This window comes from Saccostrea echinata, unplaced genomic scaffold (assembly GCF_033153115.1).
Source record: "Saccostrea echinata isolate AGI-Se365-2 ecotype Australia unplaced genomic scaffold, CSIRO_AGI_Sech_v1 ptg000046l, whole genome shotgun sequence".
NCBI lineage: Eukaryota > Metazoa > Mollusca > Bivalvia > Ostreida > Ostreidae > Saccostrea > Saccostrea echinata.
In genome coordinates, this window is record NW_026889795.1 from 9,100,001 (window position 1) to 9,165,743 (window position 65,743).

Below are 65,743 nucleotides of genomic sequence, written 5' to 3' on the forward strand. Positions count from 1 at the left end.
CTTGATTATCATAACTATGTATTTAATGTGTTTCAATAATACCCAGGAGTAGAGAAGAAGATTTTCAAAGAATTAATGCATTTTCACTATATAATCAATAGAGCCCCACCCTAACACCAGAACCCCTGACCCAGGGGCCATGAAATTCACAATTTTGAAAGAGGCACTCTTGCTCATCATAACTATGTACTTAGTTACTGAACTTAATACCCAGGAGCAGAGAAGAAGATTTTCAAAGGATTATTGCATTTTCACTATATAATCAATAGAGTCCCGCCCTAACACCAGAACCCCTGACCCAGGGGCCATGAAATTCACAATTTTGGAAGAGGCACTCTTGCTCATCCTAACTATGTACTTAGTTAGTTTATTTAATATCCAGGAGCAGAGAAGAAGATTTTCAATGAATTAATGCATTTTCACTATATAATCAATAGAGCCCCACCCTAACAGCAGAACCCCTGATTCAAGGGCCATGAAATTCACAATTTCTGAAGAGGCACTCTTGCTCATCATAACTATGTTTTTAGTTAATTTCTTTAATACCCATAAGCAGAGAAGAAGATATTCAAAGAAATAATGCATTTTCACTATATAATCAATAACCCCCCCCCCCTTCACCAAAACCCCTGACCCAGGGGCAATGAAATTCAAAATTTCTGAAGAGGCACTCTTGCTCATCATAACTATGTACTTAGTTAGTTTATTTCATACCCATAAGCAGAGAAGAAGATATTCAAAGAAATAATGCATTTTCACTATATAATCAATAACCCCCCCCCCCCCCTTCACCAAAACCCCTGACCCAGGGGCAATGAAATTCAAAATTTCTGAAGAGGCACTCTTGCTCATCATAACTATGTACTTAGTTAGTTTATTTCATACCCATAAGCAGAGAAGAAGATTTTCAAAGAAATAATGCATTTTCACTATATAATCAATAGAGCCCCCCCCCCTTTCACCAGAACCCCTGACCCAGGGGCCATGAAATTCACAATTTTGGAAGGGGCATTCTTGCTTATCATAACTGTGTACTTAGTTAGTTTATTTTATACCCAGGAGCAGAGAAGAAGATTTTTGAAGAAATAATGCACTTTTACTATATGATCTATATAGCCCCACCCTAGCCCCAGAACCCCTTACCCTGGGGCCATAAATTTCACAATTTTGGTAGAGGGCTCAATGCTTATTACAATCATGCTAACAGTTTGACTGCTTGATGTCCAGGAGTAAAGAAGAAGATTTTTAAAGATTGCATTAATTTTAGTGGTTTTTGCCCCACCCCTCAGGCCCCAGGGGGGGGCAGGGACCATGAAATTCACAAATTTTGTCCCCCTTCACCCATAGATGTTATATGCCAAATTTGGTTGAAATTGGTTGAGCGGTTTCAGAGAAGAAGCTGAAAATGTTCAAATGTTAACGCACGACGCACGACGCACGCCGACGGACGAAAACGGATAGCAATAGGTCACCTGAGTGACTCAGGTGACCTAAAAAAAATGGATATAGATGACAAATTCTCAAAAAATTATGTATAAGTGCATGCTTACATAAAAATATCTTACATTGTTTCTTTAAAACTACGCAAAATACAAATTAAAGAGAAGGGAGGTCAAGGTCACAGGAAAGTGCAAGGTGAAAAGTTTTTGATGCAGTTGAATAGCTCTCACTAATACATATCAGCATATTAGGTTTGATAAAAATATCTTGAATGATTTATTTAAAACTGAGCTTAATATTTATTTGAGAAAAGAGAGGTCAAGGTCAAAGGAAAGGTTGAGGTCAAAATGCTGATGCAGTTGAAAAGCTTATATCAGTATGTATTTACTATTAGCATAGAAGTTCAATAAAAATATCAGAAATGGTTTATTTAAAACGTAGATAAACAATAATTTAAAAAAGTGAGGTCAAGGTCAAAGGAAAAGTCAAGGTCAAAAAAGTTGATGCAATTGATATCTCTCAACAGTATATATCAGCATATGAAGTTTGATAAATATATCTTGAATTGTTTATTCAAAACTGATCTAGACACTAATTTAAGAAAAGTAAGGTCAAGGTCAAAGGAAAAGTCAAGGTCAAAAATTTTGATGCAGTTGAAAAGCTTACATCAGTATGTATCAGCATATGACGTTTTATTGAAGTCTGACATGACAAACACTATATGCCTCGGCCATATTCATGGCAGGGCATAAAAAACTTGAATCCACACTATATGAGGATGTTTCCATATCAAAATGACTAACAAGCAAATTCAAAGAATTGTGGTCCCCTGCTTTCCGTGTCCTAGTGGATGGGATGCCATTATTTATGACATATTGTTTCAAATATGCAGGCCTTATCATATGTCATTCAAAAGTAATCACCAAAGTTAAAATTTTTGAAAATTAGGTAAAACATCAAGGTCAAGGGGTAAAAAAATCATAGCATGCTTGGAAACATCTTGTTACAGGTAATGTACATGTCAAATATAAAAGTCCTATCTCTTCTCAATCAAAAGTTATAAGGAAATATAACATTTTTGTAAAGTTGGTTAAACTTCAAGGTCAATGTCACAGAGTCAAAAGTCATGATATATTTAGAAAGTCTTGTCACAGGTAATATACATGTATAATATGAACGCCCTATCTTTTCTCTTTCAAAATGATCATTTAAAATAATGTTAATTTTTTTTGAAAAGTAGGTCAAACTTCAAGGTCAAGGTCATGGGTTCAAAAATCATGGTATGTTTAGAAAGTTCTTGTAGGTAATGTACATGTGAAATATGAAAGCCCTATCTCTTATTATTCAGAAGTTATGACCAAGGTTAAATTTATTGTGACAGACAGACAGACTGACAAACGGACAGACTGACAGACAAATGAGATTTAATGTCCCCTAGGTCCCTTTTGTGGAAACGGATGACAATAATGCCCTTGCTGTTCATGAGAAGAAGATTTATGATGGAAAAAATCCCCTGCATTTTTCTATGTAAATCATTGGATCCCCATATGTGGCCCCACCCTACCCCAGTGGGTCATAATTTTAACAAATTTGAAGCTACACTGTCTATGTAAAGAAAGTTTCAACTTTTTGGGCCCAGTCAGTGGTTCTTGATAAGACTTTTTTAAAATGATACCACCAAAGGGGGAGTTTCGATAAGGCCGTTTTTCGGCCCCTCACGAAATTTCATGAAATTTTGATATTTTGTAGAAAAACTTCTTATCTTCCAAAAAATATGAAAATAATTTATGTTGCGCATTTTCCAGTCACGTGATAATTGAGAATTTAAGTATACCCCCTTTCGTATATTTTTGGAGTAAACATTTTTATAGGGGGCAAGTGGATTTTTTTAACCGTCAAAATCGTAAATGAAATAGGATAAATATGAATAAAGACATAAATTAACCAATTTCAAAAATTTTTTTAACGGAAAATGGTATTGATTTTATGCGAATGTTTTTTTAAGGTGCGATATTTTTCTGGTGTGTTAAATGTTACTTTTCTTTAAAAGAGAATGAATTTAACTTATAAAATGTAAACATATACAGAAAGTTTTAACATCATAATTAATCTACAGTTCATACATAAACTTTATAATCAATATTTAACATTTTCACAAACGAAAAATGCAAATGAAAAAGATATGTAGACAGGAGATAGGTAAACGTAAAAACGTCATATACATGCAGATATATGCAATACATCTTCATCAATGAGGTTATACAACTACATATGTACATGTTTTATAAAAATATACCTTAATATCATCAAATTGAAATAAAAAAAATGATTTGAAATAAAAAGAAAAAATCGGAACGATTAAAAAATAAATGCAACTTTACATATATACATAAATAAAAGGTTTATTTAAAACCATCATATTGCTACGTAAGCTGGTACATGTACATTGTAGGTGTAAGGTAAGAAAAATAAAAAATATTTTATCTGCATGGCGTCCTCCACATAATTATTCGGCTAGAAAAATGTATCTGGCGGCTGCAAAATAGTTTTCCTGCGACCACCACATAAATAACTGGCGGCGGCCAGAAACTTATCTGGCGGCCGCCACATAAATAACTAGAAGCCGCCAAATAATTCTTGCGGTGTATACATGTAATCTAATAAAGCATAAATTTTAAGTTATGAAGTGAAGACTTTATGAATTGAATTTTTGTATAAAGTGTAGATTTGATATTTGCTAATAAGGCATGAAACTCCCAGATTTGACTACAAACAGAAGTTGTAGATGTCGTTAAAGCAAAAACACTACAGTTTTATCTGGCGGCCGCCAGATATTTCAATGGCAGGCGCTAGAAACTTGACTTTTCTTTTACCTAGCACCTACCGGCTTCAGTAAATTGCAATGTAATATGGATAATATTAATTACAGTGAAAAATATTTTATCATGATAAGTAATTATGTGAATAGCCAAATGATGGAAAAATCTATAATACATTGAGTGTTTCCTTTTCATTATGAAACTTAGAAGTATATGTGTTCACATAGATCTGCATTATTTTTTCAGCATAACTGAGAGAATCCCAGCCAGGACTAATATCCTCTGACTTCCCAACTCTCCATAGATACTTAAGTTGCTTCACCAGCTCTAGTCATTTCTCATTTAGAGAGTTTTAGAATTCATTATGTATGATTTGCTAGACCAGAGCGCAGTTCGAAATACATGTGTAAACGCCAAAGATATGTGTTTAATCCTTAATCATATGCAGACATATGCACCTAGACATCCAGACTTAATTAAAACAATCCATGTTCTCTATATCAACCACACGGAAATATATATAAGGGCGCTTCTCTAGCATGTTGGAGCGTGGATTTCTATTTACAAGAGAGTCAAAAATATAACTATGCATGATATAACGTTAAGGAATGGACTTGCTCTAAACCTTATTTTTTGTACAGTCAGTTGGAAAATGTAAGAAAGATCCAGCATCTGAACGATGATCCTAGATGCATCATCAGTGCAAGTTTGTTCATGATAGGGCTTATAGTTGCATAAGAATGAGACCCGCTTCAAAATTTTTAACCTGCTCACTCATTAAGGAAATGTAGGTCAGATCCAGCATCTGAAGCAAGTCTGGTAGTGTGCATCCGTAGATGCATCATGAAGCAAATCTGGTCAACAAGTGCTTACAGCTGCTCTTCTCTAAAAACTTAAATCTGCTTTTAAAACATTTACCTGGACATTCTTTGGCTAAAAATGCAGCATCTGAAACCTGACTGGTGACAAGGAAACACGCTAGATCATGTGACTCTGATTAATGAAGGGCATATATATACTTGAAAAAAAAATCTGCTTCAAAAACTTTTACCAGGAACACCGATGCCGACGGTATTACAAAAGCTCCCCAAACCTTCGTGGAGGTGAGCTAAAAATGTGACGTTAACGTTATACGTTGGCGACATAAAAATATCGAAAGGAAGATAGGATATGATAATATATTCTACTGTAAATATAATCGAGAATCTTCTTTGATTTAAAAAAAAAATGCTACTTTTGGCTTAGTATTTTAACACAGAGTCAGATGAAGAAACCAGGGTTTCTAATTTTAGATATGCAAATTTTATGCAATTTTCAATTTTTGGATATGAAGTGCACACGCGACACTCATCATATTTCAAGAAATTAGTGTGCAGAGTATATCTAATTACTGAACAAATTTAGGTGAGTGTCCCTAATGCACTTCATATTCTAAACATCGATTTATAAATGCCACCCTCTTATATTTTCCCATAAGCCTAATGTTAACGGATCTGAGGGTACATTTTAGTATGTATCAGCTACGGCGTGATTTCATCTCATATTAACTTTTGAAATATAAATAACAAAAGTTAACATATTTATCTTGAATTCTAAACTAGTTTTGAAAAAATAAAATGAAATTTATTTTTATGAAAAAAAGTGGGCCGCTGAGCGGCCTTATCGAAACTCCCCCTTTTCACTAATTCTTGATTATCCCCCCTTGAAAGAGGGTGTGACCCTTCATTTGAACAAACTTGAATCCCATTTACCCGAAGATGCTTTGTGGCAGGGTTGGTTGAAATCGGCCCAGCGGTTCTAGTGAAGAAGACAAAAATATGAAAAGTTTACAGGCAGACAGACGGATGACAAAAAAATGTGATCAGAAAAACTCAAGTGAGCTAAAAACTGATGATCACAAGTACTTGGAAAGAGTTACAGTATTTGAAAAGCAGTTTTTTTTTTCATGCATTGTTTTCAGAAGCTGAAAAGGTATGACTTGTATCCATGTTGAAAAAACTTCACATTTCAGAAAACAGTATGATTAAAAATAGTTAATCAATGTGCTTTGAGCAGCAAAATAAGCTAAACTGGTATAGCTAATTCAACCACAGAGCTTAGTGAATTTTAAAATGCACAACCTTTTCAACTCTTAATAATTCTTAAAATATTTATATCATCATTTCTGATTCAAGGGAGAACTAGAGATATGATCAGAAGTATATCCATTGACTAATAAACATGTACATGTATATTGTGTTTTTTAAGTCATTAATGTTTGTTTGTTGTTAAATGTCCCTCTTGGGAATTTTTCACTCATACGGAGACACCACCACTTAAAAATAATGAAGACGTACAAGTCGGATTTGAGGTTAACATTCATTTTAGGAATTTTCAACAATTAAGACGTAAAGAGATAACTCCTTCCCCTTGCCCCTTCCCCTTCCCAGACCCCTGTTTGTTCATGTATGCAAACTAGTCTAATACTTTGGTTTGACATTAAAAAAAATGTGAATATATACAAATAGTTTAATGGTTCATCTCTTTGAATGATTTTCATTCCTAATTCTAGGAGGGTACATGGGTTGACCCAAATTCATGAATGAAATGTCAAGTAATCTTATCATTGATGCACTTTTATTTAATTTGATGTAGTCATATTATGAACATTTCCAGTTCATTAAGAGAGTGGGGATGACCTCCAGGGGTTCATAACCTTAAACCATTAGATGTACATGACATAATAACACAAGAAACAAAATTATGTATAGTCAAATGGAAAAGTTTTCTACTATTTAGGAGTCACGTGATCATTTGTCATTTCAGGGACAGGGAGCGGCTAGGGAGATTGGAACCCCCCCCCCCCCTGGAATTTGCAGAGTTATTTAAATAGGACTATATATACTGATTTACAGACATGACAGAAGCAAATAAAAAATGACTTTGGATGCCCTCCCCCTTTTAAAACATGGACCCCACCATCATTGTTTTTATTTTGTTTGTTTGTTTGTTTTTTTTTTTTTTTATTGCTCCTCGGGAAATTCTGGGCTGGAATTTTTTTGACTGAGGTGTGGACCCCCCCCCCCCCCCTCCCCCCGGAAAAAAAATTCCTGGATCTGTGCCTGTAACTGAATGTAATGTCGACAACGGGAGATAACTCTTCAGAATGTGAAATTCGTCTATTTGGCATCCGATGATCCACTCTCTACCATCGGCTCATACATTCAGTGTCTGAGGGGAGAGTCTATAAGCCCGTGAACTCAATGTTGGGAAGCCCGTGATTTCGATTGTAAACACACATTTTGATACGTAAGCCGTTTATGTGTACCTTCTTAACGTATTGATAAACAGTCAAAACATTAGCCTAACTTACTGTCTTTTTTATGAATTTAATGAATTTTGACATTAGCAAAAATAAAGAACGTATATATTTATAGTAAACCCAATTTTCTAAGGTCTAGAGCTAACGTAATTGTGGATATACAGCCCGTGAATTCATCGACACCCTATAAAGAACTAAGTATGAGGCCCGTGACTTCACCAACACCCTATATAGTATTGAATCAGAGGCCCGTGACTTCACCGACACCCTATATAGTATTGAGTCAGAGGCCCGTGACTTCACCGACACCCTATATAGAACTGAGTATGATGCCCGTGACTTCACCAAAACCCTATATAGTATTGAGTCTGAGGCCCGTGACTTCACCAACACCCTAAATAGAGCTGAGTATGAGGCCCATGGCTTCACCAACACCCTATATAGAGCTGAGTATGAGGCTCGTGACTTCACCGACAACCTATGTAGAGCTGAGTATGAGGCCCGTGACTTCACCGACACCCTTTTTAGTATTGAGTCTGAGGCCCGTGACTTCACCAACACTCTATATAGTATCGAGTCTGAGGCCTGTGACTTCATCGACACCCTATAAAGAACTAAGTATGAGGCCCGTGACTTCACCAACACCCTATATAGAGCTGAGTTTGATGCCCGTGACTTCACCAACACCCTATATAGTATTGAGTCTGAGGCCTGTGACTTCATCGACACCCTATAAAGAACTAAGTATGAGGCCCGTGACTTCACCAACACCCTAAATAGAGCTGAGTATGAGGCCCATGGCTTCACTGACACCCTATATAGAGCTGAGTATGAGGCCCGTGACTTCACCAACACCCTATATAGAGCTGAGTATGAGGCCCGTGACTTCACCAACACCCTATATAGTATTGAGTCTGAGGCCCCTGACTTCATCGACACCCTATAAGGAACTGAGTATGAGGCCCGTGACTTCACCAACACCCTATATAGTATTGAGTCTGAGGCCCGTGACTTCACCAACACCCTATATAGAACTGAGTATGATGCCCGTGACTTCACCAACACCCTATATAGTATTGAGTCTGAGGCCCGTGACTTCACCGACACCCTATATAGAGCTGAGTATGAGGCCCATGGCTTCACTGACACCCTATATAGAGCTGAGTATGAGGCCCGTGACTTCACCAACACCCTATATAGAGCTGAGTATGAGGCCCGTGACTTCACCAACACCCTATATAGTATTGAGTCTGAGGCCCGTGACTTCACTGACACCCTAAATAGAGCTGAGTATGTGGCCCATGGCTTCACCAACACCCTATATAGAGCTGAGTATGAGGCCCGTGACTTCACCAACACCCTATATAGAGCTGAGTATGAGGCCCGTGACTTCACCAACACCCTATATAGTATTGAGTCTGAGGCCCCTGACTTCACCATCACCCTATATAGTATTGAGTCTGAGGCCCGTGACTTCATCGACACCCTATAAAGAACTAAGTATGAGGCCCGTGACTTCACCAACACCCTAAATAGAGCTGAGTATGAGGCCCATGGCTTCACTGACACCCTATATAGAGCTGAGTATGAGGCCCGTGACTTCACCAACACCCTACATAGAGCTGAGTATGAGGCCCGTGACTTCACCAACACCCTATATAGTATTGAGTCTGAGGCCCGTAACTTCACCAACACCCTATATAGAGCTGAGTATGAGGCCCGTGACTTCACCAACACCCTATATAGAGCTGAGTATGAGGCCCGTGACTTCACCAACACCCTATATAGTATTGAGTCTGAGGCCCGTGACTTCACCAACACCCTATATAGAACTGAGTATGATGCCCGTGACTTCACCGACACCCTATATAGAACTGAGTCTGTGGCCCGTGACTTCACCGACAGAGTACTGAGTATGAGGCCCATGATTTCACCAACACCCTATGTAGAACTGAGTCTGAGGCCTGTGACTTCACCGACACCCTATTTTCCACTAAGTTTGAGGCCCGTCACTTCATTGACATCCCTTCATATATAGTACTAGTACTAAGAAATATGCCTGTGACTTCATTTACACTGTATTCCATGAAATAAACATAACAATCCACATTATCAGAGCAGAAATATTCATTACAATAGTGAACAAATGTACACACAAATTCACACTTTTTTGTCAGTTTGTAGTCATTTACTTTGTTTTAAACGTACAACAATGCAATTTCATCATGTTCATCTATGTATAATAAAATTAGCCATTATTAAAAAAACAAGAGGCCCAAGGGCCTTAACGGTCACCTGAGTGTAATACAACAATTTAAAGGATGCATCGAGTATAAAATGAACTGAAAGGTAAAGCTTTGTTGCCCAAAAGCAAGAAAAATAGGGTGATCAGGATAAACAAAATAATTAGTCTTACTTTTCATTAACAGTTCATAAATTAGGTCCTAATCTGTTCCCCATTTATCACTATCACCATATACAGTATATTAACAAATTATCAATGCTTCTGAACTATTTTAATCCCTTGTTGATATCTCTTACATTGGCCTCTCTTGGTCTTTGATGAACATTTAATAAGACAAGTTATTTTTGACTCATTTTTATTTATCTACTACTTACAACCTGATCATTAAAACTATGAAAGTACTTTTTGAGACAATAAAAATTCTTGCATAATTCTCTTATACTATTTACCTTTCAAGTACATTATTTACAGTGATTAATTATCAAAAGTAAATGGCAAAAGGGAATAACTCCTCTCAGTAGAATACAAATTAATAGAGCCCTGGCCAGGACCATAACATTTAACCAAATGGTCCAGATGTTCAAAAATCTGGTAAAAATACCCTTCTTCATAAAAACTTTACTCTGTTTGCCTCATATATGCCTAGGTGCGGAGAAGATTTTTAAAGAAATATTGCAATTTTACTACAGATTCACTATATTATCAATAGAGCCCCCCCCCCCCCCCCCCCGAGAAACACCAAACACCAGAGCCTCTGACCCTGGGACCATATGTATACCTAATCACTTTGCTTATCTGTTTATCATTAAGTAGCAAAACAGGATTATTTAATAGAATTAATGCATTTTCACTATATAATCAACAGCCCCACCCTTACACCAGCACATCTGACCCACTGGGGTCATGAAATTCATTAATCTGGAAGAAGCACTCTTGCTTTTTCACTTTATAATCAATTGAAGCCCCCCCCCCCCCCCCTCACCAGAACCCTTGAACCTGGGGTCATGAAATTCACAATTTTGGAAGAGGCATCCTTGCGTATCATAACAATGTACTTAGTTTGTTTAAATAATACACAGGGGCAGAAAAGAAGATTTTCAAAGAAATAATGCACCTTCACTATAGGATCTATATAGCCCCGCCCTAGCACCAGAACCCCTGTCCCTGGGGCCATGAATTTCACAATTTTGGAAGAGGCATCCTTGCTTATCATAACAATGTACTTAGTTTGTTTAAATAATACCCAGGTGTAGAGAAGAAGACCTTTAAAAAATTAAAACATTTTCACTTTATAATCAATAGAGCCCCACCCTAACACCAGAACCCCTGATCCAGGGGCCATGAATTTCACGATTTTGGAAGAGGCAACCTTGCTTATCATAACTATGTATTTAATTTGTTTAAATAATACCCAGAAGTAAAGAAGATTTTTAAAGATTGCATTAATTTTTATGGTTTTGGCTCCACCCCTCAGGCCCCAGGGGGGCAGGAGCCACAAATTTCACAATTTTTGTTCCCCTTCATCCATAGATGCTATATGCCAAAATTGGTTGAAATTGGTTCACTGGTTCCAGAGAAGAAGCTGAAAATGTTCAAAAGTTTACGACCGATGGATGACACGCCGCACAGCGACGGACGAAAAGAGATAGCAATAGGTCACCTGAGTAACTCAGGTGACCCAAAAATATATAAGAAATGATTACCGATTAATTGTCATTTAAATTCTTTAAAATTTATAGTTAAATAGAATTCACTTTAACTTGCACATATGGTAACAATTAAACAAATTCTTAAATTTCAAATATAACACCAGTTATGTTTATTGTAACTACATGCATCAGCAATGCATTAAATGTGACATTAAGATTGCAGATAATTAGTACTTATACAGTAATACCAGCATGCAATACATGTATGCATTTCAATTGTTTTGTTTTCTTTTGGCCTTCTTCATAGACATTTCTGTTTGTTGACTGATCTTTTCTCTGCCTCTTCTATTAATTGGCATTCCAGTTCCCAAACACAGACCAAGGAATATATGGCCTTCTTCATTAAGACATTGATTTAAGATGTGCATGCCTAAACTGAAAATGTTTATAAAAATGTGTAATACATGTAAATATTAAATTAAATTAAATATCTGGTATAAATAAATTTGTCTGCATTTTTTTTTCAAATTGACACCTGAATAATTACATTGTTAGCATTATAACTTAGAGGCCCATGGGCCAAACTCTCACCTGAGTCAGTATGGCATTGCTATTCTTCATCAGCAGATTTTTTTCATTATTCCCATGTGGCTTTGATCACCAATTGTGGACCCAACATATATTTCCAATATGACAATCATTAATGAACTTACTTTCAATATTAATTCTTTGAGAATGAACTTTCATTTTTGCACAAAAAGCACTTTAAGTCATCTACTAGTGATAAGAAATACCAATGCTGAGTTTTAAACTAATATTACAAAATCAAGCTGCTGGAGATTACATAATTCTGGCTCATGATAGGACAAACAGACCCCAATAACTACCATATTCTTTACCCAGGGGGATGGTGATAGACAAATAAAGAAAAAGAAACACTTACACTGGATATTCTCTCAACAGCTTCTCATTAGTATGTTATTCTCCAGAACTGTACAAGTGTGATATCTGGTATATATTGACCTGAAAAGGTGTTGAAATACTGTATTAGAAAACTTGTTAAATACTCCTAAATGAAGGATTCCTCTTTCTTTCTAATGCAAAATCAAGGCCCCCATGACCAAAAAAACAAGAGGCCCATGGGCCACATTGCTCACCTGAGCACACTGGCTAGGCAAAAGCACAAATCAGTTCAGTATTGAAAAGATTACGGGGGGCTTGAATTTTAAACTACCTGATGTCATATCAATATAACAAATGGCTTGTTGTACTTGAAAAGATTTTAAAATATTTTTCCCATATATTCCTTTGTAAAAATTTGATCCCCCATTGTTGCTCCTCCCTATCCCAGGGGTCAACATTTGAACAAACTTAAATCTACACTACCTGAGGATGCTTCCATATCAATATCACTAAACATAGCTTTTCTGTTCTTGAGAAGAAATATTTTTTCTATATGTTCTTATGTAAAACTTTTGACCCCCCATTGGGCCCCACCCTACCCCCAGGGGTTATCATTTGAACAAAATTGAATTTACACTACCTAAGGATGCTTTCATATCAAAATCACTAAACATGATTTTCAGTTCTTGAGAAGATATTTTCCTATATGTTCCTATGTAAAATTTACGATCCTCCATTATGGCCCAACTCTATCCCCGGGGGTCAGCATTTTAACAAACTTGAATCTACACTACCTGATGATGCTTCCATATCAAAATGACTAATCATGACTTTACAGTTCTTCAGAAGTAGATATTTTCCTCTATATATTTCTATTTAAGACTTTGATCCTCCATTGTGGCCCCACCCTACCCACGGTGGTCATGATTTGAACAAAATAGAATCTACACTACCTGAGGATGCTTCCACATAAATATGATCAATCAGGGCTTTGCTGTTCTTGAGAAGAAGATTTTTAAAGATGTTTCATATATATTTCTATGTAAAACTTTGATAGTCCATAGTGGCCCCACCCTACCCCCGGGGGTCCTGATTTCAACAAACTTGAATTTACACTATCTGAGGATGCTTCCATAAAAATATGACTCATCATGGCTTTGCTGTTCTTGAGAAGATTTTTCCTAAATATTCCTAATTATGCACAACTTTGACTGTCCATAGTGGTTCTATAGGGTGTCAGTTAAGCCAAGAGGCTCAGACTCAGTACTATATAGGGTGTTGCTGAAGTCACAGGCCTCAGACTCAGTTCTATATAGGGTGTCGGTGAAGTCATGGGCCTCAGACTCAATACTATATGGGGTGTCCATGAAGTCACGGGCTTCATACTGAGTTCTATATAGGGTGTCGGTGAAGTCATGGGCTTCAGACTCAGTTCTATATAGGGTGTCGGTGAAGTCACGGGTCTCAGACTTAGTTCTATATAGGGTTTCGGTGAAGTCACGGGCCTCAGACTCAGTTCTGTATAGGGTGTCGGTGAAGTCATGGGCCTCATACTCATTACTATATAGGGTGTCAGTGAAGTCACGGGTCTCAGACTCAGTTCTATATAGGGTTTCGGTGAAGTCATGGGTCTCAGACTCAGTTCTATATAGGGTGTCGTTGAAGTCACGGGCCTCATACTCAGTTCTATATATGGTGTTGGTGAAGTCACGGGCCTCAGACTCAGTTCTATATAGGGTGTCGATGAAGTCACGGGCCTCAGACTCAGTTCTATTTAAGGTGTCGGTGAGGTCACGGGCCTCAGACTCAGTTCTATATAGGGTGTCGGTGAAGTCACGGGCCTCAGACTCAGTTCTATATAGGGTGTCGGTGAAGTCACGGGCCTCAGACTCAGTTCTATATAGGGTGTCGTTGAAGTCACGGGCCTCAGACTCAGTTCTATTATACTTCTATATAGGGTGTCGGTGAAGTCACGGGCCTCAGACTCAGTTCTATATAGGGTGTCGGTGATGTCACGGGCCTCAGTCTCAGTTCTATATAGGGTATCGGTGAAGTCACGGGCCTTAGACTCAGTTCTATATAAGGTGTCGGTGAAGTACGTCACGGGCCTCAGACTCAGTTCTATATAGGGTGTCATTGAAGTCACGGGCCTCAGACTCAGTTCTATATAGGGTGTCGGTGAATTCATGGGCCTCAGACTCAGTTCTATATAAGGTGTCGGTGAAGTCATGGGTCTCAGACTCAGTTCTATATAGGGTGTCAGTGAAGTCAGGGGCCTAAGACTCAGTTCTATATAGGGTGTCGCTGAAGTCATGGGCCTCATACTCAATACTATATGGGTTGTCGATGAAGTCATGGGCCTCATACTCATTACTATAAAGGGTGTCAGTGAAGTCACGGATCTCAGACTCAGTTCTATATAGGGTTTCGGTGAAGTCATGGGTCTCAGACTCAGTTCTATATAGGGTGTCGTTGAAGTCACAGGCCTCAGACTCAGTTCTATTATACTTCTATATAGGGTGTCGGTGAAGTCACGGGCCTCAGACTCAGTTCTATATAGGGTGTCGGTGAAGTCACGGGCCTCAGACTCAGTTCTATATAGGGTGTCGGTGAAGTCATGGGCCTCAGACTCAGTTCTATATAAGGTGTCGGTGAAGTCACGGGTCTCAGACCCAGTTCTATTATACTTCTATATAGGGTGTTGGTGAAGTCACAGGCCTCATACTCAGTTCTATATAGGGTGTCGGTGAAGTCACGGGCCTTAGACACAGTTCTATATAAGGTGTCGGTGAAGTACGTCACGGGCCTCAGACTCAGTTCTATATAGGGTGTCGGTGAAGTCACGGGCCTCAGACTCAGTTCTATACATGTATAGGGAGTTGGTGAAGTTACGGGTTTCAGACTCAGTTCTATATACGGTGTCATTGAAATCACGGGCCTCTTACTCAGTACTTGATCTTGATATAACAAGATTGTCATATTTCTGGTTTGAACAATGTCATGCATACATAGGGCAATATGAACTATTTTCTTTGAAATCAGTAGGTGATTTCAAGAATTTTTTGGGTGACTCTCAACCCTTCCCCTTTTTTTCTCTGAGTTTATATTATTTAGTATACATAAAATTAGTCTGTGCTGTTTGTACATGTAATTGTACATGTATAATCATGAATGCTTGTTGTTTGTGATGCCTGAACGGGCCCTGATTTGGAAATAAGGAATCTATCTTTCTGATAGAATATGATACATCCCCCTTATTTGGATATGAATTTCTGAAAAAATAATATGTGCATTTTTTATGTCTGTTTAATTTTTTAAATAAAGGTCTCTTTTTTAAAACTGAATTATAAATTAGTTTTTAAAGTTAAAAACTTTCCATAGAACTTTTTAAAGTCTATATTTCCTCTCCGTAATTAATTTTCTTAAAAGAAAATAATTCGTAAATTTGCAACGGGCTTAGAAAGTTTAAATAGATCTAATATGAAAATGTCATTTATTGATAACATGTAACTTACTATAAGTTAGTCTATTAAATAGATTACATGTTTCGAAGATATGGGCATATTTCATAAAATTAACATTTCCGTCCGGAAAAATACTAATCTTTTAAAACAAATCTTATACTTACCACGACACATATTGACATCCCGTGCTGACTGAAAGTACTTCAACTGTTCAATGAATTGCTGAAGGATTTCCTCTGACAAAAAACCAACCTCGTATACACTTTTCGTCTCTACTTTCTAATCTAAACCCTGTTACCGATTCTGCCATTGAAGATATTTACACATAGCCTGATCACTTTCAAATGAATGATTGTCGATAGCTCGGCTGCAAGTTAAAAGCGAAAGTAAAAATGACGTATGCATTTTTTGTGTACTTGACTTCACGGGCTTCCGGTTGTTTCAGATAACGGGCTTATAGATTTTCCCGTGTCTGAGAGAGAAACGAACGACAACTCTGCAAAGGAGATTGCTGATGATCTTTGATCCTTTTTAAACTTTAACCTAACCATTTGCATTTCGGTTTATTTTACCCCAATCTATACTTAAACTTGTACTTACCGACTGTCATAGGTCCTGTCAACTTCATGAAATATAATCCAATTAAAACACAAAATGAATTAATTTCCACTGATATACATGTAACACTGCACCATGTCACATGGCATGTGCAATCTACAAATGATATTGGTAAAACTAGTACTAGTACTGGTAGGGTGACACAAGCCCAATGTGATGTAGAAATTTTCAAAAAGGTGTTCACATACACGTACAGTACAAGAACAAATTTTAAATTATCATAAGACACAATGTTTTAACATAACTTTGCCATCTAGGCCTATTTCCAAAAACGGGCAATTGTGTGTGTGTGTGTGTGTTGGTAGGGGGGGGGGGGGGTGACAAAATTGATTGGGTATGGCTTTTCAAGGTGGTTTTTGCCTAATCAAATACTAAAAAAAGTTTGCACATTTTGATAAATTCATCAAAAACGCTTTGTACTACGGTAAAATAATATTATTTGTTGTTGAGAAAATAAATTCAAAAAGTTCCAATTATGGGCCAAAAATTGATCCCCCCCCCCCTTTTATCAAAACCTAATTTACATCATTAATTAAATTCTGTTATTTCAGACTGGTAATGAATTAAGTATATGAAATGCTTATAAGAGGTTTATGAGTCACATGGTCACCTGAGCATTTTATGCTCGATTTGACGAATACATGTACTGTGTAAATTATAGAATTATTTGGACTTTTTCCTTGGTAAGCCCAATATGAAGGAGTGTGCATTTAGAGGCAAACACCTTAGTGCGGGTATTACTGTCTCATGACAGCATCTAGTTTTCTCTGTTTTGAATTTTTTTGCTTGTATTAATCTATTTATGTTTTTTGTTTGTTTTCTTCTTTGCTTAAAATTTGAATAAGAAAAAAATTCTGAAAATACATATAACATGATGATGACCATGATGACCACAACAATATAACATTGTTTTCAGTTTTACTCTTTTTAAAAAAAAAAAAGAAGAAAAATCACTTACTCAGAGAATCTGCAGAAACTTCATCTCAACTCAGATAATGATATGTATGTATTATACTGAGACCCATGCATAAACACATGTTAATAATCATACCTACTTTTAAAATGTAATATCCTTTTTTCCTCACAAAATATTTTGATGTGGGCAGGCAAAACCAAGTATCATTCTCTGCAATGAAGAATAATGAATGATTAATTTATAATTCATAACCCAGAAATGGTCATACATACAATGTACATGTAAGTGCTGAGTTGGCTTATAATACAATTTAAACAGTAGCATAAGAAATGATTCTGTCTTTATTTTATTATAATTGAACTCAAATAAAAAAAAACAACATTTTTTTAAACCACAGTAGGGAAATAATATAGTAATAACAAACTGAAAAAGGCATAATACATCTTATTGTTTTAGAACACATTGAATCATGACAGAGTATTTGTAAATTTTTAACCCCCTCCCCTTCCTACACTACCTATTTTTCCACACCCGATTTTTGTCTACATTAAAAATTTTTGATAGCTTAAGTCATTATAACATTGTTTAAAGGAGGGAAATGTATAAACATGCACACATGTACAGTGTTTAGTATACTTACCAGTCTAGACGAACTCCAAAAACGGCGTGAACTCCGAAAACAAAGTCTTTGGCTCCATCATGCATTGCGGTAAAATGGCGTCTAATGTAAACAAACGGTGGATTGTCGTTCGCTTTCTCCAAATATACGGCTGCATAATGGCTGTATTTAGTGCTTGTGACTTTATTTCAATTTTTGTTGAATGGAAACATTTATTAAATTATTTTGTGGATACTGACTTACGTATCTATCGCTTCAAACTCTTGCATAATAGTAAATTGGATATACGACATCGAATTCAGTACTGCCGTTTAGAATTATTTTCTTATTTGATTTATTGTCCCCTTGATTTAAATTTTATGTCGTTCCTAAAATAAAGGTGTTTTTATTTGTTTTTGAAGACACCCAGCTTGTGTTTATTTTAATCAGAAAATGCGTATTTTTCACCACGGAGCAGAGATATTCACAGGTTCATTTTTAGAAGACTTGTTGCGACCTTAATTTCTAGAAGAGCAGTTTTTAAAGTTTTCATATTGATAGATTATAGTCATAAGAATGTTTTCACAATAATATTTGTTCGTATGTGATAAAAAATCGGTAAATAACGATGGTAAGAACTTACATGTTAAATTCAGATGTCGTACACAAATAAAACACCGGATTGCTAATTTATGTGTAAAATTCAGTCAAGTTTTTAACAGTTACAATATATGTTGTCCCATTTTGCATATATTTCCCTTTTATTATGCATATTTACTTCTCAAACGTATTATTTTCTCTGTAATTAATCTGACTTCAAACGTCAACTTTGAAAGTAAATATCTCATTTTTTGCAAATAAAATAAAAAATCTGACAAATACGATCTCTTCCGAAGTCTATTATTTAGCATTTCTGAGTACTGTCATAATTGCCATACTTTCCAAAACTTTGCACGGACAGTTTTTGTAGACCCGTCATTTTTGCCGAAAAATCACCATTTTTTGTATGGGTGCGCATGCGCGGACTCTTTTTTCGGAGTCTTTTTCAGTCGCAATCTCTTACTTCCGGAAACGCTGTTTTTGGAGTTCGTCTAGACTGCTTACATGTTCTTGCGATCTGTTCAAGTCAGCCGTTGGCGGTTTGTGTAGAATTATCCAGACAAACAGAGCACATTTAACACAGTTACATGTTACTGAACTTCAAAACAAGAAGGAATTGGCTTAATCATCCAAACATGCTGAAGAAAATAAGATCTCTTGATGTCCGAACTCTTCGTTGTTTACATGTGAAGATTCTTCCGGTGATCGTTCACGCTTAAATCGTACGCAATGTCAATCGAATTTAATTATTAATTTGTGTTAAAATAAACAAAAAATGTTTATTTTTTATCGTAATTTTATAAATATTCCTTTTGTAAACGTTTTAAAACATATTCCGTTTTTGTAATTAATTCTGAAATATGAATCAACCTTTACTCGAATCTGATTGGCTGTAGGATACAGGATAGGATAGAATAGGATTGGATTAACTACTATATGTTTCTATCGTGAATCCTCAATCCTGAATCCTATCCAAACCCATCCCATGTCAACTTGTGGGATAGCAGCACTGTAGGATGGCAACGGTTGCCATGGTTTTAATACCACGAAGGGATTTTAAAATTACTCTCTAAGTGTTTTAATCTTATCCTATCTTTTTAACAAGAGGCCCATGGGCCACGTCGCTCACCTGAGCACATTGGCTAGGAAAAAAGAAAAAATCAGTTCAGTATTGAAAAGTCTACAGGGGGGTGGTGGTGGTGGGGGGGGGGGGGGGCTTGAATTTTATTTTTTTCCCCATATATTTATTTGTAGAAGTTTGATCCCCCATTGTTGCCCCACCCCTCCCCCGGGGGCCCTCATTTGAATAAATTTTATTCTACACTACCCGAGGATGCCTCCATATCAATATGACTAATCATGGCTTTTATGTTCTTGAGAAAAAGATTTTTCTTATGTATACCTATGTAAAACTTTGATCCACCAATGTGGCCCCACCCTACCCCCGGGAGTCATTATTTGAACAAAATTGAATTTACACTACCTGAGGATGCTTTCATTTAAATATGACCAATCATGGCTTTGCTGTTCTTGAGAAAAAGATTTTTAAAGATTTTTTCCGATATACTCTTATGAAAAACTTTGATCACCCATTGTGGCCCCAACCTATCCGGCGGGGTCATGACTTGAACAAACTTGAATCTACACTACATGAGGATGCTTCAGAAAATATGAACAATCTTGGCTTTGCTGTTCTTGAGATGAAGATTTTTAAAGATATTTTTCTACATATTTCTATGTAAAACTTTGATCCCCCATTGTTGCCCCGCCCTACCCCCGGGCGTCATGATTTGAAAAAAAAACTTGAATCTACACTACCTGAGAATGCTTCCATATAAATATTAACAATCTTGGCTTTGCTGTTCCTGAGAAGAAGATTTTTAAAGATTTTTTTATGTATTCCTATGAAAAACTTTGATCCCCCATTGTGGCCCCACCTTACCCCGGGAACCATGATTTGAACAAATTTGAATCTACACTAACTGAGGATGATTCCAACATAACTTTAACCTTTCCTGGCCCAGTGGTTCTTGAGAAGATTTTTAAATGATGCCATTATTTTTTCACTAATTTCTAATTATCCCCCCTTGAAAGAGGGCGTGGCCCTTCATTTGAACAAACTTGAATTCCCTTCATCCAAGGATACTTTGTGGCAAGTTTGGTTGAAATTGGCCCAGTGGTTCTTGAGAAGAAGTCGAAAATGTGAAAACTTTACAGACAGACAGACAAACGGACGCCAGACAAAATGTGATCAGAAAAGCTCACTTGAGCCTAAAAAGCATACTTCTATATAACTGACGATCAATTTTTTAAGGCGTTTGTGTGACCCTAATCTTCACATTTCAAAAAATTCGAATAAAATTCTTTAAATACACTAGACAAAATTGCTAATGCACCACTTATTATTCTTATTTGTGAATTGATCATTTTCCTGATTGGAACTAGTATATAAAATATGCCATCTTTCCCAAAATAGTTGGATTGACAAATGTCTTGGTGTCATGTCAAGACCCTTAAAGGACCTTCTTGTCCGAAAACCAATTTCCCGACGTGCACTGCGCACCGTTTTTGCCAAGATATGAAGTTGGTGATTACCGATGGTGGTCCGTGACGTTGCGACGGGAGCAGTCTCCCACTTAAAAATCAAATGATATACCCTGATTGACTACCATATCGCTAAGTAGTTACCCAGTGCTTTGGTGTCCCTACCAAATCCACCCAACTTCCGGTTGCCCCAATTTTGTGGAACAATTTTGATATTATTGTATGGTGCTCACTTAATGCCGTCGATATCTATTATAAACATTTTTATGATCGTTAATTCATTTTTAACAATTTTTCACCAGAAAAATTCATAATCATTTAATTCTTTCAATTTTTTTTTTTTTACAAATTTCTTCAAAGGAACCCCCTGCAGACACCATACTGGCTGCCTTAGCACGCTCTTCTAGAGTCAAACGCCGCATACAGTGTAACTTTTTTTCTGAGTTTTTAATTAGTACAAACATAAAGAACACAACCACAAAGAAAAAATTAGAAATTAATTCCACCAAAAAAGTATAAATGTGATTTTATTTTTTTCTATGAAGTGGTTACGCTTCAGTAAACATTGTTGTTATTTATCAGTTAAAGCATTAAAATGTCTCATTTTATACTAAAGTAACTATATACTAATTATAAATAATTATACATCAAAAACATTATAAACAAGTTTTGAAAAGAAAAATGTTAATTTATTTAGGTGGTGCGTTAGCAATTTTGTCTAGTGTAGAGCATTGTTGTTGAAATTAGCCGAAAAAATATGCATAAGAATCTGAAAAATATTTTGTTTCCTTGGATACATACCCTTGTATGTAATTCCCAAAACTTTTATGATTTATATTTATGAACAACTTACCTGACATTTAATTTTGACTACCACCCAATCTCTCTAACTGGATGCAAAAAACTGGCACATTGGGTTTAATATTAATATAAAGTTTTAAAAAATCAAACCTCTTCCCTTCTTGGTAACCTTAGCAAAGGTGTATTTTTTATCAAACTTTATCAATATATGATATTCAACTTTAATTCTACCAGATAAGTACTATTCAATATGAGTCCAGAATATGTTTCTTGATTTAAAGGTAAGTAAATTACTAAAGCAGCAAAAAAATATCACGTTAAACAACTGGTACGTTGTTTCCACGGTTACACTGCAAGGTAACATTTAATCCCAATTTTTCTAATGTTGTCGGTGTTGCAAGGTCTTAACGATGTATATGTGCCAGTCATGATTTTTATTGTTTTTCCTCAAGATAGCAGCATTAACCCAATCTTAGCAACAGATTTTGCATGGTTACACTGTGCTACCATGGCAACCTTGAAAGTTATTTTTAGAATAATATTGCCAATACCTAATTACTTAAGGTCAAATATTTTAATTGTTTTTCTTAGGTTGTTGATTGAGTTTGATCATGTTACACCTATCATTAGTGAATATTAGCGTTTTTCAGCATTTTTCAGCATATTCCAAATGTACCCATGGCTACCACTTACTTAGAGATATATTCTAAATAGTTTCTTCATAGAATAAGTGGCAACAAGGTGTCATGATTTTGTGAGAATGGTTCGTTTGTTTTTCTTAGTCTTTATCATGTTTATTAAGGCTTAATAAAGATTCAAAGTAGCTGACAATCTCAATTTTCCCGACTTTTCTGGCTGTTACAATGCCAACCAAGACACATAGCAACGAAATTTTATTTGATATATGTTTCTGTTGTCAAGTTGTAATAATGGGCAAAGTTTCATCAAAATCGGTGACCATGACAAAAAAGTTTAACTGGTTACAGAGAATTGCTATTAAGGTCAGACGATACGTTTCTCAAATATCTGTTTCGTATATCTTCGTAATATATGAAAAATATTTAAAATTTGTATCTTGCACATTTGCCTGTTAAGTTACCTCAATTTTTTGCGAGTAAGCATGTTAAAGTAGCAATATTTCAATGACAAAATCTTAACAAAAATTATATATTATTGAACAACGTATCATCTGTCCTTAAATTTTTTTCCTATATATCCTAATGTAAAACTGATCGTCCGTTGTGGCTCCACCCTACCCCCGGGGGTCATGATTTGAACAAACTTGAATTTACACTTCATGAGGATGATTCCACATAAGTTTCAGCTTTTCTGGCCCAGTGGTTCTTGAGAAGAATTTTTAAAGATTTTGGCCTTTATATTTCAGTGTAAAAATTTTGATTCCCTAATGTGGCCCCACCCTACTTTTTGGGGTCATGATTTGAACAATTTTAAATTTACAATACCCCAGAGTGCTTCTACATAAGTTTCAGCTTTTCTGGCCCAAGGGTTCTTGAGAAGATTTTTTTATGGCCCCACCCTATTTTTGTCTTTTCTTGATTATCTCCCCTTGTAAGGAGACTTGACCCTTCATTTTAACAATTTAAACTCCCCTTTACCCGAGGATGCTTTGACCAACTTTGCTTAAAATTGGCGTAGTAATTATTAAGAAGAAGTTGGAAATGTGAAAAGTTTAGAGACGGACGGATGGACAGACAGGGGGATAGATGGACGGACGGCGGACAACAGATGATCAGAAAAGCTCACTTCAGCTTTCAGCTCAGGTGAGCTGAAAATGGAAAAATCCGTACACAATTCAGTGTCTAAATAATGGTCTAACAATCAGTATAAATTTTTGTTTGCTTGTTGTTTAACATCCCTCTCGAGAATTTTTCAATCATATGGAGACGCCACCACTTGCCGGTGGAGAACTGCAAATCTTGACCTACATGTATGCTCAGCACTCAGGGCCAATGAGCAGTGAGGGATCTTTTTCGTGCCAGCACCTACTGCGACACGGAACCTCGATTTATACGGTCTCATCCGAAGAATCAACTCTTTACTCTGGGACTCTAGAGCAGACGCTCTTCCACTCTGCCACACGGGCGACAACAATTAGTACACAGGAAAAATGTCCACATGTGTTAAACATATGTTTGGTTTCACATGTGTTCAACACATGTTTTATACATGTAATACATGTGTGTAAATATACACATGTAAAATATGTGTTTCATTCATATGTAAAACATATATAATATACATGTGTAATACACCTGTGAGAAAATATATATGTTGAACACATGTTCTTCACCACATATGTATAACATATATTTTATATATGTTATACATGTGTGCAAAAATACAGATGAATTATACATGTTTGATTTATATGAAATATATGTGTATTCATGTACACATGTAATACACATGTTAAGTTATATCCATGTTTAATATATGTTGAATATTCCAGGTATATTAAGCAATTGATTTCTTTCTTTTTTTTTTTGGTTGTAATTTCTAAATAATTGAGATATTAATGCAAATTTCAAATGAACATATTCCAATGGAAAATAGAATAACAGTACTACTTTTTCTTTCTTTGAATGATTCTCCTTTTACATTATGAAAAGAAAACGAAAACACTTGTCAAAGTATATATACTTATATTTGACTTTCAATAATGTTATATAATTATATGCTCCAGTGTTCATAAAGAATAAATTCAAAAAGTAATCAAGAATATAGCCTTTACAAATATGATTCACATATATACTTTGAAACATCAAAACATTCAAATAAGAATAGGAAACATAATAGAAGCATGTCAAGACCCCAAAGGGAACAATCAGATCAAACACTCGGACTTAAATTTCTATTCACTCATTTGATACAATCACTCCATATGAATAATTACCAGAATTCATATGGATTCTACTAATTCTGCTTTGTTATAAATATCAAAAGATAAGTTTCTCACAGAGATTCCAAAATATTATATGGAGTAATCACTATCCTTAAAATTACTGTCAAGACGTTTAATTGTTGAAAACCAATAAACTTTCTTTAATGGTGGTAGACAAATTGCATCACTCCAAGGGTGACATATTCCTAAGAGAGTGGATTTTTTACACTTATATTTCACATTCAAAAATCCACTATTTCAAATATTAAGCTATATAAGTAAAAGACCAGGAAGAATATAAAACTTTCAAATAACGTTAAGTAATATTTTGTAAAATAGATTTTTAAACATCTCGTTTAATCACAATTTGTGTTGTTTCAGTGGACCTTTGAGTTTGATTACTGTTTGTTGCACTGATTTTACACAATATTGACAATCATTACAAAACTACAAAACCCATCTATTGTCTTATCCCCCCTCCCCCCTCCCCCCCCCAAAAAAAAACTGAAAATATTGTAATTCCAACTTTGGGGTCACTTTAATACTTTACATGGAAAACCAAGCAAAGAGTTTCACAACCTGAATCTATTCAAAATGTAAGAGTTAAACTCTCTGTGTTTTACAAACATAGTGTTACTGATGTTGTCTTTTTTTACAGGACACTGAACATCTTTGCAGTTGTGAAAAACCTCTTCCAACTGAATAATTTTACAGGGGTGCTTAAAAATATGTCCGTCCTTTAGCCATAAAAGTGGACACCCTGTTTCTTCTGAACAGTCAACTTTCTCCAAAATCTGTATCTTAACAGCATATATTACTTCTGCACTTCTCTTCTTCTTCACAACTAGTGCTTCTTTAAAAATTCCAACCATGGACTGTAAACATAAAAAAGAACTTACGTGGGTACTATTAGATTAGTCAAGTTAAGGAATATAGAATTTGAACTTTCTGGTTATTAATAGTAGTATATGGTTGGAGTTCTTAAATTCTTAAAATCTGTCTATTTTAACCTTTTTTTATGTTCTTACATATAAAAATTTATTTTATTCTGGTTATAACACACCATTTAATTGGACAAAAAAATATTCGCTCATATCATATAACCTGTGTTGCCTATGTCACAATGATTTACGTCAAAAACGTATCATTTCATCCACTTGAACTTACAATTTAAATTTTAAATTTCAACATTTGAAGGCAAAGCATTTTTTAATGGAAAGTGGGTTATATTTTACATTTAATGACAGAAAATTACATTTAATAGAAGCAAATTTAAAAGCCACCACAGTTATCCTAGCATAACCTGGGTTGAAATAGTTTACATGTTTTTAAAAACTGCTTAATGGATTAATTGTAAAGCATGAATTGTCATAACCCAGGTTATGCAATATAACTTGCATAACTATTAAATTTATTCCTTAAATAAACAACAAGTTCAATTGAATATATATGTATTTAGTTGTCTTATCACTTTCAACCACAAAGTGATCGAATTACCTCACTTTCTGCTGAATGAAACTTTACAGCATCACCAATATTGGCCAACTCATTCCTCTGTGTTTTAATGGCACTGCCAGTGTATATGCAGGCTTCCTCTGGAGAAATGTAGGGCACATCCAACTCTGTACAAAGCTGAAGAAGAATAGATTCTTCAAGTAAGGTTGGAAGTGCTTTACCATTCTGCTTTCTATGGAGTTTCCTAACAACCAATGCACCTTAATTCCTCCTCTGGTAACGCCCTACCCATAAACTGCTGGACCTCGCGTTGTAGACCTAAATCTTTTGCTCCATCTCCAGAACACATCCTAAATAAACAACATTTTTCTCAACTCTATGACATTCAATAATGCACTATATTTAATTTTTCAAACATAAATGTCACAAATCTGTTAAGATCTCTGACAAGAGATATTTGTGAAGGTCAACCTCCCTTAAAGACAGATAATACAAACAAAAATATGGATGCCTGGACTGATGGATATTTTTTGACCTATATTGGTTGTAAATGATGTGACTAATAAATTTCTAAAATATTTTAGAATTTGTAAACTTTTTATGATGTTCAAAATTCAACCTTTCTGCAACCATTCTTTTCAATCTATACAATTTTTTGTCATATTAAATCGAATTATTGTGATACTTTGAATGGAAAATTAAAATTTGTGCAGTTAAACTTATTCATTTTATTCCTATAAATATATAATTTAATTCTGTTTGTATTCTAGTCTCTGATTGGTTAATATCCAAAAAGGAACACAAACTTTTTCTGTATAACCTGGTTTGGTATGGGGACACACATGCATCCCTGACAACCAGCTGAATCATCTGTATCTATGCAATCCTCTCATTTCCAGTCCTCAGGATTCATGGAAAATTCCACATTAAATAAATGTACCATTAACTTCAAACAGTAACTTGATATTACCGCATGTAAACAAACAACACAGCTGCTAGGCCTATGTATCAGTTTCTAGATCCCCTCACTTCCCATCACTTCCGTTACTACGGTTGTATTATTGAGTGGCATATTTGAACTAATAACAGAGGCCCATGGGCCACATCGCTCACCTGAGCACACTGGCTTGGCAAAAGCACAAATAAGTTCAGTATTGAAAAAATTACCGGAGGAGGGGGGGGGGGGCTTGAATTTTAAACTAGCTGATGATGCTTCCATGTCAATATAACAAATGGTTTTGTTGTACTTGAGAAGATTTTAAAAAAAATTTCCCATATATTCTTTTATAAAAATTTGATCTCCCATTGTGGCTCCTCCCTATCCCAGGGGTCATCATTTGTACAAACATGAATCTACACTACCTGAGGATGCTTCCATATCAAAATGACTAATCATGGCTTTGCAGTTCTTCATCAGAAGATATTTTCCTATATTCTTTTTAAGACTTTGATCCTCCATTGTGGCCCCACCCTACCCCTGGGGGTCAGAATTTGAACAAACTTGAATCTACACTACCTGAGGATGCTTCCATATAAATATGACCATTCATGACTTTGCTGTTCTTGAGAAAAAGATTTTTAAAGGGCTTTCCTATATATTTCTATGTAAAACTTTGATCCTCCATTGTGGCCCCACCCTACCCCCAGGGGTCATGATTTGTTCAAACTTGAATCTACACTACTGAGGATGCTTCCACATGAGTTTCATCTTTCCTGGCCTTGTGGTTCTTGAGAAGAAGATTTTTAAAAGATGCTATTAATTTTTCACTAATTCTTTATTATCTCCCCTTGAAAGAGGGCGTGTCCCTTAATTTGAACAAACTTGAATCCCCTTCACCCAAGGATACTTTGTAGCAAGTTTGGTTGAAATTGACCCAGTAGTTCTGGAGAAGAGGATGAAATTGTGAAAAGTTTACAACGATGCTGACGACAACGACAGACAACGGACAAATTTTGATCAGAAAAGCTCACTTGAGCCTTCGGCTCAGGTGAACTAAAAAGCAACAAAATTCTACACCCACAGTTGTTTAATGATTTTAAAATTAAATTATAAGGAATGACTCTAATTTTTGGCCAAATTATTCAAGTATAACTGGTTTGGGTCAATTTACACAGTTTTACAATCCACTTCCAGGATTATATTAAGCGTAAACTGACCCAAACTACGTTATATTTGATTAATTTGGCCAAGAATTAGAGTCATTCCTAAAATAAACTTAGGTTGTTATTTTCAGGATTTTTAAATAAAAGTTTGTTTGTATCATCTGTCCTTAAGTTAAAGAAGAATTTAAACAAGAGGCCCAAGGGCCTTAACAGTCACCTGAGTATAATACAACAATTTAGAGGATCCATAAACTGATAAATGAAGCTTTGTTGCCCAAAAGCAAGAAAAATAGTATGATTAGCATCAGCAAAATAATTGGTTTAGTATCTATCTGTCCCCCATTTATCACTATTACCATGCAGACTATTAACAAATTGTCTATTTTTTAACCCCAAATTATTACTTTATCACATTGGCCTCTCTTGGCCTTTGAAGAACATTTAAAAAGATAAACTACAAGGCCTTGCTCAATATTCCCTCAAAGAAAAATGGAAATGCATATGAACTAGCTACTAAGAAAAATACATCCAAATCTTTACTTGGATCGTTTGCTTTCTGCTTTAAAAATGAAATAGAATAATATATTTCACCAATACCATAAGTCCTTCTCAATGATTATTTTATTGTATATGAACATAATCAAAGACAGTGCTGTTGCTTTAAAGAAATTATTTACCATATGACAAAGGAGGTGAGTTTCTGCTTTCCTTTTCAAATCTGGTATGTTGGTGTCAACTTGATTTAAGTACTTGCTGATAAGATATTCAGCCTCCTCAATGTCCGACTCTGTAAACTGGTCTTTCTGAAGAACTTGTTGTATCTGGGATGACATGCATAATGAAAAAAATAAATATTTACTTGCTTTCAGAAAACATTGGTAAATAATAAAAGGAAAAAAAAAGCACTACAAATTACAATATCCAATAGATTCGATGTATATTTGATAATGCATCATAAATAAATTTATGAAATCACCTATTTCTTACCTGTGCAAGTGTATTTAGCATGTTTAAAAACTGACGAGGAATGCCAACATATGCAAAGTTGATGGGAGCAAACTGTAGCTAAAACAAAACAAGAACAGAATAATAAATGAATGGCAGCCACTGGTAAACATCTTTTACACTTTGATTTCTTGTCTTATAAATTTCTTACATATTGCTTGAAGTCCTTGCCTTGGCGACTGTCCAATGAAGCAAAAAATTTGTTAGCAAAAGAAAGCTTTGTCAGTGAAGACAGGTGAGCTTGCAGCTTCTCAACTTTCTCGTCTGATAATGATGCTATTTAACACTTCACCAAGTGTTTAGTAAGGCCTAATGGAATCAGATGGAGAAAACCAACTGGTATATCCCTAAATGAAAAAGATGATTATAAAGAACAGTGTTCAATCTCATAAATCTATCAAACAATTAAAAACTGTAAACAGGACATTATATATATATATATATATATATATATATATATATATATATATATATATATATATATATATATATATATATATATATATATATATATAGACCTCTGAAAATATCTGAGGTGGGATCTGATGTCTTAGTGAATTTAAGTAAGCATCTCTTGTTGACCAATCACATGACTCACTGTGAGCAATTTGCATTGATCAGATAAACGGAGTAATCATAAGTTGTGTAAAAACAATGGGCTAACAAATGGAGTCATTTTTTAAGAAACTTGACTCTACACTATCTGAGGATGCTTCAATATTTATGACTAATTGTGGCTGTTTTGTTCTTAATAAGAAGATTTTTAAAGTTTCTTTCTACATGTATATATTCCTATGTAAAACTTTGTTCCCCAATTGTAGCCCCATTCTCCCTGGGGGCTGGGGGTCATGATTTGAACAAATTTGAATCTTCACTTTGTAATAAAGGTTTCAAATAAGTTTCATCTTTTCTGACCCAGGGTTCTTTAAAAGATGACACCAAATTTTCACTTAATTATCTCCCCTAGAATGAAGGCATGACCCCTTAGATGAGGTGTTCTAGCAGGACCATGTTTACATCCTTACATTGAAAGAAGTATTTATTGGATGTTAGTTGTACCTAATTACCTATGTGGATTAATTATGTCCCACAATGGATTTTCATATTCTTTGACACCAGTTTGCTGTCTTAATTTCCGTTTGTCTGCCTCCATACTTCTCATATTAATTCTGTTTATTGTGGTTATTGTCTTTGATGGAGTCCTCTCTCTAGCTTTACTTGTGGCGTGGTCTACATCTGCCTATACACAAATTAATATGTATCAAAAAAAAAAAAAACATTACCTATATATAAGGTATCGGAATACATTAGAATTAATAGTCAGAGTGTTATAAACTGGTCAATGTATGTGCCAGTGAAACAAAACAATGCATAAATCAACATGAAATTAATGATAATTTTTCATAAAGTTACTTATAATTTTTGCTTTACATATAAAGATCAAAAAGAAGTTAAAAAATATGCTTGGCAGGCTTACATAACAGCGTGGACAATATTTTGTAGCACAGGCTCCAAGATGATTGCAGAGATAAGACTGCATGTTGAAGTCTGCAACAATTATGTCCAATTCCTCCTTTCTATGAGCATCAAAACCATAAATGCCATCCCTATAAAAATTGTTTAAAATAAGTACATGTACTACATTCAATAAATGTCAATTCTACTATCAGCCATTCATTTTTCAATGTATACTGTGCATTGATCCTCTTGTCTAATTCATTTCAAGATAAAAGTCATAATTTTTTTCAATATTCAAAGCTATTTATACACATAAACATGCATTACTGTATCATATATACCTTTTACATGATTGTATATCCGAGATGACAGGTTTCATCAAAGTCATGGGCTCCACTTTTTCAGAGGCACATAAAAGGGAAATTGTATCATGTTGTTGTCGAAGAGGAAGCTTTAATCCTGTTTTAAAAGAAAGCAAACTGAGATAAAGAAATACAGCAATTCTACTTCTTTTAAAGTGTTCAGGGGTGAAAATGTACTCATATTAAACAGTGGGCTATTTTACATTTAGATATGCTGCTTATTGTGGAATCATCAATATTTGTGGGGGCCAATTTATTTTTGTGGATTGCTCAAATTTTACAAGTTGTAGGGATGTAATTTGGTGTATTCATTCATATTTACCTAAGGAAATATTACTTTGAAACCCTAGTATATTAATTCGTCAAGGATGTAAATTCATAGGTAAAGGATATACACAAATTCCACAATATTGAGCCTTCACAAAATCTAATGCTTGCACAGTATTAATTGTTTTCTAAAGGGTGGATGTATCTTATCACAATGCATTTGAAATTTTGGTAGTGGGCTCAATTACTTATTACAATCAAACCAAAAGATTTCTCATTTACTTTTGATGCATTTCTCTGATGCTAGCGGGGCAGGGACCATGAAATTCATAATTTTGTTCTCCTTTACACATAGTTGCTATATGTCACAGGGGTGTGCAATTACAAAAATTAGTTACTAGCCAGTCGGGCTAGTGACAGAAACAAAGTTACTAGCCCGAGATTGCCAGTCACTAGCTGGCCCATTAACTACTGAAAACAATACATGTATAAGTATAACAAAAAGGTTAAAGAAAACATTAAAGTTTTTGCACATGTACCATATAAATAAAACAAGTAATGGTTTGCACTTTGTTATTGTCAGGTACTTCTCCCTATTTTTATTGACTATAACTGTCACTGAAACGACTGGCGTTAGCAACACACAATACATATAGGTTAAAACGAATTAAAGATTAGGTGGCAGAGGATAGTTTTTTTTAATACCAAACATGTGCCAAGGTGGTACACATTTAGATGCGATCCATAAAAACATGTACATGGGGACAGTTTCCAGGGGGCAAATTAATTATATGTAATCTGCCCACTAGAGTGCACATGTACCAAAATCGCACCTGGGGACTCCCCAAAATTTCGTCTTGTTTTTCCAAGAAGACCCATACACCCCACCCCCAGGCCCGAGCGAGCAGGATAAAACACCCAGTAGTCTGTAAATCAATGCATGCTCTAATGAAAATTCACCAACTGATATGGGGCCATTCACCTTCCCTCTGAGATACACACTTTCTTCTAAGACCTACTGCTTTTCAGCTAAATTTCCTTGGCAACTGACCACATGTATTAGTTTCACATTTACAACTCTGTATATGAATAGCGTCATAGTGACACCTACATGTTGCACATCATTTTTTTTCAGCAAGCACTCTGCTACACTGCAAATGTGTCCCATAATTATTCAAATCATTTTTCTACATAAAATATCACATCAAACAGGGGATACCTCAGTTTTTTTAAGAAATTTGACGAGTCTTTAGTACGAAACTATCCCCTGCCACCTTATGATTTTACAACAAAGTTAATTCGTACACCAATTCAGTCGACGTAAATATATGTATACTTTTGTTTTAAATTTACTAGCCCGACGGGCTAACACAGCATAGATTTATGATAGCCCGACCTCTAAAATTGGTAGCCCCGGGCGTCGGTCAATGGTAATTTCACACCCCTGTGTCAAAAATTGGTTTTGCAATTCCAGAAAATAGGTGAAAACTATTTTAAAATTACAATAAAAAGTGGGCAATAGGTAATTTGAGTGTCTCAAGTGACTAAAAATGGCAGAATTGGGAGCTTACATGGCCATGATGTCAATCAAATTAAAACTTCATATAACATAACTACCTGTAGGTTGCATCTGGATACAATGTAGGCCAAGCCATCGTTTACTTCTGTTTGCTGATGTGTCATCAATAAAAATATTCACAGGCAAGGTCCAAACAGGCAATAATTTCTCAGCAAATGGGGACAAATTTTCATGCTGGTAATAGGCCTATATGCAAAATTTAACCATGTTATTTATCCAGCTTCAATGCAATCGAGCAAATTTAAACCTTTCATGCTAACTGTAACAATGTCAACATCTACTAGGATTCTATAACAAATAAAATTCTGCTTTGTGTAGGTCTTATCACAAATAATGATCATACTTGCTCTGTACATTCTCTAAGGTGTTTGACATCAATTTCTATTGTCTCTTTCCTTGGCCTGATATCATGCACATCCCTAGGCAAAAGAAAGAAAAACTTTATTGAAAATCACTTTCAGAATAAATCTGGCGATGGACATTCTGATTCCAATACCACATTAGCAGAAATTTTAGCACAGATTCAATTTTAACATTTTTCGTGAGGGTGTCGAAATCACGAAATATAAATATAGTTAAAAATTATTTCGTACTAAAGGTTACTTTTCTCTGCATCATGAAGTTTCCAAAATTAAATGCTGATTTTGGGGGACAAATTGCTAAATTTGTGTCTCCCAAAAAAATTCCACTTGCATGGTATAAACACCATCCACACATACACTTTCTTTGCAGAGGTTAAATATAAAACCTGGTTTACAGTATAAGGTATATATTTTTCAGATTAGATACTTATTGAATATATGAATTCTAATTTTATCTAAATACAAACCTCTGAGGAGAGCCATTGCTGTCTTTGTTTGTCATACATGTATATGGCTGGATAACACCCTTGATAACATCATTCTATTCAAAAAATGTCATATTTTAATAAAAATTGTATGATTATTCAATGTGAGAAACAGTATGTATTTTGGTGGCTTACTTGTATCATTTGTGAATAAGAATTAATTGATTTCTTTTAAACTAAATACAAAGTATATAAACATGTACCTCATCTATGAAGCTCTTCAACATTCCATGCTGCTCCTCACCAGTCTGGTTGTCTCTGTAGGTATACATTTTACCAGTATAGAAGGACAAATCATCAATTTGCAACTGGTGAAATGTGATGTCCTTTCTCTTTTTTTCAGCTCCAGAGGGATGGTTATTTTGATTTGTTGGTAATCTTAAAGATTAGTAATTAATTTCAACTTTCAAATTAAACAATGTGTGTAACTGTATATACAGATTAGTACGACATAAATACTCTAGCTGAGAAGCAATTTTTATATTTAGGAATGACCAATCATGAAAATACTAATTGGTGGAACTGAAAAAAAAGAATATCACATTTCTGCCTTTGTTTCATCAGTTAGTTATCATTACTACACTATACACATGTACTTTCGCTGGGTGAAAAATGGTGATTAACTAAGAACACATTAAAAAATAATTTTTAGGCTCCATATAAACACTGAATAATAAGAGATTTTTAAAATGGAAATGAAAAGGCCATCTTTGAATTTAAAATTGTTTGGTTGCCCTCTCCTCACTGGGTGGCTTAAAATGGCCTGACTTAAAACTTCTCCAACCTTCAGGAAGCAATTACATGAAGATGCATAGTTTAACTCTTCAAAAGTGGAAAGACTTCATTACTCACCTAATAACATCTTTTGCATATTTTGGATTTGCTAGAAATAATTTTAAAATTTCTGATGGCTTCAGACACCAAAATGTTGTTCCATCATTTGCTTCATTCTGCAAAAATACCAGTAATTATTTTTTTAATGCAAATCAGAAACAGGAAATAGAAGATTTTCACTCATCTAACTGACTTAGCTTCATACCTCCTGTACTAAATTCCTCCAATTCAAATCTCCAAACCTTGTTTCCTCCAAATCACGCATCGTTGGTATTTCTTTGACTCCAGCCTCTTTTAATATGTAAAGAACAAATTTCACAACTTCATTGCTCTGAAAGAAAAGGAATAAAAAAGATATAAACAAGTACATCTTTGATACAATATGTTAACAATTTTAATAGCACAAACAATAAATGATCATTAGTCATGTACATATATGCATTAGCTGTCTAGAGGAAGTCACTTAGCATGCATCTGTATGAAAATGTAAACTATGTCTAAGAACTGCTAATGGCGGTACATATTAGTATTGTTCTGGCACCTACCTCAAAGTCATGTCAGCAAGATAAAGCCAGGCAAGGATTATGTTGAAGTCATGCATAAAAAGGGTAATTTTATTGTACCAATATAAAATGAACTCATAAGACATAAAATCGTTTGTTAATGTTTGACTTAAAATGAAAAATAAAATTTGTATGCATAATTTTAGGACTAAAAAAATAGATTATTACACTGTATCAATGTTATTTGATCGAGATCGGGACTCAATTGTGAAATTGTTTACATTTTTGCCTACAAGTCTTGTAAGTTTTAGCACTGCTTAAAACACTTTGTGATGGTCAGTCCATGCATTGGAGCAGATTTTTGACAGTACTCTTAAATTCTGAATTCCTTGAATTTGACATTGTACATAATGAAATTCTCAATACACAAACCAAAGATATTATAGTGTACATCTGATCTTCCATGATTTTTTGTTATCATAAACAGATAATGCGCATTCTCTAGCGACATGTTTTTTTTTTTAAGTATAATCATAATTGAATGCATTGATTAAGTTTTATTTGAAGGTAATTATTTAGTATAAATCTGACAATTCTATTAGTTATGACCAGGGATCTAAGTTTACAATTTAAGTCCCTGTTATGACTTACCACGGGATGTGTGGGCGAGTTCTTTAACACATACAATAGCATGTGCAATTTGCTTTTGAATGGGAAAAAAGAATTCTTGATCTGTGACTGTTCCTTTAAACCAGTACCATCGTCTAGAGTGTCCTCGCCATCTAAAATGTCATCTACAAGTCCTGTGCTTTCGTCACTATGTACCTGATGAATACCCTGATGTACGTGGTCCGTAAAGGAATTCCTTTCAGGCGGTCCTTCTATGTTGTCGTCTTCTTTCAGGAAAAAAGCTGTTTTTTTATGCTTGGTTGTTGATAAATGACGTATATAATTACTTTCTTTTACGGATTTAAACCCGCAGCTTTCGCAGGCGTACATCTTGTTTTCCCCGCGAAACTGTCAAACGTTATTATGTGCCCGATCAAAATTGGGATAGAGTGATCATAAAGTTTGTCCAGATGATGAGATCTTTTATAATTAGCTACCTTGATTAAATACGGTACAAGAAGTATTGTGATTTATTTAGATATGTTTTTGTCAGATATATATTTGAAAATACCATTCTGCTTTGAGAATATCAAGACTAGATCGGGTTCGGAAATACTGTATATTTTTCTCTTACGTCACACTATGACGAGTTTGGCAGACGATGTAAATAGGCCTATCGAAGATGCCGAAAGTACCCCAGAACATTTATGTGAGTTTTAATAAGATCTTATTTTATTTATTTGTCCTCATATGAAAAATGTGTTTAAATGCTAGAATATATAGTGTGTGTGTTTACTGTATTTATAATAATCTCTTTTATATAAAAGGATTCTCAAGAAACTTATGTTAGTGAGACAGAGGATCCTTCGAATCAGGTCAGTCAGGATCTGTTTGGTGACAATGGCCAGTGGCAACAAGGACTAGTTCCCGTTCCGGAGAAACTTCTAAAAGATATATGTGAGCTTATTATTTTGTGCAACAAGATAATATAGTAATACCCTCTAAATGATTCAATCATTTTCTGATGCATTACGTAACGAAATTCTTCAATATCAATTTTCCATGCCATTTTATTATCATTAAATTAATTTAAAACTTACACTCAAATGTTATTAATGTCAAATTTTTACAGCATGCTTTGCCTAGATTGACTGATATTTGAACACAAACTCTTGGTCATGAATACATTGTGTTAAGTCATATAAATTCCATAGATCAGAATATTTTATGGTATGAATTATTGCAGTAAGAGAACTCAAACAACTGAGAGAAAGTGTGGAGGAGCTGAAGAAAAGTTCTACAAACACTGATCATAAAGACATCGCCCAGTTTAGGGTAGAGGACCAGGGATTTCATGTAAGTTTATGCTATTTACCAGCACTGAAAATGTGGGATGGCAACTGTCAGTAATGTTTTAAAGCTTAATTTACCTTGTTTAACTCAGCCATGTACATGTATTTACAAATTGTAATCAAGTTTTAATGTGCAAATGTTACATTTTATAGAAAGCATATTTCCAGTTCCTGAAAGGAAAATTTTGTGTCTGTCCTTGGTTGGATACGCAGGAAGAGAATTTCAAGGTAAATGTAAATGATTTTTAAAAAAACGATATTAAGCATATAATAGATAAGTTTATTATTATTATTATTATTATTGATCAGAATTGTACATCATAATCTGTATGATTTTTATGTGCAGATAGAAGTGAAGCAGTATATTGGTGACCAGAACGCACATAAATACAAAGTTATGTGTAGTTATGCATCACATAAATTCACGCAGCTTCGAAACCAGCTCAGAAGGATGGTATGTGAAATCTATGGTATTGCATTTATTTGCCTGCCTGAATGTGTGTTTTTATATATAAAATAAAACACTCTCATAACAATTAAGTGAAAGTAATTAATTATCAGGGACAGACAATAAATTCACAATATATTTTAAATCCACAGAGAATGATATTCACTTTGCTGTAACATCAACTCTTTTTATTGTGTTTAAATATGTGTGTTTTATTGTAAATAATACATGTATAATTGTGGTTGAAACATCAATAACTGTAACACGATTTATCGTAAATATTATGAAACGATTCCTCACCGTATCAATTTGCTTGATATTACAATTGGATGTTAAATAAATAAAAATCATATGATATAATTTTCTCAACTTTCAAGAAAAAAAAGACTTGCCTGCAGCAATGAATTTTGATATATTTGACTGAGAAACTAAAAATTAATTTTCTGAGCCTTTTATATCTTTGATAAATTTGTACTTTTCATGTAGGTATAAAATATGCACTAAGGAATAATTTATTTACATAAAATGTTTTAAAAACATACTACTTGTAGCTGTTCTACTCCACAATGGACATTCGTGGACTATCCCTGGAAGGTCTGTGCAATTATTTGTACAGGCCTTTCACTCCACCTGGAGAAAGCCCAGTGGACCAGAAGAGGATGAGGATGACTGTAGCAATTGTAAGTTTCAATAACAATAAAACTGATATTCTATTATAGAATTACCTATGTTTGCACTTTGCAGGTATTGTCTTAGGTAGCACAATTTATATAATGTTGATCAATTTATAGTGAAGCCTGAATGTAAGGGAAAAATTACTTTAAAGTCATACTTTTACATTTCAGAGAGCATTTCTATTAAGTAAAAAATTTGAAGAATGCAGCAAGTTTTGGGTTGAATTTAAAGGTAAGGATGTACTAACTTTGAATAGTGAACATGGTGAACAAATGTTTTGCTGTAACAACTGTGAAAATTAATAGTTGAACTATGACATATGACACTGCTAGAAATGATTAGCTGGCAGACCTAAGATGAAGACTCAAATGAGCTTTTCTGATCAAAATTTGTCATGATTTATGTTATGAACTTTTCACTTTTAAGATTTCTTTCATAAAACACGGGACCAATTTCAACCAAACTTTTGACAAAGCATCCTTGTTTCAATTTAATGGCCACACCCTCTTCCAAGGGGAGATAATCAAGAACTAAAAAAAAATTCTGGCATCTTTTAAAATTCTTCTTCTAGAGAATTGTTGGTCTAAAAAGGTGAAACAAATTTTTAATCATAATTAGGAATACAAATATGGAAGCAAGTCAGCTCCAACATATCAAAGTTAAAGGCAAGATTAAAGTTTTTGCGGACAAACAGATTGACAGATGGACAGGGCAAAACTATATACCCCTGAATCTTCAATTACAGGGCATATTTTTGAATATTATACTTTCATGTAAATTAGTTGAATCTGATTCATCGAGAAACATTCGTTAAAAAACACTATTACCCGCTGAATAATAAAGCCACGCCCTCCAGCCTAGCAACAGTCAACATTGCTTGATGACGGGTGATATTCCAAAAAATAGCGACTGTGCATAATTTATGCGCGCAAGGTTCATTGTTATATGTATTGTATAAAACATTCAGTATAATATGATAAATATTGCATGTAGTTGAGTGTAACACTGAAAATTTTCACCCTCGAAAACCATTGTCAACCTCGGCTACGCCTCGGTTGACAATGGTTTTCTTGGGGTGAAAATTTTTCAATGTTACACTCAACTACATGCAATATTTATATATGATGATTGAAGAACAGCAAGGCTGTAGTAAATCAGATGAGCATAATGTGGCTTCTGAGCCTCTTGTTAAACACTCAAGATCACAAAATTTCACTAAATTTAGGGAATTCCTAAGTATTCCATTTTGCTACTTATTGTTACCGTTCATGGTGATTTAATAGTTGCAAACTGAGTTAACTTGCAACACACATTTTTTACCTTTGCTGGTGAAACATTAGTGTTTGCAACTGGCAAATCATCATGAAAGTTCATATAATATTTAATTAAATTGATGATAACATGGATAAGGCCTGGAACGGTTGAACACCTGATGCATCCTCATGAACATTTTCATTTCTTTTTTTCAGATTTCTATGATGCAATCGGAAGAGATGAAAGATCCAACATATGGGAACTCCTCCAAGAGAAGGAGGAGAGAAGAATTAGGCGATATCGAGAGGTAAGTCACCTTGATTAAGAACTTGATCATGACATTTTAAATGCAATAAGTTTAAACAGATTTAAAAAAGACTCAAAAGTTCTATTTTTCTAAATTATTAAGTAATTCACTTTTTTAAATTGTAGGAGCAGGATAGAGAGAAATGAAATTATAATTTGGTACATGAAATAAAGAACTTGAAACCATTATATGTATTTTCTTATTGTAATATAATCCATTCAAGGAAAATAATTAAAGATGGACTGCATGAGCAGAGCTGACCCTGTAATACACTGTTGTGTCATTGTATTCTGTTCAACAAGGAACCAACGAAGATGTAGTCCTTCTAATTCAGCTAACAGTTACTGCAGACAAATTATTCAATCACCATGCATGATTAAATTAACTGTATTGAAAGACAAGATAAAAGTAATAATGATAATAAGCACAACAGTAATATTATACATGTGTAATTCACATATAAAGTAAAACGTGTATATTACACATGTTCAACACATGTTTTATATGTATAAATATACCATGTGTTTATTTTCACACATGTTTAACACATGTTAAACATATGTTGAACATGTGTAAAAATAAACACCCTATACATGTGTGCTCTTTTTATGTGTTTTACATGTGTAAAAAACATATGTTGAACACATGTTTAACATATGTTTAACACATGTTGACATTTTTCCTGTGTATGAAAAACATCAGTCAGCATTTGACTTCATGAGAGGTTGTATTTGCTGACGAGGTGATTGTATCGACCATAATCCTTTGCGAAATGATGACTTCAAACGTGGCTGTTTATATCCTTGTTTCATCAACTAGTTTGTCAATAGCATGCCTTGTTTTGAAATTGTTCATACGTAGAGCATGCTATTGTGTATCAAATCAACCAAGAGACATAAACCCAATATGCAGGTGATAAAGGTATATTGCTACATAAGTAAGGGTCCATGAATCACAATTCTGAAGAAGCACTGCTGCTTTTCATAAATATACACTTTGTTTCTTTGCTTTTATAATCAGGAGCAGAATATATTTTCATCACTCATAATTTCAAAGAAATTATGCCTTTTCACTATATAATCAATAGACCCACCCCCTTTCACCAGAGCTCATTCCTGGGGCAATGAATTTTGCAATTTTTTGAAAAAAAAAACACCCTTGCTCATCAATGTACTTAGTTAGTCTCTTTAATACCCAAGAGGAATATTTAATGCATTTTCACTATGTATTATAATCAATAGAGCCCTGTCCTAACACCAGAACTCCGTACCTAGGGGACATGAATTTCTCAGTTTAGGTAGACGACTCAATGCTTATAACAATCTTAACAACAGTTCCATTGCTGGATGCCCAGGAGTAAAGAAGATTTTTAATGATAGCACTTATTTTGATGGTTTAATTAAGCCGCACCCTTAAAGCCCCAATGAGGCAGGGATCATGAAATTCACATATTTTGTTTCTCTTCACTCATATATGCTGTATGCTCAGATTGGTAAAAAATTGATTCAGTGATTCGAGAGAAAAAGGTGAAAATATTCAAATGTTAACGGATGACGCACATGTCACGACGCCGGACGAATACAGATAGCAATAGGCCACCTGAGTAACTAAGGTGACCTTATAATGTATTCCTATGTATAACCCTGATTGCTCATTGTGGCCCCATCCTACCCCCCTCTAAATTTGAACAAATTTGAATCTACATTACCTGAGGGTGCTTCTATAACAATATAATCATGGCTTTGCTGTTCTTGAGCAAAAGATGATTCCTGCATATTGTTATTCAAAGCTTTGACCCTCTGTTCTGCCCCTACCCCTGGGGGGTCATAATTTGAACAAACTTGATTCTACAATACCTAAGGATGCTTGTGTATAAATACGACTAATATTGGCTTTGTTGTTCTTGAGCAGAATATTTTAAAGATATTTCCTATGTAAATTGTATGATCAGGTTCTTACAAGGGATATATTGGTTTTCCTTTTACTCTGTCTGATTTAATGATTGGAATGATTATTAAGACAGCTCTGTCTGAGGGTATATCACACACTACTTAAATTTTCTTTTATCTAGAGATGGGGACTGGGTAAGGTACTACTTGCACCGTGTTTCTCCCCTTGGTATCCATTAATAGATAAGAACCAGTTGTCTCAATCTTCTTCAGATTTACTACACCCAGAACTTAACATTAGTTTCCCAGGATATAACTTTTATGCTTTTTTTTTTCTTGCTCTTACCCATGAGGTTTTCTATCCTTTATCCTCAGATGTCCATCACATACATAATACTCTGATATTAATTTGAAGCAATTTACAGTAGAAAAGGATTTACCAAGAGAAAGTTTCAAATAATATAATTAACTAAGCAGTACTTAACAAAGATTGCATTGAAGTCTATGGTGCAATTTTTTTTTTTAAATAAAAATTCAAATAATAATAATAATATCAATAAATAATGTAGTGGAAAAATGTTCTAAAACACATAAGAAATAGAATGACAATTGAAAAGGATTTTTTTTTTTTTACCGAAAAAGTTTTTTAAAATTGATTTTTTTATTAATTTAAAACAGAGGGAAATAACTCTTAGCGAAATTCGAGGTCATATATTAGGACACATCCCACCCTTACATTCTAATAGTAATAAATGGGAATTACATCTAAACTAGAAAACATGTATGTCCATAGGACATGAATGCCCCGCCGAGGGTATATTAATAATGCAACATGAAAATTTGTTTAAGTGTATGATATTTGATAAGAATATCTTGAAAAGTTTCTTTAAAATTGAAATCTAGAAAGTTGGATATAGATGATAAATTCTCACCAAATTATATATAAGTGCATAAGCTTACATAAATATATCTTAAATGATTTCTTTAAAACTTAGCAAAATGCAAATTTAAGAAAAGTGAGGTCAAGGTCACAGGAAAGCAAAAGGTCAACAAATTTTTGATGCAGTTGAATAGTTCTCACAAATACGTAACAGCATATTAAGTTTAATAAAAATATTTTGAATGGTTTATTTAAAACTGAGCTTAACACTAATTTAAAATAAATGAAATTAAGGTCAAAGGAAAAGTCAAGGTCAAAAAATGTTGATGCAGTTGTAAAGCTTACATCAGTATGTATAAGCATATGAAGTTTGATAAAAATATTATGTATGGTTTCTTGAAAACTGAGTTAAACATAAATTGATAAAAGTGAGGTCAAGGTCAAATGAAACGTCAAGATCAAGTATGTTAATGCAGCTGATTAGCTCTCATCAGTATGTATCAGCATATGAAGTTTGATAACACTATCCTGAATGGTTTCTTAAAAACTGAGCTAAACACTTATTTAAGAAAAGTGACGTCAAGGTCAAAGGAAAGTTCAAGGTCAAAAAATGTTGATGCAGTTGAGTAGCTCTCATCAGTATGTATCAGCACATGAAGTTTGAAAAAATGTCTTTAATGGTTTCTTTAAAACTGAGCTAAACACTAATTTAATAAAAAGTGAGGTCAAGGTAAAAGGAAAGGTCAAGTTCCAAAAATGTTTATGCATTTGAATAGCTCTCATCATTATGTAACAACGCATGATGTTTGATTACACTATCTTGAATGGTATCTTTAAAACTGAGCTAAACATTAATTTAGGAAAAGTGAGGTCAAGGTCAAAGGAAAGGTCAAGGTCCAAAAATGTTGATGCAGTTGCATAGCTCTCCTCAATATCTATCGGCATATGAAGTTTGTTGACAATATCTTGGATTGTTTCTTTGAAACTGACCTTTGAACTGAGCTAAACACAAAGCACGACGAAAGGACAGACGGAAGGACGGAAGAAGGACATGACAAACACTACATGCCCCGGCCATATTCATGGCGGGGCATAAAAATGCTGAGTATTCAACACTTACACATCTGTTATGTATTCAATTTCATTGACTCTTTTGCTATTAGGATTGAATACCTTAATTTCTTTATCGCTGATTCAACATCCAACTTCTTAAGATACCATCTGAAAGCCTGATTTTCCCAAAACTTTGCCTTATATAACCTTAGGCTAGTCCATTTCAAGTGTTGTCAGGTCATTCCACTATTTGAAGTCTTCAATTCGTTTTACTCAAATGCCCCTTCACCATTACACCTATATATTCCTATGTAAACTTTGATCCACTGCTGTGGCCCTGCCCTACCCTCATGATTTGATAAAATTTGAGCAAGCCGACTGGGGTTTTATTGTGTGAAAACTACTATAGAGAAACTCTTTAATTTTATACCATATGTACCTTACATTGACTTAAGTATACATACCAAGTTTAGTGAAAATCTACCGTCTGTTTATTTTTTAAGGGACCATCTCAAAATACAGGTACATTAACTATCGGATTATATAGGAAAATACCATTTTTTTTCGCACTTCGGAAAAAATAATACAAATGCTACTAAAGACTTTTTGCTTCAATTATATTATTTCATGGGTAATAATTTATTGTACATTATATGCAAAAAATACGAAATTCTACCGTCTGGTTTCCACAGGGGGTATCACAAAATGTCAAAATTCATGACATTTTATAATTCCTGTTTTTATGGAGTACAACAAAACATGATGGATACCACAAATTTACATTAAAACAAATGATTGTGAGATTCTCAATTTTCTATGTGTAAAATTTCAAGAGCATCTATTTAATACTTTTTTTTTTATGACATAGTTAATGACCCCGCTTAAAGAACTTCGGTTATTCATAACGTCCAAAGCACACTACTAGTATTACGACGTCTAGCTACCCATCATTTGAAAAATCGTTTAAAAAATCAGATATTTAAAAATGTAATTAGATTTTTTTAACCTGAGATTTCCTAAATTTGTTAATTTTTATAAATTATGTAAAAAAACAGTTGCTTTAAAACAGTAAATACGATTTATTTTACTATGCTGCACAAAGTATTGCGCAATGAAAACTCCAGTTGGCCCCCTTAAATCTACACAACCTGAGGATACTTCTGTATCAATATGACTAATAATGGCTTAGCTGTTCTTAAAAAGATTTTTTTTAAAGATATTTTTTAAATATTCCTAGGGTAAATTTTGACCCCCCCTGTTGTGGCCCTGCCCTACCCCCAGGGGTCATGATTGGAACAAACTTGAGTCTACTGTGACCGCCGCTCGGGGAGGGTAGGGGTCCACCCGGAATGAGTAGTGCACCCTACAACACTTGGTCACGCAGTAACCATAAGACTTGGTTACTGTCCTTGACATAAAACCTTCAAGGATTAAGACATAAGTAGAAATGTCTTTTCAAGTCTTTATAACAGGAATATGTACATTATATATACACATCTAAGACTGGGTCTGCTAGCTGCATGCCCTAAATCAAGCTAACTCTCTCTATCACTAACTCTGACTAACTGTTCTCTGTCCCAAATACTATTCTTTATTCAATATATTTTGTTATAGAGTAAATCTAGTAATTATTTGATTTACTCAGATTGGCTTGTCAATGAATGAATAGGTGACATGCACAGGTAGAGTGATAATTGTTGTCACACCTGTCATGCCTTAAGAATAGATAATTAGGCAACTTAATTGACTTGAGAGATTAACTAATTATACTTCAAAGGGATTAATAACAATGTGATATAGCCAAGCCATCTGGTAGACCTTAGTACTGTATCAATTATTTAACTTTGACATCACCAGATACTGTAACTTAAGGGAAATAAAGTAATATCCTAAATTTACATATCGTTTCACCCTTAACCTTTTGGTTAGTGGCTATACTACACTACCTGAGGATACTTCTATTATAATATGACTAATCATGGCTTTGCTGTTCTTGAGAAGAAGATTTTTAAATACATTTTCTATATAATCCTATGTTAAACTTCGACAGCTAGACAGACGGATGACGGACAAAACGTCATCAGAAATGCTCACTTGAGCCCTGGGCTCAGGTAAACTTAAAAAAAAATCTCATTTTTTATAGAACAGTCATCAAAAAAATTACATTTGATGCTGTTTTGTTTTGCATGCACTATGCATAAAAAGTAGTCAGGGTTTGACACATAGTGCACTTGCCCCCGGCTCCTGCACCAAATGTCAAACCCTGACTACTTCTTAGGCATAGTGCATGCAAATCACAACGATATTATATAAATAGCAACTTATCACGATCAATGAAGACAATGAATAAAGCATACCATGGATGCTATCTGTTACTTCAAAGACATCCGTGTGGATGTCAACTCCTCTGGTTGAATTGGTGTTTTTCTTTATTTCTTTCAGATTGATGCCTTTAAGTCTTTGTAGTAATGTTGTTTTCCCACTACCAGCACATCCGATTATCATCCCAGAGGCGTGGTACATCATGGTCTTCCCTTTCTTTAGATTTTCAATGAAAAGTTTCACAGATTTGTCTCCCCTCATTATTACCTGAATTGGTACACCGACTAAGAGACAAAAACTCTAGTATTATTATACTTAGACAAGTAGTCAAATTATGATTATGTATATGTTTCACCTTAAAAAGAAATATATTAGAATTCTTTTTCTTGACGTTAATTAACAAAATTTTGCTAATAGATACTATTGATCATTCAGACAAACGTCTGCCTTTAATTATTTTTAAAGAATTATGTTAGGTGCACTGAAAGTAGACCTACATTTTCTAAATACGGCTTCATGGAATGACTGGTCCTCCATTGTTGGGTGCGTGAAAATATCTTCCCCAAGTCTTCCTAACAACTCCTCTGTTTTTTCTGGCAGCAACCAACAGCAGACTTCATTTTCTCTTCTTTGATAATTCCATGATCTACAGTACTCAGAGATGTTTCCTTTTTCTGCCCAAGTCAAGAAAATATCAAGAAATTCTGAATTCTTTGAAAATTTCAGGAAACTGATATCTTTGAAGAACTCAGTGGAAAAACTGATTTCCGATTCATTGAATTTCAGAACTGGTTTGTATTTTTCTAAATCTGTAGGAGCGAATGGCTTTGTGACTTCCTTGGCATGGAAACTGTTGGCAACGGCATTATATTTGGTCATCCAATTTCTTTCTTTGATGTTTATTTTGTAGGATTTGGAAAGAAGAAGGCACATCAGAAATATATATCCACCTACAAAATAAAAAAAAAAGATATAGATAATCAAAGATGAGAAGTATCATCTCAACGAATTTAATCCATAAATAAAGGAAAGTCTTAAAGTAATCAGAGTACTGAAAGTACTACAGGATTGGGGCATGACAGTTTCAAGTGTTAAACATTCAAATAAACATATCTTATAAATTGTACAAATTTCTCATATACAGTGCAAGTGAATTGGTTAATCGTATTAAGTACTACGAAAGTATAATTCATTTCTATTAAAAATCTAGTAAAACAAATTTCGGAGTAGCAAGATTTGACATTTCGTGAACATAAGCATTTAAATTGCCTACATGTAAACAATGGATAATGGATAAACATTGGAAGTTTATGTTCTCAAATCCTAAGAAAGTTTTCTGTGAAGTATAAACTTCCAATGTTTATCCATTTGAAAGTTATGTAAGGTACCCAAATAATACATTTTCTGCTAGTGACCTTTAATTTGTTCAAATGAATTTGAGGCAATAAATACAGGTTAAGGAATTCTTGGTAAACATTTTCTGCAAGTGACTTTGAACTTGCTAAAGTGATTTTGGGTCAAGGTCAAGATGCAGAATCATTGCTCCCAGTATAAGCTTGCAGTGTTTCCTCATTATAGAGCTATGGCCTGGGCATGATTACACAGACTGACAAATGGACAGCTAGACAGACAGATGGACAAGGTGATTTTTCTGTACCTCCCAAACTTTTGTTGCAAACAAACCTACAGGCAACAAGGCAGACAATTAAATGGATGGCCCTCAAACTTTGATCAGAAAATTATCATTTTGACCTTTGGCACAGGTCACTAAAGTTTATTGTTATATATTTTTTTATATGATAAATAAAACAGACAGATAGTCAAATATTCAAAATATATTCCGGTGGCTACATGCATAAAATTTCAAACTTGCTTACCTTTTATCCTGTGAATGTTTTCAAACAGTTTCTCTATATTTCTAAGGTCATGTCTGCTGTGATCCTCAGAGCTGGTACACTCCACACACAAGGGAACACCACACGGGGTACAGAACTGGTCCAGGAGACTTTTGGGATGTTTTTTTACATTTGATGCCCTCCAGAGGGAGTCCTGTTAGCAGAATAAAGTTTTATATTGTAAATAATTAATCTTCGAAAAGCAAAGGTTTTATAGCACTACCTAGCGGGAATCCCATATTCATGATATTGGAGTAGCCAAATGTTTTGAGTCCAGACAATATATTTTAGAAACAAATCTACATATTCACATTAATTAGAAAGACTTTATAACTACATACATGTATTACGATAATATACCTTGGTATGCAAAGGAGAAGATTTTGTGGTGATAAAATTGTTGAATTGTGATCTAAAATGACTACGTAAGAGGATTTCTTGTTTCCAATATTGCCATGTAAGATATGTAAAACTATATGGTGAAATGTTGCCCCGTGACCTGACCCACGAGGTGACCTGACCTGACCGAGGCTAACGGCCGAGGTCAGGTCAGGTCATCGAGTGGGTCAGGTCAAGGGGCATCATTTCACTATATATGCTGACCTCATGAAGGGTGATCAATTGTTTTATTATACCGACAATAATAATAGTAATAAATTTTAAGACATATGTAACATTTTATTTCAACAGAATAATGCATATTCTGAAATAACGATTTAAGCAGCAATAACTTTGAATTTGAATGTTCAATTGAAAAGTGAAAAAACACATCTTAGAATCATTAAATGATTTACAGAGTCCAATAAAGAACATTACAGCATCTTTACTTTTGTTGTTCTTTTCCCATGTAATAGTGAATGTGCACTTGACCGACATTTTTGAATAATGGGCCACAAGAGTTTTGACGCGTTTGGTCAACTTTAACATTCTCCTTTTCTTCTGGAACATTTGCAAACAAATCTGAACCATTTTCATCATGTAGGACTTTAGATAGCAATTGTTCGGTGCTGACAGTCTCAAATTCACAGTTATTCAAATTTAAGAGCTGACTTTCTGAAATGCTGATACAAGAATTTGTTGGAACAACTGGGTTTTCTAGCCCTAGCTTCGGTGATGGGTAAACCACAGATGACAATACATCAAACATTTCTTGCTTTTTTGTTTCACTTACACATCTTGAATAGCTTTTTATGGAAGTTTCGGACTTATGTCCACTGACAGACATGATGTGTCGAGCTTCTATCCCACGCTGATCCAAACTAGTAATACACGTGGCACGTACAGTACCGACCAAACACAACCTAACACCAGAGCGAACCCAAAGCGCACCCCGGGTTCGCTTTCTGGGTTCGCTCGGGGTCCGCTACGGGTCCGCTTTGAGAAATTTTGGGTGCACTCTGGGTTCGCTTCGGGTTCGCTCTGCGTTCGCTCGGGGTCAGCTCTGGGTCCGCTGGAGCGAACCCGGCGTTCGCTTTCTGGGTTCGCTTTATGCACTCATGCGCGAAGCGGACCCCGCTTTAATCTTGCCGCCAGTAAGCTCCGCCCCTTGTTTATTCCAAATACAGCAGTGAAATCGATCATTGTTGTTTTTGTGGCGATCGATACATGTGCATGTACAGTGTCTGCAATGTTATTGTTCACTACATACACGAACGATCACGTTTTATAGTTTATAGTTAAAAATATTTAGGAGTGGATATTTAAAAAAAAACAACTTATTAATAGATATTTTAGATTAAAAATATTTACTGCTGCAATTAATCGACTTTGGAAAACTTTTTGATACGTAAAAATGTAATTTATCATCGAATGCGGCATGTTTTATCACATGATATAGGTTGAATGTGAGTTTTGATTTAATTGAATTTTATAATATGCAGTATGGGGGTAAAAAAAAATTTAAAAGTGGCCTAAATAATGAATGAATACTTATATCCATCTTTCCGTTTATGAATTTCAAAAATCAGCATTTTTTTTTTAATTCATTCATGTGCAGAAATTAAAATAATAATAAGTAACAGGGATAAAAAGTAACCAAGACAATCATGTCGTGTACATTCGTCGACTAATTACTTATGTTAGTATTGGGAATTAATAAATTTTTTTTGTAAAAATGTACATTTCTAATGTATTGATATAAAAATATCATGACCACAATAAGCAATTAACGGGGCCCATCATCAGAGAAAAAAAATCGTTAAACATCTTAAATATGCTTTATCATTTAAAGTTACGCTGTTTTAAAAGAATACAATACCGTACGACTTATTATATTGCTTATTTACTACCGATAATTAGTTCGTTCAATAATGTACATGTAAATCGCTCGTTGTTCTCTTTTATTTCTGTTAATAAAAAAAAAAAAACAACAACAACAAGATAAATCAAGCTTTGCATTATTTTTTTTGTAAAAGTTAAATCAAAATAATACCATAGTAGTTTACGATTGGACATACTGTGCATGTACATTTATGCTGTTCTTTATTTATTTATTTATTTATTTATTTATTTATTTATTTATTTATTTATTTATTTATTTATTTATTTATTTTTGTTGTCTTTTTTACTTTTTTCCAATTAAGAAGATTAAAAATTTTGATGTTGATCTGGATTTAAACAAAGATGTAAATTAGAATTATAAAAATAAAATAATTGAATGAAAGCACGTATTTATACATACTCTTGTACAGTATCTCGAGATAATGAAATGCTATAACTTGTCAAAATGCTTTTTTTTTCTTTCTTTTTTTTAAGTTACAATTGTGATAACCATTATTTTCTTTTAAACATTAAAGAACTTTTTGTCTGATAAATTTACGCAATATAAATAAATGGATATTAAAAATAAGAAATAAAAAAAAATAAATGTGTAAATATAACATGCTACCTGGCGCATGGATAATTAGAATATAAATATAATTATTTTTTTAATCGTGATAATAATAATTTCACACTGTACATAAACACGCTTTGCTTGTGGAATGTTTTATTTACATCGAATGACAAACTGGCATGCTGATCGGTCGACGCGCTGATTGGTTAACACGTCTTATCGCTAATCCTGATTGACAGCTCAGTTACGCAACACCGAACGCGCGTTCGCTTGCTGGGTTCGCTACTGAATTTGGGGTTCGCTTTCGGCGTTCGCTCTGGGTCCGCTGCGGGTTCGCTCGGGGTCCGCTCCGGGTTCGCTAGGGGTCCGCTATAGCGAACCCCAAGCGAACCCGAAACGAACCCAGGCAGCGAACCCGGGGTGCGCTTTGGGTTCGCTTTCTGTTAGGTTGTGTCTGGTCGGTACTGTATGCAATGGTTTGTATACAGAGTTGAGAGTTCGGCTTTCATAGATATTGTTTTCATAAAATTTCCCAAAGTATTATGACCTACTGGAGAAATGTCATACCAAACAGCATCTGAATCATTGATATGGCGCTTCGGTCTCTGCATGCCAAAAACTTTCACAATTTGGATTCAGCTTTCCGAGGTATTTCTCCAGACTAGACACAGGACACGTCTCATTACATGGACATATTAATATGAAAAATTGTAAATCAGTTGAATTCATGAAAATTATGTCACATAGACAAATATATGATCTAAAATTAGTTAATACTGAAGTTTACATTAATTTTATTTTATATGTAACTATTTCAAGAAGTATATTACCTGGTATTTCATATATTCTTGCTGAAGATGCATCATGGTCATTCACGTCACTTCCTCTGTGATTTTTGGTTTCATACTGAGCGACATTAAGATAATATCTCCTTCCCTGGCCATCTGTCCTCAAAACAAAATCAGTTTTCTTCATACTTCTCAGATTTTCCCTTCCTCTTCTACATGTGTAGAACATCACATCAAGAAAAACTTTATATTGCAATCCCTGTGGACTGTTTCCGTTTAGGACGCCGCTACTATACAATGTTGCCATGTCAGCATCGCTGATAATTTCCTTGTGTTGAGTGGTTCCCTTTCCAGTTTGTTTGATGTTTGTCAAAACTGCCTTGTACATTTCGTTTGATAGACGAAAATCTGAGTCATTAATAATGTCATAGTTATTTTTTTGGAAAAATCTCTGCAAACCAAACCTAATGCTGATCATGGAAGATCTACTATACAATTCACCATTTTTTCTTCGGAGTTCAGCGTAAAAGTTGATCAGAATTTCAGCAATTTCACCTTTTGTTTTTTGCAGTATGTTGTCCACAATCAGTCCTTTTTCAGTGCAGTATGTAATGAACACTCGTTTCGCTGAGTCTATACATTGTTTTGTGTTGGAACTATCGCGGTTTTCTAGGATTGCTTGTAGTTCCTCACTTGTCAAAGTTGCAAACCTCGATTCGCCAGCCATCGTTTTTGTAAACAGACGACAAATAACACATGAGAAGTGACGTAGTACACAATTTTATAGTCTATATCTTATTTCTCAAGAATAACTTACAGTTATATTCTTTATCTAAAAACGGTACAGTAAACATGAAGAAAAAAACGAAGCGGTCATATGTTCCGCCATTTTTATTTTCTGCACAGGTCAGGTTCAGCGGTCAATAATATTAATGACCGGTCAATATCTCATACACATACAACAATCAAGTCATTAATGGTCATGTGACACAAAAAAGGGTCATAAGCTAATTTTAATGTTTTCTCATTAACCAATCAGAGTCTTTCATTCTAATTGGAGGTATAATATATATATATATATATATATATATATATATATATATATATATATATATATATATATATATATATATATATATATATATATATATATATATATATAAAATATTTAGCCACCAGAATTCGGCGCATCTGTTCATCCCCTGCCTTATATCAAGAACAAAGCGGTCTCCTTAAGTCCCACTTATGCAAGAGAGGCTACAATGCCCGCACCGTACAAACTGCTATTGATGAGATGGCGGGACATGACAGGCAAAACCTATTACGCTACAAGGAAAAAGACAATAGCGACAGGGTCCCTCTGGTAACCACATACCATCCCCTTCTCAAGAACCTCAGCGGTATCCTTCAAAAGAATCTGCCAATTCTCCACTCAAATAAACGAATGGCAGAGGTCTTTAAGGAGCCCCCATTGGCTGCATACAGACGCCCGAGGAACCTAAAGGACATGGTAGTAAGAACCAGATTGGACAATCCATTACCTAACGGGGGCTTTAAAACTTGCTCTGACAGAAGATGTCTTCTCTGTAAGTACAGCTCTGACACAGACAGTTTTAACAGCCCTGTTACAGGCCGCAGCTACAAAATATTAGGGAATTTGTCCTGTCAAACAGACAACTGCATTTATCTCATCAGTTGCAAAGTTTGCTCCAAACAGTATGTTGGTGAAACAGGAGATCTTCGCAGGAGAGTCAATAATCACCGTTCTACCATTAGGACCATAAAACTCAATGAACCCGTTGGGGAACATTTCAACCTTGAAGGTTACAAATGGGAGGACATGACAGTAGTGGTTACTGACCATAATCCAAGATGGACAGACGCGCAGAGAAAAGGCAAGGAAAAGTTCTGGATGCACAGCCTGAAGTCATTCCGCCCTAATGGTATTAACAAACTTAATGACTTCACCAGGATGAACGTGAACTAGACCCAATCCCGGATTGTAACAAACAAGTTAATTCTCTCTATATAGTGTAAACTTTACCGTTAATTCGTATTAGCAATCCTGGAACAACCTACCCAAATATTTACAGCTTACATTTTTGTTTATTTCCTTTTTCCGATTTCCAAATTTATAATATATCCAAATTCATATTTCAAAATTGTCCTTCCATATTATCTTTCTTTAATTTTTTTTTTATCATGTAGAGTTACGCTATTTTGAGAGAATAAGACAATGTACGATTTACTGTTGGTCGTAATTAATTAGCGATAATTAATTCGTTCAATTATGTAAATCACACTTCACCAGAGTACACCCGATAGACCGGACGCAATTCAAAGCGCTCCGGATTTCTTTGTTCACAACTGTTTATAAACTCCAAATTAAACATGTAACATTGTAAATATTTAGTGTTTGGTAGTTTAGTAGTAGTGCTAGTTGTTTTTGCTTCTCTATTTCCTTTGTTTTTAAGACTTCTTAACTTTTTTCTTTGTCCTGAGGAGGGACAGGTCGTCGCGAAAATTTGACAACTATTATTGTTCGTGGTCATTTTCAGTGCTTTATATTTATATATATATATATATATATATATATATATATATATATATATATATATATATATATATATATATATATATATACATATATATATATATATACAGTGCAGGGAGCTAATTTTGTTACATAAACCAGCATCAGCATAAGCATTAGTAGCATCAGGATTGAGCTAGCATCAGCATTTAAAAAACAGCATTACCAGGATCAGCATCAGCAAGCAAAGGATAAAACCAGCATTGACCTACATAAAATCAGCATTATTCTACTAGCATCAGAAAATCAATGAGTTTTAATTCAGTAAAAAATTAAAAAAGAAAGAAAGAATATTGGTTAAAGTATTCACATTATTGATAAATAGTGAGATATAATGATCAAATAATTGTAAAAGGCACTTTTATTGCTTTAAACGGCAATGCTGAAATTCATTATCTACTTCCGGTAGCATGATGCTACTTCCGGTAGCATTGACCTAATTATAAAACAGCATCAGGATAAGGATTACTAGCATTAAATCAGCAAGCAAAGGAAGCATTCAAATCAGCATTGATGCTGTAACAAAATTAGTTTCCTGCACTGTATATATATATATATATATATATATATATATATATATATATATATATATATATATATATATATATATATATATACTGAAACGCAAAAGAAACGCAACAAGCAGTACTCTACAAATATTTGAATTTTTTATCTAATGCTTTCAAAAATGAATATATTAAGGTAAAACTCGATTAAAAAAACATCAGAGATTTGATAAAAATGTTAATTGATTATCTTTTAATTTATAAAGTAACACATGAATGTTAAAACACCCCCCACCCCGGTCATTTACAGCGTGCAAGACTGTTATGTGCAACAGTTGCAGCTTGATTTCTACGATTCAATAGGTTCATCAATCTCGAGATCTGAGCGAAAGAAATATTCTTTGCCATTTTAAGTGCCTGTTTTTCAGATGATGAGGTCGAATTCCGGTCCAAAGACTCTCATTCATGCTAGTGATACGTAAGAGCCTGTTGAGGCGTGCTGTGGTGCATATTTGCATCTGCAACTCCCCATCACCTTTATTTTGAGATTTTCTAGCTAGAGCTATGGAAATGCGTACTCAAGTCATCTTTAGGAAGCCTTGGCATCGTTTACGGAAAAGAAAGGAGAATTTATTTTTCGGAACATTGCTGCATCACTTATGATGAACACATACAAATCCTTAAAACCCCATAGTATTGCCAAATGTTTTGTTAAACATGCAATTTTTGATTGCTGGTAAGCGGACTAAAACTTAACTTCCGGTAATGGTATGAAAATCGTTCAACCGTTAAATTACCGATGTTTACAAAGTTGAAGATGTCCTTACTTTTTAGATACAAAATTATATCCTATATTTAATATTTACCCCTAAAATAGGATGTTGCATTTCTTTTGCGTTTCAGTATATAACAAGAAGTCTGTGTGCAAATGCTCATTAGTAATACCCCTGCTCTGGTTTTAATATACTATAATGTGAATATACACAAGTTTATTTGCGACGGTAATTTGTACAAAAATGAATCCTGCCATTAGGCATAATTAAACAAGGAGTGTGCTTAAATTTCAGCATCTGCCATGAGTACTTGCAGAAGAAACTGCAACAAAAATTTCGAATGGACAGATGCATGCATGAACAGGAAGATGACATCGGATTTGTATAAAAACGAATCTCACCATTTGCCTAAACATGGAGTGCGCTAAAATTTTCAGAATCTGCCTTTTGTAGTTGCTGAGAAAACTGCGACAGGAATTTGTAACGGAAGAACAGACAGACCGACACACAGGGGTAAAACAGTATACCACCCTCTCCTTCGGGGCAGGTTTATAAATATTATTAGATATTAAATGTTTTGATATACATTGAGTAATCATGTGATCAAACTATAACATTTGTAAATAAACACTTGAATACATTCATGTAAAGTTATTATTGAATGACCTCTCTAACATAACGTAGTTATTTTGTTGTTGTAATATTATAACTGTACAATACAATTAAACAAACTACAGTGTTACTTACCGGACAGAGAGTCTTCATCTACCACTCTGTATATGTTTATTGTATCGCTGTTCTGTGACCCTACCCACAGTAGGTGTGATCTAACATCATAACTCAGGCCCAATAGTTTGTCTATCCCGTGTCGTGGTGTCAGTATATGTGACAGGAAGTAAACGTCACTGTCAATCATCTGTACTGAGTCAGTATTATAATCACACACCAGGATGTGTGACAGCTCGTCTGTACAGATTCCACGTGGTTCTAGTCCTGATCCTGATGGAGGTCCTCTGTAGGAGAAGCGATGTCTTCCTCTACGATCTGTCACAACTACACGGTTAATGTCAGACACAATAACATCTCCATTATGGTTCTCTGTGATGTATCCAGGATCACTATACAGTCCATGACCTGTGTTGTGGTGGTGTTGTATGGTCTTGATGTGGTCTCCTGTGGAGTTATACCGGACTACCTTGCCTGTAAATGTATCAATAGTGTAGTAATACATCCCGACCAGCAGGTCTCCAGTGGAGAGGGAGCTGTAGACACTCTGTGGTCTCCATGGCGCTTTGTACTTTATTAATGTAGTCTTTATTCTGTCATCCTTAGACAGATTGTTGATGTTATAGTCACTATCTATATAAATTAAATCACCGTCATTGTTCACAGTGTGTACTCCATAACTAAACAGACCACTGGGTATACCTGTCAGATGATGTAGTCTATCACCTGCTGTGTTTGTCAAGATGAGATTGTTACCATCGCTGATCCAGACGCGGTCTGATGATACACGGGAAATGTGATAACCACGAGTAACCCCTGTCACTCTGACTGATTTCTGTAACACAAATCTATACATCATTTTTAGCAGACATTTATTTACTGCGGTTTCTCTCCATAACAGAATCCCGTGTTGATTTCCTCAGTCAGGGAGATTTCTCTGTAAATTACAACATTGTACTAGAATTATCTACAGCAATAGCATGTTTCTATTTACAATGTACCCAGTGAATAACATATATTTATATTAAAGTTTTGGTTTTCAGAACTTAAAGATCTCAATAACATTAAGGCACAGGCACACATAAATACCTTTATACCTGGTGCTGAATTCTTTCTTTTCTTTGCATAGCATAGTATTCACAGTAAAGTCTATTTAGAAATCAATATTTAAAGATTAAAACATATTTTAAAAGAAAGAGTAGGCATTTCAAATTCTTCTGCAGTACATGTGAAATATAAAATATTTGAAATGTAAATTCGACATCAAATATTTCCGGTTGTATGAATAAATTTTATATACAAATTTACAAAGTGTATAAAATCAAGATAAACTTTTCTTTATATAAATATATTAGAGTTATAAAAAAATTTACTTTCTTTCAAATATCAATTTATAAAGTTACAACAATCTGTAGTATTAAATGTAGACATTTCTGATGATGTTACACACTCTATAGATAGGTATGATCTACAGTGTGTTGTGACACAATTATATAAAGTAACAGAGAAGTGTATACCAAACTGATTTCTTGTATCTGGTGACTTATCTACAGTGTGTTGTGACACAGTTATATAAAGTAACAGAGAAATGTATACCACACTGATTTCTTGTATCTAGTGACTTATCTACAGTGTGTTATGACACAGTTATATGAAGTAACAGAGAGATGTATACCAAACTGATTTCTTGTATCTGGTTACTTAACTACAATGTGTTGTGACACAGTTATATGAAGTAACAGAGAAATGTATATCACACTGATTTCTTGTATCTGGTAACAACTGTACAGTTATATATGTATACCACACTGATTTCTTGTATCTGGTGACTTATCTACAGTAAGTTGTGACAGTTATATGAAATAACAGAGAAATTGGTGAGCTAAGGCTAGGTATATGCGCTTGTATGTAGAAACATTTTATTACATTTTCAACATTGAAATACTGTGATTTATTTATTGAATAAAAGTGAAATTCTCTCATGGTATGAAAGGATATCAAAGTGATGTTCTCTCACGCTTGTACGAGGGTTGTTCGGAAAGTTCGTGGACTTCCTTCATAACATTTTTACTTAGCGTCATATCATATCCAAATTTGGTAGAAATGTTTTACCAATAAATTCAAATGATGTGTATCAAAAGTTTTAAAATATCGTGATTTATTTCAAACTTATCCAGAATTAAAAATTGCAAAAATCGGATCGCAGCGCAGGTCAAAATTTAGTAATTTACGAACAATACACTGAATAATGTCTGTAGTCATATTCTCTGTAAAATGGAGCAAAAACGAATAAAAAATTCTAGACATTTAAAATTAGAACTGTTACATAGATTCATATTCCAAATTATGGCTTAAAATTTTGATCGTTGAAAAGAAATCAATTTGTGAAGAAAGGTAGTCCTCATTGATAACGACAAAAACGATGAACGTCACGGAGCAGCAGTTAACGATGCAATTAAGTGTTATACTCGAGAAAACTCCTGAATAAACTCTGAAAAAGTTGGAGGAAGCAGACAATATGTCAAAAACGAGTCGTGCATGTGTGTGTAAATGGTACAGGCGGTATTTGAGTGATAGAGACTCTGTATCGGATGAGGACGATCCGTGAAGAAACGGTTTAACAGTAAAATTCTAAACAAAACTTTAAAAATTTGGAACGTCATAGAAAAACATAGGCGCTTCAGAGTTGCTGATCTTGTGAAAACACAGTTCAACGGTAAAAGAAATTAAAGCATTGACAAAAGAAATTATACAACTCGAACAACTATTAGAAAAATAAATTTCAAGTGATAGAAAACGGTTTTTAATGAGTGGGTATTGGACTATACTGTGTGAAATATCTAGGGAGGGTATTTTTGAGAAACTCTTGACGCTATGTTTTTGACGTTACATTGCTGTTAAGTGTGCTCCGTAGTTCAAAACATGTTGATTTAAAAATCAAGTAATAAGATTTCTATCAAATCACATGGAATGAAACTTCTCACATCAACAAAATAAATATTTCTACATATGATAATGTGTCCATTTTAAATTTCTTAAAAATAGTATAAAGAAAATTGGCATTGTCCACGACCTTTTCGGACAACCCTCGTATATAGAAACATTTTATTACATTTTCAACATTGAAATACTGTGATTTATTTATTGAATAAAAGTGAAATTCTCTCACAGTATGGAAGGATACCAAAGCGATGTTCTCTCACAGAGTGAAAGGCTATCAAAGTAAGTAATAATTTATGGCCTGTCATTAGATAGAGATAGTAACTAAACCGTCTTCATTTAAATTTTAAATCATAGTCACAATTTCTCTGATCTAATTTTTAACATTGCTGGATATAAACCTGAATAAAACACCGGAAAGTAATCAATGTAGATCATTGTGTAAATCTAAAATAATAAAGAGTTTAACTGCTGTTCTTCCCATTCTGATAACAGGTATATTAAATATAAGATCACTAACACTGAATTTAAAATAAAACTCAATCTTAAAGATTGGTGACCATAAAATTCTTATTTAACCTTTGACCCAGGGTAACAAGGAGATCCGTCTCATATTTTTACTGCCTATGTCCATAAAGACCCCGTGTCACCCGATCCTATTGACGCGATTACAGCTTTTGCAAGTTTCTGAATAATGTTTACAGTGATACATGTACATCATTTTCTAAAATAATAAAATAATATTTAAAATCTTTCTCTTGGAAGAAAATATGACTAAAAAATCAATTATTTTTTCAAATTTTCAAGAAATATTCTTCTCTTTACTTCCCTGTTCATTAGTTATTCATTATCTACTTTAAATTAACCTCACCAAAACACAGGTTATGAAAGACATGTTGCAGACATTTTGGCGACCTTTCTAACAAGAATGTTTTTTGTCTCACTTCTCCCCTTGTTCACTAAAGCTTAGCCATTTGAATACGTCTGAGCATACGATCGTGTCCTCCTGTGATAGAATTGGCTCGTAAATCCACCAACATAGACTAAATGAACCTAAACTAGCACGTGCCTCCATGGAGATCCAAACAAACCAAAATCCAAATTTCGGCGTAAAATATTTTAAATATACTAGCATGTAATGTTACAAGAATCTTACCTTACTAATAACAAAACCCGCACATTTTGGCTTTTCATGGTCCTAACTGGTCTTTTGCGACATAATGAATTGATTTCCGCCATACTAGTGTTGAGAAAAGGTAATTGAAGTTAAAAATAGCGTAATGATGAATAAGGCATTTAAATGAAGCACCCAAAACATTTTTATTGAAAATCAATACTAAAATGCAAATATTTAAATGTTGCTGCTCGTAAACATGGAACTATTTCGATAAAATATATAACTGTACGGTTTTTGAATTATTTATTTATTTTTATTTTGTTAAATTTATCCTAAATTTTATGTCATAAGGAACGCGTTTTTTTAACTATAAAACCTGTGTCATTTTATGAAAGTTTAACAAACACACGATACTGTTTATTTTTAATTCATATATATAAAATCATACACTTTTGTTTGTTTACACAATCAAGTAGTCATATAGTAACAAAAGATTCCTTAAACAGTCTTTTTGGAGGGGACATTTTCTTTGATGTGGTACAAGTCACATGATTGCATGCATGTTGCATCTTGAATTGATTTCTTATGAAAATGCAAAATGTTTTCCTTTCCAGTTCTTTTTAATAGTTAACACGTATATATATCGTGATCTGATTAGCACTGAATTTGTTAGTGAAAGACTCATCTCTACTTCTTGGTAGAAGAAAAATAACACTAAACACCTAAATAATAGAGGAAAGCCAACATCAACAAAGTGAAGAATATTTTATTGAACAATAATAAAGGGCTTTTGCTTACCGGTTTTGCCGACAACTGTACAAGTCCATTAATATGCTGCATATGATTTTATCCAACACCTGGTTAAATGTGTAATGGTTTGGGCCGTGGATAACGGCCTGGGTAGCTCAGTCAGTAGAGCACCTGACTAGTGATGCAGGGGTCCCGGGTTTGATTCCCGGTTCAGCCACATATGTTCTACTTTCCTGTTACAGATTTGGTGCCGTTGACCACCCCTGGACCTGCAGGTGAAAGTCCTGCCAGGGGCTAAGAAGAACTTGGGTTGAGTCTTCGGGGGCGAAGACAATTTAATGAGGGAGGAATGTAATGGTTTGGGCCGTGGATATCGGCCTGGGTAGCTCAGTCGGTAGAGCAGCTGACTAGTGATGCAGGGGTCCCGGGTTCGATTCCCGGTCCAGCAATACATTTTCTCCTTTCCTGTTACATATGTATATCCTTCCTGTTGAGTTTCCACCAAGAACCTCACTACTTGTATGAAACAATCCTCTTATATCGACTTGATTTCTTCATTTTTGAGTACAATGTGGTTGTGTCCGTTGAAAAGAGATTTAAACGGTTCTTCCCGATCATATCTCAGGTCTTTCCGATAAGTAAAGTAGAATTTAATGCTCTATCGTTTACATTATTCTTCTTTAGAATGGATCTTATTTTTTTTTTATTCTTGAAGAATTTCACTGATTTGTATTACGCTTGTATTTGTTGTCGGTAGTCCCCCCTGATATTTTCTTTTCATTATTAAAACAAAGAACACATCTTTTCATTATAAAATCGGTTTCATCCTATGAAAACTTAACAATCATATGATACTGTTTATTTTTTTATTTCATATATAAAAAATTAATTATACACTATTGTTTGTTAACACAATCATGTAGTCATAAAGTAGCAAAAGATTCTCTTAACATTTTTTTGTGATGGGGTGATTTTGTTGTGGTACATGTCACATGCATGTATGTTGCATCTTGTATTGATCTCTTATGAAAGGGCAAAAATGTTTTAGGTTCCAGTTTTTTTTTTTCATTGTTAACACATTAATAAATCGTGATCTTAATTGCACTTAATTTTTTAGTGAAAGACTCAACTTCTTTCTTTTCACTGATACTCTGCTTGTCGATAGAAGAAAGCTAACACCAAACACGTAAAGAATAGAGGAAAAATAACACTAAACACGTAAATAATAGAAGAAAGCCAACACCAACAAAGTGAAGAATATTTTATTGAACAGTAATAAAGGGCTTTTGCTTACCGGTTACGCCTACAACTATAGAAGTCCATTAATAAGCTGCATAAAGGTATGAATTTTATGCAGCACCTAGTTAAATGAAAAAAAAAAACCTTCTCGTTGAGTTTACACCAAGAACGTCACTACTTGTATGAAACAATCCTCTAATATCGACTTGATTTCTTCATTATTTTGTAAAATGTGGTTGTGACCGTAGAAAATAAATTTAAACTATTCTACCAAACTTAGGTCTTTCCGATATGAAAAGTAGAATTTGATACTATTTCGTTTACTTTATTCTTCTTTAGAATGGATCTTATTTAATTTTTATTCTTGAAGAATTTCACTGATTTGTATCAAGGTGTCGGTAGTCCCCACTAATATTTTCTTTTCATTACTCCACCCAAAACCTCCACCCTCGACACGGTCCCTGTTAAGCATCCTTTGGATAATCAGCTGGGGATGCATTAGTAAACCAATTAGGGGGATAAATATCAGGAGGATCAATTTTATTACACAGAGAAAATAGAATCGTACATTAGAAAACTATCATTTCATTCATCTTTGCAGTTGTTTCATTAATATCTGACGCACTGTTTGATTTTCTGGTTAGTACATGAATTTTCTTTGTTTTGTAAATATGAAATATTCGTTATCATTGTCTGATTTATTAATGACTTAGATTTATATCGTTTCTTTTAACCTTTTTCTGCATGTCGGAAAACAGAGGGATTCATATCCACGTGTAATTCTCTGAATCGTTGTAAATTCGCTATTTGGATGAAAAAAAATCTTTAATGTTCACAAAGAATCTGTTCAAAAAGGCATTTTTGTCAGTAAAAACGAAATAATAATCATTTATATATATATATATATATATATATATATATATATATATATATATATATATATATATATATATATATATATATATTTTATAATTTTACCTTTAAAAACAATTGAAATTAAAAAGTAAATGTTCAGTTGGATTTTTGAAGATTTTTAACATGGTTAGTGGAATTGCTTACTCGACCATGACTGATATCATTAAATCTTCTTCTTTTTTGTTAAATGGTTTATAACCCCAGGTAAAGTGTAATTTGATATTTTGAAGAACATAATGGATGTTTGAGCTGACCTATCACAAAGAGTCCTTGATAAGGATAAATCGCTTTTCCTCCTGAAATTTATAACAGATATCATGAACAGATATGAAATCATTATAATGTAATAATGTGAATTTAATTTTTTTTTTTACTGCCTTGATTTATCACCTTTCCATTAAATTCTCTAATTTATAATTTTCATAATATTTCATTGACCACACTTTAAATACAGAATGTTTTGAGAATTTTTAATAGTTTTTCAGGAAATATAAAATAAAAAAAGAACTTTCGAATTATTTATTTATTTTTGCATATTTCAGTACATGGGTTCTATTGAAATTCTGACGGAGACATAATGCATGCATTTTCTGTAAATGACCATTTCAGCTCGATTTATTTCACCATTCACAAGATCAAAAAAAAACACAAGGCTATTTTTCCGGTAAAAAAATAAAGTACTAAATGTAACAACAAAAACACAAACAACACGATACAATTGAAAGAAGAGAAAAAGAAAAACATTTTATTTAAAAATTTAAACCCTGTCTTAACAGTTTGGTTTAGTTTGATTTCTGACTAAACTTTCACACAGCGTATACTCGTCAAATGCTCTCAAAATAATAATATAAACACATGCTGGATTAGGTTTCAGAGGTGTAAACACACTGCAAGCATTTTATAGCTAACTGTCAGATTCATTAAAGGTGCTTGGACACAGATTTGATGTTAATATTTTCTCAAATTTTCTGTATAATTTCATGACTTATATATTGCTATAGCATTTCATACTTAAATATAATAAAAATCTTATTTCATCTCGAAGTTATTGAAACTTCAAATTTCTGATTAACTGTTAAAATACTTAAGAAAAGTGGCAATTTTGTTGTGTATTAATGAAAAATATTAAAACTATAATCCAGAAAATTCAGAGTAGAAATGTTCGAAAGCAAACCCCACTCACAGTATTGTCAGTCCGTGCTCAGTGGTTGTGCAGACTTTAACAATTAAACACACCCGGTGAATCGTAAACATTAACAATAACAGAGCTCGTGCCCTGTTTACAAAAACCGTTTACGTTTCACGGGTGTATTCAATTTGTTAAACTCTGTACACAACACTGAGCACGGGCTGACAATATTATTAATGTGTTAATCAAACGCGTCCAGGAATTCGTAGTTCAAATAATTTCCAGATAAGATAAGTTTTTAATTATATTTTCGTGTGAAATGCTATTGCAATATATAAGTCGAGATACTATACAGAAAATTTGAGAAAATATTAACTTCAAATCTGTGTCTAAGCACCTTTAATAGATAATGAATTTTAAAGTATTAAAAATTTTGTTAGACATGACAGGATTTCAAAAGCATGTACTGAAGACATTACAGTCAAGAAAAAAGTTATTTTTTATTTGTAAAACGTCGGATAATATATAAATTATTTCAATATAAAATTTATCAAAATGTTTGTCCTAGATCTGTGAAAAATATTTTTTTTTTGTATAGAGAACTAAATACAACACATTCCTGGTGTCAATTTTATTGATGTAACTTAAAATATATCACACCTTCGTTCATCCAAACAGTTACAATCAATACATAAATAACTGCACTTAAATTGCGGTTTTTATTTAAAGGTTTTTCAACCAGTTCAGGGGAGATATATAAATTTGTAAGTAAAAGAATAGTACATGTAATAACAGAATTTAATATTTTAATCATTTGAGTGAGAATTAATCAGTACATAGGTAAGGGTGTGTAAAAGAAATCTTGATATTTTGAAGACTCCAATCTCTGCAACAAAATAAAAACAAAGGTAACTACAAGTGTAGCTTCTTTATTTTTGAAGATTTCAACTCCATCTTGAGAATCAGTATGTAGGCTATTGTATTAACAAATATTTCTTAGCACCCCCCCCCCCCCACCCCGAAATAATAAAACTATTTTGTTGCACGAGGTATAGATTTCATACTCTTTTTTTTAACTCTGTCTCCAATATCCGAGAAAAATAATGTGTCGTAATATAAAAGTATGTGTTTGTTTTTATTATTACACAAAAGTAGGGGTTGTTTTACTAATATAGAGGTCGATTTCTTTAAATGTGCCATAAGACCGCGGAACATTAACTGGCAAAATTGGAAATATGCAGCTTACGTCATTTCCATCTGTTTAATGACAGACAATGGAATGGGTGGGTTCAATTCGGCACGGACGTCTGGTATCCGTTACAGAAGCGCCAAGCTGGATGAATAGCAAGGATGGGATCTAAAAGGGTTGGATAGGCCTGCTGAAGAAGCTGATTTTGGGACTCTTGTTCTAGTCTCTCTGAAATATATTATGTCTAATGGCCACGTGACTTTCCCACAAAAAACGTAAATCTTTTCAACAGGTACCTGTATAAAATCTGTAGTGAACATATTTTTTTTTTCATTTATACATGTAAGA

The 65,743-nt window shown here is 34.1% G+C and overlaps 2 protein-coding genes across 2 annotated transcripts; one reads left to right on the top strand and one right to left on the bottom strand.

The window, feature by feature from the left end:
• Positions 1 to 37,571: 37,571 nt before the first annotated feature.
• Positions 37,572 to 40,039, top strand: LOC133201893 (uncharacterized). Its single transcript, XM_061337685.1, has 5 exons — positions 37,572 to 37,628; positions 38,174 to 38,302; positions 38,468 to 38,528; positions 39,767 to 39,858; positions 39,984 to 40,039. Exons 1-5 carry the CDS (start codon positions 37,572 to 37,574, stop codon positions 40,002 to 40,004), a joined length of 360 nt encoding a protein of 119 aa, XP_061193669.1. The 3' UTR covers positions 40,005 to 40,039.
• A 16,090-nt stretch (positions 40,040 to 56,129) lies between these two features.
• On the bottom strand, positions 56,130 to 56,975 carry LOC133202017 (uncharacterized). The gene has a single exon (XM_061337795.1). The coding sequence runs from the start codon at positions 56,973 to 56,975 to the stop codon at positions 56,130 to 56,132; it is 846 nt and encodes a 281-aa protein (XP_061193779.1).
• Positions 56,976 to 65,743: the final 8,768 nt, after the last annotated feature.

Excerpts from the sequence above, each read along its gene's own strand:
- LOC133201893 (XM_061337685.1), top strand. The coding sequence starts at position 37,572 with ATGTGTAGTTATGCATCACATAAATTCACGCAGCTTCGAAACCAGCTC. Across the intron at positions 38,529-39,766 it reads GTTTTGGGTTGAATTTAAAG|ATTTCTATGATGCAATCGGA; the intron begins GTAAGGATGTAC and ends TCTTTTTTTCAG. Across the intron at positions 39,859-39,983 it reads GAATTAGGCGATATCGAGAG|GAGCAGGATAGAGAGAAATG; the intron begins GTAAGTCACCTT and ends TTTAAATTGTAG.
- LOC133202017 (XM_061337795.1), bottom strand. The coding sequence starts at position 56,975 with ATGATGTATAGATTTGTGTTACAGAAATCAGTCAGAGTGACAGGGGTT.